The sequence below is a fragment of the Ranitomeya variabilis genome, chromosome 7 (genome assembly GCF_051348905.1).
Source record: "Ranitomeya variabilis isolate aRanVar5 chromosome 7, aRanVar5.hap1, whole genome shotgun sequence".
NCBI lineage: Eukaryota > Metazoa > Chordata > Amphibia > Anura > Dendrobatidae > Ranitomeya > Ranitomeya variabilis.
The window spans coordinates 34,960,517-35,026,606 of NC_135238.1; the positions used below are offsets into that span (position 1 = coordinate 34,960,517).

Here is a 66,090-nt window from a genome sequence, read left to right on the forward strand (position 1 = left end):
GACTTTGTTTTCAGTTTTGTTTATTTTGTAATTCCTTTTTTGTTTTACTTTATGTAAGTGCCATTATTTTGGTGTTTATATACATTAGGGTTTAATTTATATATTTTTGTTATGCTTGTCAATTGCAGTTTTTATGTTTTGTTTTTTTTATAATCGCATATATTTATCATCATAAATGATGCTATAAATGTATTGTACAGGTCGTTACGGTGGTGATGATGATTCCAAAAGAATGTATATTATTTTAGGCTTTGGGACTCGTTTAATAAAACATTTATGTAAATATTGCATTTTTTTATGATTTTTTGTTTTGGTGGAGTTTGAATTGCTTTATTTTGTGCTTTCATGTACTGCCATAAACATTATATAGTTCAAGGGGTTAAACGACAGAAATAATCTTTGCAGTTAGAGCAGGCATACGGCCGTGTATTACAACTGTTGGCAGATTGCACCGAGTGCCACAACCACCCACCTGAATGGTCTTTGTTGGTGAAAGGAGCCAATTTATCAATAATTTTTGCCAAAATTCTGGCATAGATCTATTTGAAATGTCACAAAATTTTACTAGGTGTTATGCAAAAATTTTAAAGGCCAGTCTCGGTCAGCGCTAGTTTTTGAAGTGAAAGGAGCCTAATAGGGTCACAGACAATAATGTCATCATAATTGTCATTGGAAAAGTGGCGTGAGGTATGATAGAAATGTACCCTAGACAGCTGAAAGATGCATCAAATGTAATAGGAAGCACGTGGAACGCCCGCCAGGGACTCGGTATCGGGTCCGGTCGTTATTAAAGGGGAGGTCACAGTGGAGGCGACCCGGTCCGTGGCCCTGGGCGCCCAAGTAAAAGGGAAAGTCTCTAAAGGGATTTGTAAAGTTATAAAAGTTTGTGACACTACCTGTGGTACTCGGTCAGGGGCGACCGACGCTGCTTAACCCTTTCACCCCGAAGCCTGTTTTCCACTTCCTGACTAGGCCATTTTTTTCAAATTCTGACCACTGTCACTTTATGAGGTCATAACTCTGAAACGCTTCAACGGATCCTGGTGATTCTGAGTGTTTTCTCGTGACATATTGTACTTTATGATAGTGGTAAAATTTCTTTCGATATGACTTGCATTTATTTGTGAAAAAAACGGAAATTTGGCAAAAATTGTGAAAATTTTGCAATTTTTAAACTTTCGGTTTTTATGCCGTTAAGTTAGAGAGTCATATCATACAAAATAGTTAATAAATACTAACATTACCCACATGTCTGCTTTACATTAGCACAATTTTCGAAACATAATTTTTTTTGTTAGGAAGTTATAAGGGTTAAAAGTTGACCAGCGATTTCTCATTTTTACAACAAAATTTGCAAAACCATATTTTTTAGGGAGCACTTGTAGGGATCACTTGAAGTGACTTTGAGGGGCCTATATGACAGAAAATGCCCAAAAGTGACACCATTCTAAAAACTGCACCCCTCAAGGTACTCAAAACCACATTCAAGAAGTTTATTAACCCTTCAGGTGCTTCACAGGAATTTTTGGAATGTTTAAAAAAAAATTGAACATTTAACTTTATTTCACAAAATTTTTAATTCAGATCCAATTTGTTTTATTTTACCAAGGGTAACAGGAGAAATTGGACCACAAAGGTCAATGTACAATTTGTCCTGAGTACGCTGATACCCAATATGTGTGGATAAATCACTGTTTGGGCGCATGGGAGAGCTCGGAAGGGAAGGAGCGCCATTTGACTTTTCAATGCAAAATTTGCTGGACAACATGTCGCATTTGGAGAGCCTCTGATATGCCCAAACAGTGGAAACCCCCCACAAGTGACACCATTTTGGAAAGTAGACCCCCTAAGGAACTAATCTAGATGTGTAGTGAGCACATTGAACCCCCAAGTGCTTCACAGAAGTTTATAATGTAGAGCCGTAAAAAAAATCATATTTGCTTCACAAAAATGATCTTTTCGCCCTAAATTTTTTATTTTCCCAAGGGTAACAGGACAAATTGGACCCCAAAAGTTGGTGTTCAATTTGTCCTGAGTACACTGATACCTGGTATTTGGGGGTAAACCACTGTTTGGGCGCATGGCAGAGCTCGGAAGGGAAGGAGCGCCGTTTGACTTTTAAATGCAAAATTGGCTGGAATTGAGATCGGACACCATGTCACATTTGGAGAGCCCCTGATGTGCCTAAACAGTGGAAACCCCCCCAAGTGACACCATTTTGGAAAGTAGACCCTCTAAGGAACTAATCTAGGTGTGTGGTGAGCACTTTGAACCCCCAAGTGCTTCACAGACGTTTATAATGTAGAGACATAAAAAAAAATCATATTTTTTTCACAAAAATGATCTTTTTGCCTCAAATTTTTTATTTTCCCAAGGGTAATAGGACAAATTGGACCCCAAAAGTTGGTGTTCAATTTGTCCTGAGTACGCTGGTACCCCATATATGGGGGTAAACTACTGTTTGGGCGCATGGCAGAGCTCGGAAGGGAAGGAGCGCCATTTAACTTTTCAATGCAAAATTGCTGCAATTGAGATTGGAACCCATGTCGCATTTGAAGAGCCCCTGATGTGCCTAACAGTGGAAACCCCCCAATTCTAACAAAAACCCTAACCCCAACACACCACTAAGCCTAATCCCAACCATAACCCTAACCACACCCTTAACCCGAACACACCTCTAACCCTAATACCAACCCTAACCATATCCCTGACCACACCTCAACCCCAACACACCCCTAATACCAGCCCTAATCTCAACCCTAACCATAACCCTAACCACATCCCTAACCCTGACACACCCCTAACCCTTATCCCAACCCTAAACCCAACCGTAAACATAATCCAAACCCTAACTTTAGCCCCAACCCTAACCCTAACTTTAGCCCCATCCCTAACCCTAACTTTAGCTCCAACCCTAACCCTACCTTTAGCCCCAACCCTAACCCTAACGTTAGCCCCAACCCTAACCCTAACCCTAATGGGAAAATGGAAATAAATACATTTTTTTTATTTTATTATTTTTCCCTAACTAAGGGGGTGATAAAGGGGGGTTTGATTTGCTATTTATAGCAGGTTTTTGTTTGGTAGCTGTCACACGCTAAGAGACACTTTTTATTGCAAAAAATAGGTTTCTTTTATTTATTTTTTTGCGGTGTTCACTGAAGGGGTTAACTAGTGGAATAGTTTTATAGAGCGGGTCATTACGGATGCAGCAATACCAAATATGTGTACTTTTATTGTTTTTTTACATAAATAAATGGATTTATTGGAAAATATTTATTTTTATTTTTTTTCTTTGGGGATTTTTTTAAATTTTTTTTTATACATTCTATTTTTTTTTTACTTTCTATCATTGTCCCAGGGTGGGACATCATTATATAAGGTCAGATCGCTGATCTGACACTTTGCATAGCACTATGTCAGATCAGCGATCTGACAGGCAGTGCAGGAGGCTATCCGTCGCCGGCAAGCCACCTCAGTGAAGGACCCAGAAGGAGCCCAGCGGCCATTTTGGATCCGGGGACTCCTTCCAGAGCATCGGAACAACGCGATCGCATTGCGTTGTTTCGGTGGGAGAGCGCAGGGAGCCCCCGTCCCTATGTCGCTGTCACTACTGACAGCTGCATCAGAGGGGTTAAATGCCCACGATCGGCGCTAGCTGTCATATACAGCTGACACCCACACGCGATCGCCGTGGTGCTCACTGTGAGACTGCGCGATCGTGCCGCCGTGCTAGTACTGCGGTTTGCGGGTCCTCTGGGGGTGATGGTACTGGAGCAAAGATGGTATCAATTCCCATAAGTGAAGCTGGGTCCCCAGGGCTTCCGGTGTGTTTGGCTAGGATGGTGTGGTGCCAGAATAAACAGAGGACACAGGGTTGCAGTCTCTTTACCTGGTTTACTGATGATAGACAGTTCAGGGTACCAGCAACAGGTGGTGATGTGGTCCGGTCGGCCTGGAGGCAAGGGTGGACCTTCATTCCTTCTCGTGCTCTTATGCGTGGTCCTTGCTGCCTGTGGCTCCCTTACAAGGTCCTCTCTCTCCTGTCCTGGGACAGTGCCCTGTATGGTGGGCAATGCGAGCCTTTTTACAGGGTCTCTATCACGACCCGGGCTCTATGTACTGCTGCACCTTCGGGTGTGGGTGCGGACAGGCGACTTACAATCTTCTGTTCTTCCGGTTCTGCTGTGGGACGTGAAGTCTCAATCTGGAGATCCGCCGCCAAACCGGCCATAGCAGTCCAAGTATGGTGAGATGGGGAGAGCCAAAGGTGCAATATGACTGTATATTCCCATGTGACTGCATATAACATCATTACTGTATACACCTATGAGACTGTATAGAGCAGTGTGACTATATATACCTATGTGTCTGACAGTGTTGTGTTTGATAAATATTTGCGGTATGTGTGACAGGAGTGGTGTAACCAGGGTGTTCAGTGTAGAAGTGAAATGTTCACTTTGTGTGTCCAGTGTGTTAGTGACGTGCACCTCCTGTGTCACATCACTATATGATTGGTGTTATGACCCCAATGGCAGAGGGTCTCAGGAATAATGCTAAGTCAGTAAATACAGAAAACCAGCTCATAGGGCAGTGGTAACTGGGCTGACCATATAACTAATCCTAGCACCACAAATACCAGCAGCCGGGGAACGTTCCTACGTTGATCCTAGACGTCTCGCGCCAGCCGGAGAGCTAACTACCCCTAGAAGGGAAAAGAAAGACCTTTCTTGCCTCCAGAGGAAATACCCCAAAAAGTTGGATAGAAGCCCCCCACAAATAATAACGGTGAGGTAAGAGGAAAAGACAAACATAAGAATGAGCTAGGAATTTAGCAAAGAGAGGCCCACTAGCTAATAGCAGAATATAGAAAGATAACTTATATGGTCAGCAAAAAATCCTATAAAAAATATCCACACTGGAAATTCAAGAACCCCCGAACCATCTAACGGCCCGGGGGGAGAACAACAGCCCCCTAGAGCTTCCAGCAAGGTCAGGAATCACATTTAGTACAAGCTGGACAAAAATGATAGCAAACAAATAACCCAAAAAACAAAGAAGCAAGACTTAGCTTAATTTAGCACGAACCAGGACCAGCAAACAGGAGCAAACAGAATGTGTCTGATAACACCGATGCCAGGCACTGGACTAAGGTTCCAGGAGGTTTATATAGCAACACCCCTGAAGTAACGACCCAGCTGGGTGCAGACAGAGGGAAAGAAATCCCAGAGTCATATCACTAGTAACCACTAGAGGGAGCCAAAAAAAGTCCAATTCACAACAGATTGGGTTTTATTTCCCCCCATCAGCCTGTGTAAATACATAATGACTGTACAAATTGTGATTTTTATACTACTCATGACATATCTCATAGGGATGTAAATCAATGCTGGTGTGAATTTTGGCACTGACTGTCCCGTTAGTTTTGTGTGTTGCACAGTGAATGCTATTTTGTCACATTCGCTTGAAACGTATATTTAATATTGTGAACTGTTTATACTTTTCCATATATGAAATGTTTAAAGGTCGCACTGTTTACAAGTAAGTCGTCTGCTTAACCTCACATTGTCTACTAGGTATTTGGGCCTTTCGACTCTTCCTCGACAGAGGAGTCTGGAGGAAGAGGAAAGAGGAGTCTGGAGATGGGGGATAGAGGAGTCTGGAGGAAGGTGACAGAGGAGTCTGGAGGTGGGGGATAGAGGAGTCTGGAGGTGGGGGATAGAAACATTTGGAAGAGGGGGAAGAAGGAGTCTGGAGGACAGATAAATCTGGAGGAGGAGGGCAATGGAGCCTTGAGGAGGAGAACAGTGAAGTCTGGATGAACAGGACAGATGAGTCTGGATGAAGACGACAGAGGAGTCTGGAGGAGAAAGAAGACAGTTCAGTCTGGAGCAGAATGACAAAGGATTCTGGAGGTGGAAGACAGAGGAGTCTGGATGAATAAAACCGAAGTCTGGAGGGAGACGACAGAGGAGTCTGGAAAAAAGACAGAGGAGTCTAGAGGAGAAAGACAAACACGTTTAGAGGAGGAGGACAGAGGGGTCTGGAGGAGGACAGAGGAGTCTGGTGGAGGAAGACAGTAGAATCTGAAGGAGGACAGATAATACTGGAGGAGGAGGAGGAGGGCAAAGGAGCCTGTATTAGAAGGACAGAGGAGGCTGGAGCAGGAAGACAGAGAAGTTTGGATGAGTAAGACAGAGGAGCCTGGAGGAAGTGGACAGAGGAGTCTGGAAGACGAGGAAGACAAAGAGTATAGAGGAGGACAGAGGAGTCCAGAGGAGGAAGAGAGAGGAGTCTGGAGCAGGAGGACAAATACGTTTGGAGGGAGAGGACAGATCAGCCTGAAGAAGGACAGAGGAGTCTGGAGAAGAAGGACAGAGGAGTCTGGAGGAGAAGGACAGAGTAGTCTGGATGAGTAGGAGTATTCTGGAGAAGAAGGAAGACAGAGGAGTCTGGAGGAATAACAAAAAGGAGTCTGGAAGGGAAGGAGGATAGCTATCTAGTGTGTCTGGGGGCTTAATAATTAGATTGTTCATTCACATAATCTATATTGTTGATGCCCAATTCTGTTCTTATCTTTAGTCTTACGTTTTTTTTATTATTTTGGGCATGATATATAATATATATATTTGAATAACTGGCATATTTTAGTAGTTGGAAATAAAAGCCATTCCTCTCACCACCAGCCAAGAATAGTTTCCTCTCGCCAGCTCCGGGGTACGGCTATGGGAACGCCTTGTGCTCCCATGTAGGCGGCTAACCTATACCTGGCTTGGTGGGAGGAATGACTGCTATTTGTTGAAGCTAATGAAAAGTTGACGTCATGTGTGGACTTGTGGCTTTGATTTATAGATGATGTGTTGTTATTGTGGACAGGGACAACAGAACTGTTTGACCAATTCATCTTGATTTTAAATATGAATTATATTGGCTTAATATTGACATCTCCAGTTGACAGACACGCAATCTAATTTTTGGATATCCCTATCTCTATCAGCAAAACCAGTTATCTACGATGATCTTTAGGAAACCTACTGCTACTAATTATCTATATAAAATGGACAAGTCACCACCCACTCCCCTCATACTTGAAGGATTCCTAAGAGCCAGATCCTCAGGGTTTCTGGTCTCCTCCAGGGCATCGAGAGGATTAGACCTTCTCCTAGAAGAGAAAACTGGGATAATAAAATCCTTAAGAAAGAAGGACAATGAATTTTCAGGGTGAAACTGTGAAATCATTAGGCCTGAATGAGTCTGTATCATTTATAGCATTTATACAGTCATATTTTTTAGAATTGGTAGCCAATTTTAGAATTGTTTATGACTTTTATCTGGTTTACTTACAGCTAATGGTGCCTTTTATTAATGTATACATATTGGGGCGTAGCAGGGATATTTTAAGTCCTTCTATTATATTTTACCATCGCGACTTACATTTGATGCTAGTAAACTCATTACAACAATGCAATCCCACACTTGTTTTTTGTATGGATTTTTGCTAGGTTCACTAATTGCTAAAACTGACCTGATGGTATGATTCTCTAGGTCATTACGAGTTCATAGACACCTAACATGTCTAGGTTATTTTTTATCTAAGTGGTGAAAAAAAATCCCAAACTTTGCTAAAAAAAATTGCGCTATTTTCTGATACCCGTAGGCGTTTCCATTTTTCGGGATCTTGGGTCGGGTGAGGGCTTATTTTTATTGATACCACTTTTGTGCAGATAAGTTCTTTTGATCACCCGTTATTGCACTTTAATGCAATGTCGCTGCGACCCAAAAAACGTAATTCTGACGTTTTGAATTTTTTTCTCGCTACGCCGTTTAGTGATCAGGTTAATCCTTTTTTTTAATGATAGATTGGGCAATTCTGAATGCGGCGATAACAAATATGTGTATATTTGATTTTTTTTATTGTTTTTTCTTGAATGGGGTAAAAGGGGGGTGATTTAAACTTTTATGTATTTTTTTTCATATTTTTTAAAGCTTTTTTTTTTACTTTTGCCATGCTTCAATAGCCTCCATGGGAGACTAGAAGCTGGCACAACTGTAACAGCTCAGCTACATAGGAGAGATGCTCAGATCGCTCCTATGCAGCTGAATTACAGGCTTGCTACGAGCGCAGACCACAGGGTGGCGCTCACAGCAAGGCGGCAACAACAACCATAGAGGTCTCAAGGAGACCTCTGGTTGTTATGCCGATGCATCGCTGACCCCTGATCACATGACGGGGGTCGGCGATGCACGCATTTCCGGCCCGATTGCTGGAAGCGGTAGTTAAATGTCAAACACTGACAGCGGCATTTAACTAGTTAATAGCAGCGGGTGGATCGCGATGCCACCTGCCGCTATTGCGCGCACATGTCAGCTGTACAAAACAGCTGACATGTCGCGACTTTGATGAGGGCTCACCGCCAGAGCCCACCTCAAAGGGGAGACACGACATGAGCAGTACTAGTACGGCGTATGTCGTGGAGGGGTTAATTTGAGTTTGCCGTTATATCGTAGGATACCGGTGATGTGAAGCATGATTAATTTGGAAAGTCTTCAGCAAGCTTGGTGGCAATAGAAGGGAATTAGGATTGAATTGTTTGAGCTATCTAGTTATTGGTGCCATTTTCTGTTATTTCATAGTGTTATGGAATTAGCTACATTTGGGATCATATCTCCGGTGCAGTCGTGTTCCCGATAACGCATCAAAATGTGATCCAAGAGCGCCGAGGATGACTGGTACGATGAACCCTGATCTCAAAATCGTAGAGTATGTGGTCACACCAAATATTGATTTAATGTAGATTTCTCTTTTGTTCATTCACTTTGAATGTTGTTAATTGTTAAAAATAAATGATTAACACTGCTAATTTCCAAAGCATTCTTACTTTGCAGCATTTTTCCCACACCTACCTAAAACTTTTGAACAGTACCGTATACTCAATAGTGATAGTGTTACACATCTGCCCTAGTTCGGCAGGGCTTCATAACCTTCTCCTATGGCCGCTGCTCTCTGCTGTGCTCCACAGTTTTTTTTGCAAGTGGCTCGGTGTGCTCCTATGTGATTATCTGCCTAGGTTCCAAGAAACACACCGGTGTCTTGTCACTAAGGCCCCTTTCACACATTAGTGAATTTTGAAAAAAACGGATCCGGCAAAACATACCGCTGGATCAGTTTTTTTCTCATAGACTTGTATTAGCACCGGATTGCGACGGATGGCCTCACGTTTCATCCGTTTTTTGCCAGATCCGTCAAAAATTAGTTTTCTGGTGGCCGGAGAAAACGTACAGAAGAACATTTTTTTCTGTCTGGCGAAAAAACATACAGCTACGGATCCTGAGAAAAACTGATGAAAGGGGGGTTGAAATGAGTGACTACGGCTACCGATTCCAGTTTTTTACATTGAGCATGCTCCGTAGCAGCATTTTCTATTCTGGAGTCTCTCTCTTCTCCTCCTCCTCCCTGGAATAGGAAGTCCAAACTCTATCCCCAGGTGAAAAAAAACCCGGATCCAGCGGAAAAACGGATCCGTCGCATTAGTTTTTCACAATTTGCAACGGATCCGTTTCTCCCCAAAGTAGCAAGATGGTGCCTGACGGCTAAAAACTGATGTGTGAAACAAGCCTTAGACACTTAGTTTTAGCCTGCAGCCTCGAATGCTTCTAGTACCTGCTCCATTCCTGCCTTCCAGTGTCATGTTTGTAGTCTCCAGTGCTTATAGTCATTGTTTCCCTCATGCTATATGACTGCTTGGGATCCGTGTGCCCACCCTGGTCTGGGCTTAGAGGATCCACCTGACAAGGTGAGACCATAACAGATAGCACGATAAGGCAGTTAGTCACCTCTTAAGAATCCCTTACTAAAGCTACTTTCACACATCAGGCACAATTGGTCGAATGTTAAAAAAACCGGATCCGTCGCAGATTGTGAAAAACTGATGCGACGGATCCGTTTTTTAATTATAATAATAATCTTTATATAGCGCTAACATATTCCGCAGCGCTTGACAGTTTGCACACATTAACATCGCTGTCCGCGATGGGGCTCACAATCTACATTCCCTATCAGTATGTCGTTGGAGTGTGGGAGGAAACCGGAGTACCCGGAGGAAACCCACACAAACACGGTGAGAACATACAAACTCCTTGCAGATGTTGTCCAAGGTGGGATTTGAACCCAGGACTTCAGTGCTGCAAGGCTGCAGTGCTATCCACTGAGCCACCGTGATGGCTTTATTCTACGGATCCGACTACTATATCCAGGTAATTGGATTAAAAAAATTGGAGCATGCTCAGTTTAAAAGAACGGAATCCGGCACCGGAATCCATCATTTTCCGGATCAGGCGCCTTCCGACGCCCATAGGCTTCCATTCTAGCAAAAAGCCAGAAGCGCTAGATCCGGCACTGTCCGGTTTTTCGCCGCAGACAAAAAAGTTACTGTGTGCGTTTTTTCCAAATGCCGGAAAACAAATTTTTGCCGGATCCGGTGAAAAACGGACAAAATGTATGGCCGTCTGGCGCTAATACAAGTCTATGAGAAAAAACGGATCCGGCAGCAAATTTTGCCAGATCCGGTTTTTTCAAAATTAGCCAGATTGAGCCTGACGGCGAAAACCTGATGTGTAAAAGTAGCCTTAGTAAATATCTCAGAGTCTACCAAATACGGAATAAGGAAACTCGTAGATTGGGAGCGGTTCCAATAATCATGTCAAACTTTATCTGTTGAAAATCCACTTTCATAACTTTCGGAACTCTCTACCTTTCAGTATGTATTTTTGGGATATGTGCAGCTTTTTTTGCACTTAAACTTGAAGCCACTGGAGGGTTTCGAGCACTAGAGTTTTATGCTTCTTTCCCAGCTGGAGGAGAAGATAGTTTTAATTTGCATTCAGTCCCTGCCCACAAAGCCGGTGTCAGAGCTGGGAAACTATGCAATTTCAAAGTACAGGCGTAGAACAAGAAGTGAATTCAGTAGGCTGGACTATCCTGCCTTTGAGCTGAAGAGGAAATACGTGTGATGTGACGATAAGAACAGCAGAAGAGGCATTTCTGGGCCATGTAACTATGAGAAGGAAAAATATGCCTTCACCTCAATCTCGTCAGACAGGTGACTCGTGGAAAACATAAGGTAAGTCTCCCGAATCCTAGCCATTTATCTATAGGGAACCTGGAGCTGTCTAGGACTGGGAAGGGATTCTTGATGGACTCTCATCTAATGCTGGCCATATGCTAAACATTAGGTTGGGCCTGACTGTAGTCAGTCAATCCTACGTTGGACTGTTCGTACAGACAACTTGACTATCGGCTACACTGGCAGATCAGGGACATTAAGTTTATTAAAAAATAAATAAAACAAGAAAGTGGGCAAATGATTAACATGATCATGAAATCTTACCATACATGTTTAGTTTCAGCCAAAAAAGTTGTAAATAACCAAAGTGGTCATGGTTCATTTCGGCAACTTTCATCTTATCTATATGACCAGATTTAGGCATTTGATCTTAAGATGTCCAATTTAGGTGAAGATATCTTTAAATCTAAGAATTATCATGGTGAAACTTTGCACCTATACATTCCTCCTCGAAGGTGCTAAGATTTTTGGTCTTCTTGACAAAGTTTAGTATCATATAAACGTGTGACCACTTATAAAAAAGATTTACCTACCGAGCATCAACGAGGCTTTACTGAAGAAGATTTAGGATCGTCTTACAGAAGTGAATAAGAATCATCAAAGATGATGGCGGCTGTCTTTTCTGGGCTTATAAACCTTGAAATATGGTTTATATGTCCTACTGTTGGCATTCTAGATAGTTTTATTGATCAGGACAGTAAACTGTAGAGAAAGTCACCACTGAGTGAGAAGAAACCGATAGAAGAAGGTCTACCTACTTAGCTTCAGCAAAGCTTTGTTGTAGAAGACTTCAGGATTGACATATCGGACTGACTAGCAATTATTATGGATGATGGTGGCTCTATTCTAATTTTATAAATTTGACAAATATAGATGAGCTGCCCAATTGTTGGCATTCTTTTTTTAATGATGGATACCTGTAGCTCAAGACCAATCCAGAGTGTAAACTGTAGAGAGCCACCACACAAATCGGGGCGAAACATAACCATATAATCTGCCAGGTTAATGTTTAGTTATGTTACATTACATCTCATATTTCGCTCGATTTGTTGTCGTTTTACAAGTACAAAGTTGATTTTGACTCTTGTACGATGCAAGGTGGTATCACATTTTTCCATATGTGGTGGCATCTAAGGGTACATTCACATGTAGAAATTTTCTTCACTGCAGGTTTATTTTTCCTCGGCGTTTGGAACAAATCTCACACACTTTGCTGCTAATGTACAGTGTCTTGCGAAAGTATTCGGCTCCCTGGAACTTTGCAACCTTTTCCCACATATCATGCTTCAAACATAAAGATACCAAATGTAAATTTTTGGTGAAGAATCAACAAGTGGAACACAATTGTGAAGTTGAACGAAATTTATTGGTTATTTAAAATTTTTGTGGAAATTCAAAAACTGAAAAGTGGGGCGTGCAATATTATTCAGCCCCTTTAACTTAATACTTTGTTGCGCCACCTTTTGCTGCGATTACAGCTGCAAGTCGCTTGGGGCTGAATACTTTCGCAAGGCACTGTAATATATTACAGATTCCCTGCTTGCAAATATGGCATTGAAAATCCACAGAATATCCTAAAGGTAAATTTACTGCATTATATTAACCTGATAAATATAGCAGGAGTTATCCCCAATCTTACCAGTCATGGCTGTCTGCTGAGGATGACCCAAGTCCTTTTGCCCTACCAGGCCCCATATTTCCTCCATACTACACTGTATACTGTATATACGCTAGATCTGTATATTTTTGCGGCTGGCTCACACGTGTTCCTCCAGAACTTGGCTTGCCACATATTTTGCTTCCTTTTCTGGTTTACAAAGCAGTGAAATGTAGAAGTGACAGTGATGAAAATTTGATAAGAATCTGTAGAACAAAAGGAACAAATGAAATCATGATGATCTTTATCCGAGTCGTGTGACTCTCACTGCAGCGTCCCCACATGTCACACAGAGAAGGGGCAGTTTCATCACCGTTTAGCCGCTTATCACACCTTTATCTGCGGCACCAGACTTGCTGTCAGACTTCCCTGGCACATCTGTACCAACCACCGTCCTGGCAATGTTATATACTGTAACACTGCCTGTCTGCATAGTTATACATAAGTATTCTGTGTATGTAAGATTCTGTGCCATTGTGTTAGTGTCGCACCCATCGGATTGATCTTTCCTCATGTGCAGGACCTTGGGGACCCATGGTTACGACCACTAGCAACTAGCTAGCTAACTATCACTATATCAGTGGTCGTAACCATGGATACCTACGGTCCTGACCAATGCCTGCACATTAGAAAGGAGACATAGCAAATCAGAAGAACTGTACTAATAGGAGGTATTTGCTAAAATTATTATTACACCTACTACATATTGGGATAGGATCTTGGAGATGGGAATACCCCTTTAATTGTCATGTTGGCAACTAAAGTTATAAATCAGTCTGGTCACAATAACTGTCTTGTGTTAGTGGTCACGTATCAGAGTCAGCTGTAAGGATCCTGGATCACAGGCAGTTATAGGTGTCATATATTATAGGGAACCTGTCATGTCCCCAAACGCTATTAACATGGAGATATAGGGATAATCTGTGGGTTAATAGTGTTACAATGCTGAACGGCCTTATTAAAAGCATGATTATCAGGATAAAATTTACTGTATTTCTCCCAGGTGCCGCCGGCTTTCAGTCATAGAGGCGCGCATGGAGCGGCTACAGTCACCGGTCAGTACACAGAGAACGGTGGCTATAAGTACGTCCTGGCATTTTGATTGACAGCTAGCTCTGTACAATGCACCGCAGAGCGAACTGACAATAAAAGTGCCAGGGTGTAGTTATAGCCACCGTTCTCGGTGTACTGATCGGTGACTTTAGCCGATCCATGTGCGCCTATATGACTGAAAGCCGGCGGCTCCCGGGTGGCGTAAAGGTCATTTTCTCCTGGTAGCTGCATTTTTAGTGTGGTGGCAGGACAGCATTCTATTGCTATTATCCTGCAGATTAACCCCATATCTGCAGGTTAACTGTGTTTGGGACCTAGACAGATTCCCTTTAAGGTCAGGGTTGTGGATCAGGTGTACTAAATTCAAGGTCATGTATCAGAGTCAGGTATCAGAGTCTTATGCATTAGAGTCAATGTCTGGTATCAGAGTCAAGGCTCAGGATCCTGCATCGGGGGCAGACATGGGTGTCAGAGGTATCAATGTTGGATGTCTACATATGTCAGCTAACTAAGTCAGGGTCAGGTATCAGAGTCAGGAGTCATGTTCCTGCATCAGGTGAATGTATAGGTGTCATGGTCAGGTATGACTGTCAGAGCCTGGTGTATTAGATCATGGTCAGGTATCAGTCAGGTTTCATGATCCTATTTCAGGGTCAGGGATAAATTTTAGGTATTCGTATCTGAGTCAGGCTCAAGTATCCGAGTCAGGAGTTAAGTTTGAAATCAGGTATCACAGACCGGTTCAATCATAAATGTTGGGGATCAGAATTAGAAGTTAGGCTCTGATATAAATAAATATTACAGCTAGCGTCATGTATCAGTGTCAGACATCAGATCCTACTGCTGACAAACTAAGCTCTGCTACACCATGTGACATCAGCATGTCATATATTTATGGGAAATCACAAATTACGTAAAGACATTGAGTCCACAGATGTAGCAGAGTTGTAGCAGATGTAGCAGGAGTACCTCCTTGGTTAAAAATACTCCTCAAAAATGCTAGGTGGAGTATCTTTATCCTGCCGGAGAATATGTAGTGCAGGTCACCTGCTAGACAAGCGGTGGATACCACGTCCAGGACACCCATTCCTGCACTTCTTTTTGATATGCCAGTTTTTTGGTCACTGGCAAGCCACCGTACCTGACATTTTGCTCTAACTGACTAAGCATTACTCTCTTAAATGTGAGTTCCCCACGGCTATCTATTGGACCTTATAGTACACTGATGAAGGTCTTGATGACCAAAACGTTTGTGACTACTGTATTTTAGGTCACATTAAAATTCCTTCACTCCAACTCTCTTAGTGTGCCAAGCAATCTTTACCATTATGAGGAGCAGGCATGAACGTCAAACATCATTGTCAGGAGTTAGGTGAAAGGTTGGGTACCAAAGTCAGGGTCTGGTTTCAAAGGCAAAAATCCGAATCAGGGTTCATTATCTGGGGCAGGTCTCAAAGCCAAGTCTCATTGTAAGGGTCGGGTATCCAGGTTGGCCACCAAAGACAGAGAAGCAAATATCAAACCCAGGGTTCATTATCAAGGTCAGATATTAAGGTTGGGTACCAGAGTCAGTGTCTGGTTTCAAAGGCAAAAATCTGAATCAGGGTTCATTATCAGGGGCAGGTCTCAAAGCCAAGTCTCATTGTAAGGGTCGGATATCCAGGCCACCAAAGTCAGAGACTGGTTTTTGAAGCAAATATCAAACTCGGTTCATTATCAAGGCCAGGTATTAAGGTCGGGTACCAGAGGTTGGGTATCAGACATATTAGAGTCTGGATTCAGGGTCAGGTACCAAGTTTGGCTACCATAGTTAATTGTCAGGGTATGGCAACAAGGAAAGGTATCAGCTTGAGGGTTCAGGTATCAAAGTAAAGTATCAGGACCCAGTATTGGAGATGAGCATCAGAGTCTGGTGGCAATACAGGTCTTGTGATTCTGATGTTTGACTCCGATATTTGAGGACTCCCCATTACGGACACTGGATACTTTGTGCTATTATTCTAAGGTTGTTTCCAGCATGATACAATTGGGTTAATATGGATGGAATAAGTTTTATAGTAAGTGTCAGCAGGAACATGTCGGTGACACCTCACTGAAAAAAGCCGATACTTACCAATACATGGTGAAAATACCATCTGGTATCGCCCTTCTTTAAATATGGACCTGCTGATGAACTGCTGTTACCAGGGGACGCTGCAGGAAGCCACACATTTGGCAAACCCCTCTATATGACCTCAATATTCCCTGAAATATGAGTGTTCCATGCTTTTTCTTCTTTTTTTTTTGGCCTTAATATACAGATTTTACTAAAAATGCATCTTATTTGGAGCCTGGAATATTTATTGACTATCGCCCCTAGGTAATTTATACCAGAACATTTTTTTTTTTACCATATATTACCAAAAAGTTTCACAAAGTGGATTATGAAAGGTGCATGTATACAAAAAGACAGTTCCGCGAGTGTTTCAATGTGGAGAGGTATATTACTTTAGTTTTTTCCCCCAAAAAAATGGCAGTGTCAAACTTTTAAAGTGACATATAGGTGCCAGAAGTGTAATTTTGGGCCATAAACCCTGCACCCTTAGTGGTTACACCCCTGATGTGTAATGTTTGGGCTATAATAGTGAAGATTTGACTTTGATAACCCTAATTCCAAATAAGTTGGGACGCTGTTTAAAATGTAAAGAAAATAAGAATGCAATCAGGTGGAAATCTCTTATAGCCATATTTTTTTTCACGGCACAACGTAGAGCACAGATCAGAAGTTGAACGTTAGACAAATTTCTATTTGGAAAAAGTTAACTCATTTAGAAATCGATGGCAGCAACACATCTGAAAAAGTTGGGACATGGTTAACAAAAGGCAGGGAAAGTGAGTGATACGAATGAGAAAGAGCTGGACGAAGTCACACGACTGTGTGTAACAAGAGCATGTTAGAGAGGCAGAGTCTCCCCGAAGCAAAGATGGTCAGAGATTCACGAAGCTGTGAACACCTGCGTCTAAATATTGTAGAACAATTTCAGAAAAATGTTTTCAATGCAAAATTGCAAATCTTTAGTATCTAACCATCTACCAGATGTAATATAATTAAGATATTCAAGAGAAGAGGACCATCCAGCTTGTTATCAGCGCACAGTTCAAAAGAGATTTCCAAATTGTTGCACTCTTGTTTTCTTTACACTGCGTTCCAATTTTTGGGGAATTGGTTGTTGTATATTAAGAAAATAAAACAATTCCATTATTATCTATTATTGTATTTGATCTCCCTGCGGCATAGGTAGAGATAACGGAGGCTGACATGAATGATGAACTGCGTTGTGCTAATGGTTGATTGCCCCGATCATACATCTCTAACATTCCACCATCATGTCACATTTTTTTTAATTGGCGTTCTCTGGGTCTCCTCAAGATTCAAAAACCCGGGCGTTACTGCATCCACTCCTCCTAATTTAGCTATGTCCCTACCAGCAGTTTGTTCCATAGAACAGGTCTATTCCTATAGGTTTCCAGAATGATTGTGCTCGTGTAGGGTTAACGACAATACAAGGAGGGAAAAAAAGTCACAATAAGAAACAGATGGTCCTATGACGTGTACATGTCAACACGGAGATTAATTCTGCAGAACTCGAAGAGGAATTAGGAGTGTGTGCTTCAGGAAGGGAAGGGAGGTTCTTATATTTATTATTTTTGCAGGACTTGGAATAAAACATTAAAAAGATTACAATGTAATGCTGGGCTTAGAAAATATTGTTAATATTTCAGGGCTTAAATATACTAATAAATCACAACATTTGTAGGTTTAAATAAAAAAAACACACAAAAATTGCTACATTTTAAGGAAATAAAAAAAATACAAAATTCACTTAAATAGGGCCAAGTTGTTATATATCATTAACCCCTTAATGATGCATCCAATATAAATGTTTGCGCTCTTCTTCCCCCCCCCCCCCCACTCCCATGAGCCATAAATTTTGTGTTTCTGTCCACGAAATTGGATAATGGCTTAGATGACTTTTAGTACTGACATCATAAAAAAATTGAATTCCAAGAGTAAGGCAAAAAAATAAGGTTTTGTTTTACGGCTCCGGTGAAAATGGACCTGGCAGCAGGAGTCTTCAGGTTGGTACAATTACAGCTATTTTTTTAAATTATTTTATTAATAATAATAATCTTTATTTTTATGTAGCGCTAACATTTAGTAGCTCCAAACATACACACCGCCCCTAAAACATATTATTCTGGAAAGTTAAAGATGCCTCCACCACAGCCTCTCTGATTTGGATGTAGAGGGGGCATCACGTTGACAGCACTGCAGTCGATCACAGCTCTCCGCAGCTTTTGCCATTTACATACTGCAGAGCGCTGAGCTCGGCGATTGGCTGCAGCGCTGTCAACATAACATCACCACTGCAGCCAATACACAATCAAAGACACAATGATGAATCAGTAAAGCTAAAAAAGTGAGGGTAGTTTGTTTTGTTCTTTTTACATTGAATTGAGCAGGCGGGCAAAGGTTTTCTGAAAGGCTCAAAATTTTTATGGTGCTAAACACAAGCAAGAGTGATGCTGTTTCTGTAAGAAAGCAGTCGCGTATTTCTAATCATAGCCAAATGCCTGTCATTGTATGGTCTGTGAGAAGCAATGTGTAAGCTATTTATCTGGGTATTAAATGGCGCTATTTATCTGGACACTGTGGAGCTATTTATCTGGACACTGTATGTAGCTATGCATGTGGGCACTGTATGGAGCAATTTATTTGGGCACTGTTTGGAGAAATTTATCTGGGCACTGTTTGGAGAAATTTATCTGGGCACTGCGTGAAGCTATTTATGTGGGAATTGTTTTTTTTCTGGCACTGTATGAAGCTATTTATCTGGGCGCTGAATGGAGCTATTTATCTGGGCACTATGTGGAACTATTTATCTGGACACTGTATGTAGCTATGTATGTGGGCACTGTATGCAGCAATTTATCTGGCACTGCATGAATCTATTTATGTGGGCATTGTATGGAGTTTTTTTTATCTGGCACTGTATGGAACTATTTATCTGGGCACTGAATGAAGCTATTTATCTGGGCACTGTGTGGAGCTATTTATTTGGGCACTGCATGGAGCAATTTATGTTGGCACTGCGTGAAGCTATTTATGTGGGCATTGTATGGAGTTTTCTTTCATCTGGCACTGTATGGAACTATTTATCTGGCACTGTATGGAACTATTTATCTGCAATGAATGGAGCTATTTATCTGGGCACTGTGTGGAGCTATTTATTTGGGCACTATGTGAAACTATTTATCTGGGCACAGCGTGGAGCTATTTATTTGGGCACTGCATGGAGCAATTTATGTTGGCACTGCGTGAAGCTATTTATGTGGGCATTGTATGGAGTTTTCTTTCATCTGGCACTGTATGGAACTATTTATCTGGCACTGTATGGAACTATTTATCTGCAATGAATGGAGCTATTTATCTGGGCACTGTGTGGAGCTATTTATCTGGGCACTGTGTGGAGCTATTTATCTGGGCACTGTGTGGAGCTATTTATCTGGGCACTGTGTGGAGTTATTTATTTGGGCACTATGTGGAACTATTTATCTGGACACAGTGTAGAGCTATTTATTTGGGCACTGTATAGAGCTATTTATCTGGGCACTGTAAGTAGCTATTTAACTGGGCACTGTAGGAATATGGCAGTATATTCATATAAAAGGCGAGCCTATTGCACACTGCTGTCCCTTTTCCCTCTGACATGGAAGGTAAATTCTGCATTACAGCCTGTATTAGACCATAGAGCTGCGCTCACACTTCTATAGCCTTCCGAGCTGAACTGTCTTTGCTGCCTCAGAGGCTTTTTCTCATGACTTGCTTTCTGAAAAGTGTCTCTTTTAGGCATTGTACAACGATCAGATGAAGAGTCCCATTTCCTATGTCATTATCGAGGTGCAGCTAAGTTGTTAGTGTGTGATAATGAACTTGTCTCAATATGACTTTGACTTCTGATTATTGTTATTTAATCTGCAGGCTCTGCTAAAATCTCTTTGAAATGAAGACAATGACAGTCTTGCGGATGGAATCAGAGATTGCACGGATCAGCTTGATATGGATTGCCGTATTAGTAATTGCACCAAGTGCCTGTAAGTTATCTGCGCTATATGTGTATGTGATTGTGGATATTTTTTTTTACAGTTTTCCCAGTTTTACATAAAGTTTTATAAGTGTATAATAAAACATCCTTCAATTGTTAGATGTCATCGTTTTCAATATATCTGCTTGTTGTCAGTGAACAGGGGCATTCTTGTTTACATCCATAGACCAAAAATACTTAAAGGGTAACTGTATTTTCAAGTCACTTTCAAGAATAACCTGTCCTGTGTGCATTAAGGATATCACTACCTCTGATCATTGTATGACTTGTACCCTGCATTTTCACCTGTTTTCCCCTCTGCATGCTCAGTCTTTTAATTTGCATTTGATTCTGAGCTGGAAGGGTAGATTAGCTAGTATAATGACACCGCACAGCACACAGAGAGTAATTCCTGCACTTCATACCTTAATTAGCACACAGAGAGAAGCAGCAGCAACATAGTGGACAATATACAGCAGTACTGAGCTGTGTAGATGTGAATCCAGCTCTAGGATGATGTAAAAAAACCCAACTTGTTAGACAGCTCAGCACGATCTTTCTGTGTCTCCGTCTGCTTGTATCCTCATTCCTCCTCTACGGAGTCTAGGTTGAGCTGTTTTTTCAGAGTGAATAAGTTCAGGGGTGGGGATGGAGAAGGAAGCTGAATTCTCTGAGATTATATAATGTAAAGGGATTTTTTTTTTTTTACAAAAATATATACTATTGATCTTCGTAAAGTTTGTTGAAAGTACACTTCTTTTTAACAGGCCTAAATTATAAAGTAAAAAAAAAAAAGTGTATGAAATCACAATTCATGATAATGGTGAATAACTAATCCCATATATAATCAACAATTTTTGCATAAACCAACAATGCAAATGAATATAAGAAACTTTGTAATATATCTTATCAGAAAAATATAATTATCATCATTTTCTGTGAAAAAAAACTATGAATACTGAGAAAATCTGTCTTGGATAAAACAAGGCAAAGTAACTGAGGGATCAGATTACAGCTGCCTATTGAAGTCTATAAAGCTGTCTATCAAAGTCTATGAAGATGGGAATGGGATGGAACAGTCAGTGAGAGACAGAAGGAGGTATAAAAAATCCACAGATCTGCTGCTACTTTCTATTAAAATGTTTTATCTCATCCCAGTGTAGTATTCACAGCTACACTGCACAGTAGTGCTGTCAGATGTCTTCCAAGCTGCTGCATCTGAACATGTACTACATATATACAGAGAAACAGGAATTCTTCATGGCTCAGTGAGTCATGTATGGAAGATATAGCAGCTAGGTTCCATCTACTAACTCAGAAACAACTGAAAATTAGAGATGAAGACCACAAAGAGGAAAGCTTGTGAAAAAAGCAGGACACACATCATCTGATGACCAGATATAGTGTTATTCCTAATGGACACACAGGGTGGCTTATTTTGATTGATCTGAGGATCAGTTCTATCAACCCAAGAAGGAAAAGTGCTCAGCTTATCCAAGAGCATGAGCACAGTGCTGGACAGATTCAATAGAAAATCTATGAGTTTATGTATAAAATTACCTACAGTGCCTTGAAAAAGGAATCATAAATGTAAACTTTTCCGCATTTTTTCACGTTACACCCACAAGCGTAAAAAATTATATAAATGAGGTATCGCTGTAATCGTACTGACCCGCAGAATAAAACTGCTTTATCAATTTTACCAAACGTGGAATGGTATAAGCGCCCCCCCCCCAAAAAAAAAAGAAATTCACGAATTGCTGGTTTTTGTTCATTCTGCCTCCCAAAAATCGTAATAAAAAGTGATAAAAAAATGTCATGTGCCCGAAAATGGTACCAATAAAAATGTAAACAGGGCAGTATAAAGGGATCCCTATGGAGATGGAGAAGTATAACGGGGTCCCTAAGTTAATAGGGCAGTATAAAGGGATCCCTATGGAGATGGGCAGTATAAAAGGGGTCCCTTTGGAGGTGGTGCAGTATCCTTATACTGATGGTGGTGCTGTATTCCTGTACAGACAGTGGTTCTGGTATTGTAGTCATGTACTGGTGGTGGTTCTGGTAATGTAATAATGAACTGTTGGGGGCCCTGGTGATGTAGTCCAGTAGTTGTAGTAATCTTTAATTTATTAGACTCGATACATGATCATTATAAGGTCAGTGTTTTGGACTGAAAATACAGTCATCTGAATGAAGCGATATACTTATTAGCCAGTCAAGTGTTTGACTAAAGCTCCATACATTTTAGACAGCTGTCCTATGTTCTCTATGAGAGAGCTTCTGCCAGACATCTCTGGTGGTAGCTTGTCTGTTGCAGAAAAAAAGGATCAACAGTCCAAAATCATACATGCAAGATTCTAATCTCCCCTGGCAATCATTAGTCAGAGGTATTCATACACAGAATCTGTTGATTTTGGCTGGTTTGGCCAATTTTAAAGGGGTGGTCCGTACCTTTGTTTCAGGGGCTGGGCTAGTCCCTGCTCTGTCACTCTGTAATGTGCACGATGTTAGTGCACTCTCTGGCTGGCTCAGATCAGAAATGATGAGCCGACAACAGAGCGCACTGTCATTGTGCATATCGCACAGTGCACATTGTTCCTGAAACAAGTGTCATCGATAACGATTAATTTCAGGGAGGAGGCAGAGGCTGCACCAGTGACCGCAGCCTCTGCTTCCTGATGATGCTTCCTTTGAGTATCCCAGCATCCACTGGGATCCTCAAACAAAGCATCATCAAAAAGGAAGTAGTAAAACAAGAAAAAATTGTGTAGCAGTTAGATAGCGTAGTTAGGGAAGGATAGGGATTTTTTAATGACAGCATACTAGAAAATCTATTTGATTATGTCATTAAATAGATAGGCATTTAGGATGTATACTGGACTAAACAATTTAATTCCACATGTGAGTGCCGGGATCCTTGTTGTCCTTTGTTCAGATGAGAGTAGAACTTTTTGGGCTAAATGCAAAATCCTATGTGTGGCAAAAATCTAACACTTCAAATCACCCTGAAAACACCATCCCCACAGTCAAACACGATGGTGGCTGCATCATGCTGTGGGGTGGCTTTTCTTCAGCAGGGATGGAGAAGCTGGTGGGAAGATAGATGGCGCTAAATACAGGGCAATCCTGGAGGAAAACCTGTGAGAGGCTGAAAATATTTTCAATTTCCAGCGATACTACAACCCTAAACATCCTGCCAGAGCTACAATAAAGGGTTTAGATCAATGCATATTCATGTGTGTGAATGGCCCAATCACAGTCCAGACCTAAATCCCAGTTCGAATCTGTGACAAGACTTGAAAATTGTTGTTCACTGACACCTCCATCAAATCTCACTGAGCGAGAGCGAGTGTGGAAAGGGGCAAAAATGTCACCTCTAGATGTGCAAAGCTGGTAGCGACATACCCCAAAAGACGGTGGTCCTACAAAGTAATGACTCAGGAATAAAAATGCACGTCACAATTTTCCAATTTATATTTTTCAAATATTTAAAAAACCACGTATCATTTCCTATACGCTTCACAAATGCTTGCTGCATAAAATCCCAATAAAATACATTTAAAGTTGTAGGTATAATGTGAAAAAATGTGGAAAGGTATGAATACTTCTTCAAGGTATTTGTATATATTTCCTAATGGCTGCAGGTTACAGTTTTGCAACAACTGGAGAGTCGTAGACTGAAGATGACATCTATATAATGAATGTATTAAGTTCATGGATATATATTTATATGTGTTTTTTTTCCTAATTTACAGCACAAGACCTCCCTAGGATTACAAACTTGGTCTGTGAGAATGATCTCGATTCAAAAATGGTCTGTTTTTGGGAAGTCGTGAATGGAGGCACTAACTGCAGATCAGATTTCCAATTACAATGCATAGACATACTTGATCAGTAAGTAACAAAAATTATAAATCCAATATATAAATGTGTAGATATTTCATAAAATATTATTTTTTTTTATTTTTTTATTTCAGAACCCATTATTGCCAGGATATAGATAATGAATATCATGAGAACTTCAAAATACCTAATAAATGTATCTGTCACATCGATAAGTTGCCAATTATAAAATTTGAATCTTATACCATAGTAATTGAATCAAAAGGGCAAATCGTGGACAAAGCAGATATAACTATTTCCACTTCTGGTAAGATATTCGTTTTCTGTAAGATTGTGTTAAAATTTATGAAAACATCGTCGGCTCCAGTTTTCTCAGGGTCAAAATGAAATAACTGAACTGTTGGCCAGAGAGGTTTTTATTTTTTGCCATCATTTTTTTTTTAAGGTTGTTATCTCCCAGGACATTTAATGTGTGGTCTGGTTTACAAGACCCATGAATTCATTGTTGGTCGGGGTTTCATTACAAAAAAAACAATGTAATACTTCATTTCACCTGTGGGAGTGCTGTAGGGAAACTAAACACTTGCTACTTGGCGCTCCTGATGAGTACAGATGATCAGATAACCAATATGGGAAGGTGGGCGGCGTTCTCAGGTTCAATTCTATGGGAGTTCCGAAAAAAAAATAAATCACTAAGACTATTAGTTCATCAATTTTCATAAATACCATACTTACCCTTTTTAGAATATATAATTATCTTCATCCATACTGGCAGCTGATTGGCCTATCATGTGATCTCTCATACACTGGTGAACTATGATTGGTCAGCACATTCAAGCTAGTGTGAATAGGTGCCAACCATAAGTTAAAAAACAATAAAGGTTGCACCATGATTTGCCAAGAATGATTACTCTAGAAGATTGGTACTGCATTACCGCCATAGAAAATAGGAAAAAAAAAGCGCTATATACTGTATATATGAAATATTCATCTGCAAAAATTGCTATGAAAATTACAGTACAATGAAGGTACTTAGTGCATAGATTGGCCAATATATGTGAGCTCAATTGCCACGTCAAGGCGTTTTTGGTCAAAGTCATAACTAAACATATCTACTGGCTCCACCCCATTGACTCACTCAGTGATAGGCAAACCCCCCGGACTCATGCCCCTGTAATTAAAACTTCCTTGATGAAAGCCTAACAGGATAGTAAAATATGTTGCTGAAGTGAAGACTCTCAAGAGGAGGTGTTTGTTTGTTGATGGCCTTTATCACCTATGTTAGATGCTGGGGCCCCTACTGATCACTTGTATCGGGGACGAGAGTTCCTGTTCTAGATCGTTTGTGTTTAGAAGTCTGTAAGAAGCACTCTCTATAGGACATGCTATAAGTGTCTGATAGATGAGGGTCACTGGTGTTCTGTGGCCAGTGTGAACAGACGGAGGGTATACTTCTATCGGAGTTCAGAAAGCACCCTTGTGTGGATGTTTTCGGAACTCCCATGGAAATGTATGTGATGAGAGAGCCGAATACATGTGGAAAGCTGCTCCTGAGATCCCAGAGCTGCCAACCAGTTCAGTATCTAACCAGTTCCTCCACCAGTTTTCTGGATTGTACTCAGTATCGGTAATCTTGAAAACCATTTTTTTTTTTTTTTTTTTAACAGTTAAACCAAAGGCTCCATCAAACTTAAATGTGGACGTGACAGATCCAGAAAATGGGGTTGTCCGCTGGAATACTAATTATGAAGACAAATACACCGTTAGAGATGATCTATCCTTTAATATCCAGTTCATCTCCAAGAAAGACAACAAAACGGTAACATGGAAGTTGGATTCTGATGGAATTCCTCACCATGAAAGGGAATCTGTCAGCAGGTTTTTGCTATGTAACCGGAAGACAACAACATGATGTAGTGGATAAAACAAAGATTTCAGCGATACCTCTCTTATCAAGCTCTGTGGTTTTCTTTTCCTGCAATGATTCTTTTAGCGCCAGGAGTTTATCATTGCTAGGAAACAGCAGCACCTGCCTGGTAGTGTGACTCCGCCCCCTCCTTTGATAAGCAGCTCACTATCTATAGCCATTGTGTATACAGAGCCTGATGTGGGCGGGGTTAGGTTTCTCAGCTCTGCTTCATTGCTAAATCTAAAAACTCTGTGTCAGAACTGCTGCACGTAGTCAAATAAGTAATACATTGCTGGAATCAGGGTTTCTGTCGCTACATCATTCTGCTCTCAGATGAGGTAGCAAAAACCTGCTGACAGATTCCCTTTAATGACAGGGACTGGAATTTTTCTTCTTAAAATCTAAAGGCTGGAAACCAGTTTAGACCTAGTCTCACTGCTAAGGATGGATAGATTAAATTAGATCACACCCATTTCCTGCTAAAATAGTCAGCAGTGAGGGACACACTTCAGGAGACTCAAATAGATAGATAGATTGCCCTATGTAAACAGGTGTTTCAGCTCCAGAGCTAGAGAGCTTTTGTCCAAGTATGGTGCTGGTTTTGGTAGAAGGTATTTATATTGTTCTTTAGGACCCATTTTGAAGTGAGGATGTGTTTTGGGGCAGACAGCTGTTACATAACTGTTTGCCGACAGCCCCCTATAACCGGCTCCCTGCATCCACAGGAATTAGAGCACGACCTACCACAAGTAGAGCCCCGCTACACGTTCAGTAAGAGGCAGCTGAGCCGAGGCGCCAAGTACCGAGCCCGAGTAAGGACCACGTACACCGACAAAGGGGAAACCAAGGAATTCCACAGCGACTGGAGTCCAGACGCCGTGTTCACAAACAGTAAGGAAGTTGGGATCGGTCATTTTTTTGTTTTTTTGGTGGGGGCAATGGATCTGACTTTTTTACAATGATGCCAATTCAGGGTGCATATGATGTTTTGATCGCTTTTTATTGTGCCGCCCAATTAATTCTCTCTTCACAGCATTTACCATACTTGCTTAATTAATTTAATATTTTGATGGTTTGTACTTTTTTAGTACCAAATATGTTTATTATTTTTTTTTTATTTCTTTATTTTTAAAATAGGAAAGGAAGAGAGGATTCAAACTTTCGTTTTATATATTTTTTGCCCCCTTAAAGTGAGGTGAACCTGTGATCAGTTGATCGCTTGTTCTATATACTGTAACACCACAGTATTGCAGTATATAGGGAAAATTATGGTCTCCTATGAAGCCAGACCAAAGGATGGGCTTCACAAAAGGTCTAGGATGGCACCAGTAGGAGCCATTACCACCAGGCCATCATCACCCTTTCCTTACCTGCTGGCTGCATGCTGGCCGCAATATTGGATTGAAGTTCATGCTGTGTCCTCCGTAGTACATGACTGCGCAAGTAATCTTGCCTTGCGCACGCGCAGTATGCTTTGCCCAACTGCGGGCAAAGCCGAAAAGCATTAGTGCGCATGCGCCGGCGCACTATGTCCCGGAACACAGCGAAATACTTCCGGGACATAGTGCGCCGGCGCATGCACACTAGTGCTTTTCGGCTTTGCCCGCAGTTGGGCAAAGCATACTGCGCGTGCGCAAGGCAAGATTGCCTTGCGCAGGCATGTACTACGGAGGACACAGCATGAACTTCAATCCAATATTGCGGCCAGCATGCAGCCAGCGGGTAAGGAAAGGGTGAATCAAACACCCGAAAACCCCGCCCATATGACCGCAAACCTGTCCCGCCAAATTCAGGTGACCGGTTCCCTTTATGGAGCTGAATAGCAGCGACTGCTGATGGAGGTGAATGACGACTGTGTATGACGACTGTGTAACACAGCCAACACCCATTATTTGCGGAGTGGACACAGATTCTAAGCTCATTCCATAAACCGGCACCAGACCATCACAGGGATTCATTTCTTGATCTATTACAATTGGTGGAGCTCAATATTTCTTTGACAAAGCTCACCTATGTAGACACGAAGTTAATTCTGGTTGCCTTCTGCCATCACTAGAGAATGTATTGTACACAGTTATACATTGCTCTCCTTGATAAAACAGTATGCAGTAGGCTCTTCTGCTCCCTCTAGTGGTGACCACAGACAGATTTGTTTTCGTACGTGTCCACTGATAATTGCTCTTAAAATATACAGCATGGTCATCTTTGGACTCCATTTGGCTCCCAACTGTAATGTAGCCTTGTAGGTGAAAGCTTGGCAGCTCTTAATAGGGCTTCAAAAGAGAGCTTGTACAAAACCTATGTTTATCAGGTCCCAGTGGAACCCTGGCCTTCACCCTTTAACCCTTGTACAGGGATGTAAGGTTACACAGGGCCCCCTGGGTTACAACCATGAAGTAGCTGCTGGCTGGTGGAGCGAGTTGGTAGAGAGAAGGGTTGTCAAAGCCAGGACGGTACCAGAAGGCCAAAATCCCCCATCACCGACGGCTGTGCGAGTGCAGTGTTGCCTAGTGGCAGGTTATTGCCAAGTCTCTGTGCTGGGAATGTTCCTTGGTGAGTTACAACCTGTGAATTGTCCTCTAATCTAAAGTAAAAGTGTAAAAGTGATGAGAGCCAGGTGGAGATGCTGACTTCTACTGCGTAACTGCAAGGATGGGGGAAGTTCATGGATCAAACCAATTAAAGGTTTTGTCCAAACCGTGGATAATGCCATGAGGCAGATTTCGGTGCACAGTATGTAATGAAGTCAGGGTAAAATGACCTTGGTAAGGCTAGGTTCACATTGCGTTAGGGCAATCCGTTTAGCGCTAGCGGATTGCGTTAACGCAATGTTTATTTAGGGGCCGTGTTTGGGGTCGCGTTAACGTCCCCACTCTCGCAGATCCCCGATCTGCGAGAGCGGGGAACGGACCTCGGGCGCGCCGCGGACGCTGCAAGCAGCGTCCGAGGCGCGTCACAGAAGAACGGCACATCACTAGCGCGAGCCGAAAAAGGCACGCGCTAGTGATGCGCTGCAGGAGAAATTTACATTGCTGTCAATGGGCACGCTAACGGACCCGTTGCACGGCGTTAATTGCGACATTTTCGCCGTGCAACGCTGTCCGTTAGCGTGCACACATTAACGCAATGTGAACCCAGCCTAAGAGATCACTGATTCAGCGACCCCATATCTGGTCACAGACTGTAGAGTGGGCGAAACGCGAACCCTCAAGGGTGCAATTTAAATGCAAGCTAACTCTGCTCTTTGTAATGGCTGTCCTGAGAAATGACACCATCCTATCTCATCTGCTTATAGATTATAACCTGACCCTAATGGACATAAAGTGGGTGATCATCTCAATATGCTGCATCACTGTAGTGCTGATCACGGTATCCTGCTACATCGTCATAATCAGGTGAGAGCAAAGGAAGAAAAGTCATTTATGGCTAAATCCTCCAGGCACCGTTATTAGTAAGTGACTGCAGCTCGTAGCCACGTGACCTGCTGCATACTGAATGCAACTCTCAACTACTACCCAATTCATCCCATCCACCAGACCACTGCTACCCCATCCATCCCATCCACCAGACCACCACTACCCCATCCATCCCATCCACCAGACCACTACTACCCCATCCATCCCATCCACCAGACCACTACTACCCCATCCATCCCATCCACCAGACCACTACTACCCCATCCATCCCATCCACCAGACCACTACTACCCCATCCACCAGACCACCGCTACCCCATCCATCCCATCCACCAGACCACCACTACCCCATCCATCCCATCCACCAGACCACTGCTACCCCATCCATCCCATCCACCAGACCACTACTACCCCATCCACCAGACCACTGCTACCCCATCCATCCCATCCACCAGACCACTACTACCCCATCCATCCCATCCACCAGACCACCGCTACCCCATCCATCCCATCCACCAGACCACCGCTACCCCATCCATCCCATCCACCAGACCACCGCTACCCCATCCATCCCATCCACCAGACCACTACTACCCCATCCATCCCATATACCAGACCACTACTACCCCATCCATCCCATCCACCAGACCACTACTACCCCATCCACCAGACTACTACCCCATCCATCCCATACACCAGACCACTACTACCCCATCCATCCCACTACTACCTCATCCATCCCATATACCAGACCACTACTACCCCATCCATCCCATCCACCAGACCACTACTACCCCATCCATCCCATATACCAGACCACCGCTACCCCATCCATCCCATCCACCAGACCACTACTACCCCATCCATTCCATCCACCAGACCACTACTACCCCATCCATCCCATCCACCAGACCACCACTACCCCATCCATTCCATCCACCAGACCACTACTACCCCATCCATCCCATACACCAGACCACTACTACCCCATCCATCAGACCACTGCTACCCCATCCATCCCATCCACCAGACATCTACTACCCCATCCATCCCATCCACCAGACATCTACTACCCCATCCATCCCATCCACCAGACCACTACTACCCCATCCATCAGACCACCGCTACCCCATCCATCCCATCCACCAGACCACCGCTACCCCATCCATCCCATCCATCAGACCACTACTACCCCATCCATCCCATATACCAGACCACTACTACCCAATCCATCCCACTACTACCTCATCCATCCCATATATCAGATCACTACTACCCCATCCATCCCATCCACCAGACCACTACTACCCCATCCATCCCATCCACCAGACCACTACTACCCCATCCATCCCATCCACCAGACCACTACTACCCCATCCACCAGACTACTACCCCATCCATCCCATACACCAGACCACTACTACCCCATCCATCCCACTACTACCTCATCCATCCCATATACCAGACCACTACTACCCCATCCATCCCATCCACCAGACCACTACTACCCCATCCATCCCATCCACCAGACCACCGCTACCCCATTCATCCCATCCACCAGACCACCACTACCCCATCCATTCCATCCACCAGACCACTACTACCCCATCCATCCCATACACCAGACCACTAGTACCCCATCCATCAGACCACTGCTACGCCATCCATCCCATCCACCAGACCACTACTACCCCATCCATCCCATCCACCAGACCACTACTACCCCATCCATCCCATCCACCAGACCACCGCTACCCCATCCATCCCATCCACCAGACCACCACTACCCCATCCATCAGACCACTACTACCCCATCCATCCCATATACCAGACCACTACTACCCCATCCATCCCATCCACCAGACCACTGCTACCCCATCCATCCCATCCACCAGACCACTGCTACCCCATCCATCCCATATACCAGACCACTACTACCCCATCCATCCCATCCGCCAGACTACTACTACCCCATCCATCCCATCCACCAGACCACTACTACCCCATCCATACCATCCACCAGACCACCACTAACCCCCATCCATACCATCCACCACCCCATCCACCAGACCACTACTACCCCATCCATCCATCCCATCCACCAGACCACTGCTACCCCATCCATCCCATACACCAGACCACTACTACCCCATCCATCCCATATACCAGACCACTACTACCCCATCCATCCCATCCACCAGACCACTACTACCCCATCCATCCCATCCACCAGACCACTGCTACCCCATCCATCCCATCCACCAGACCACTCCACTGCTACCCCATCCATCCCATATACCAGACCACTGCTACCCCATCCATCCCATCCACCAGACCACTACTACCCCATCCAGCTTGTACACTAGCCTGCCCGCTACTACCCTGGTGCACAATGGACAGCTTTCATCCCCCAGAAGTAATTTGTTTTTTCTTCTATATGGAAATTGAAACTTTATTTTCTTTCACTCTATGGTATTTTCTGCTTAAACGGGTTGCCTGGCTTGTGGATCAAGTCTGCAATTACTCTATATGACTGAAGACTTGTGAATCCTCACATTGCGTGCACAGTGCTCACTGTCAAGAATCTGGCCACACTCGGACTAGACTTGTATTGGGTGAGACAGCGCACATCTAGTCTGCTCACGGGACAAACCTGACAGCGAGCACTGTGAGTGCTGTGGGGATTCACAAGTCTGCAGTCACACAGAGTGACTGCAAACTTTATCTACAACTCCTTTAACTGTGTATTATGATTCTGGTAAATTAATGCTATAAACATTTTACTTTAACTTGTAGAACCAAGAAAAATTGGTGGAATAACATCCCAGATCCTGCAAAAAGCAAAGTAGCCAAGGGCAAACTGATACAGGTGGGTGAAGAATAAACAGGGTGCGCATGAGACTGGGCACAATACTGTTCATGGGTATAAGGACCATAGTCCCTCAATATATAGGGAAGTGTCAAATTGGATTTATCCTGCAACACAATGGAGTAAAAAAATCCTCAAATAGCAATTCATAACGAAGTATCAATCATGTTCAAATATCATTAGATAAAAGCAACAAGTTTATTATATATATAAAAAAAAGATTACAAACAATACATAGTTCAAGGTAAGTTTGACATGGTAATATCACATAATTTGACTTATCACACAGCCATTACCACCCCGTGAGCCCGCCCCATACACCCGCTTCTAACTTGCACCGTACATGTACAGAAGATGTCGTGAAGAGGTTAAAGAAAGGAGGGTCTAGTGGACTTGTATCCAAAATTTGAGACCCTTTGGTACAGGACTAACTTGCCAAGAGAATGTTTTGTATTGTACTTTGCATTTGTAAAATAAAAATTAAAAAAAAAAAATCTATATTTTTTTTTTTTTAGCATAATAATTTGAAAGCAGTTGGAAAGCCGAGTGCCGGAAAATCATGGTAAGTTCTTGCTTTACATCAGGAAATATTATGTAATTGGTGGCTCCGTGTTATCATGTTCTTTACTTTTCTTTCTTCTCACCAGTGGCAATTGGTTGAGTCAACTGGTGAAGGCACACACAATGTCCACAGAGGAACGATTCACCAAGGAACATCTGGTCAAAGACAATCCAAACCTCACAGGAAATAACATGAAAGTAATTATTTTAGAACCCGAGAAAGTAGATATTGAATGCTGCCTTCACCTGTTTCCTCGAGAAGATGACAACTTGTACCAGGGGGACTCGCCTGAAGATAAGGAAGACGTTCCTCTGATGATCACTGACTTTTCTATCGATAACATGTTTAGTGACATCCTATGCGACTCATCCACGAAGGTAACCAACTCCTTTGGGAGCTTTGGGTGTTCAGTTCTACGAGACAATTTTCAGAAAACTGAAAGACACCTGCAACTTTCCATAGTGTCTCAAGAATCTGGATATCAAAGTTATGATTCTGATGATTCTCCGGGGGATATAAAATCAGATAGGCCAAGTTCCTTATACTTTGACCAATCTTCTCTCAGTCAAGGTGATTTTTTGCCCTATGCTCCGGTATCCAGCATCGAGGGTGGCTCTCAAGTAGTTAAAGATGACATGTTCGTCAATTCTGGCTACAACAGCTTTGCCAGTGCTTTAGCGGAGGTTGGATGCGAAGTTACGGTAGGAGACAACGTATCACTCTTCTCTCTGGGCACAACATTTTGCCAAACCTATTACCACCATTCCAAGCAAAATCCAAAAAGTATTCTATATTCCAACACAAGATCTTGTCTCACTCAGTCATATGAGGATCATCTTCGACCAACTATGACTCCAACATCTCGTACCACGTCTGTGTCTGAAGTGCCAGGATATCAAAGCTTTAACCAAGCCATTCAACAAGGCGATACGCCTAGAAGTACCACCCGCCTTGATTTTGACTCGGGGTACAAGCCTTTTGAAAGCCTTACAAGGATCTCTACTTGCAGTTTGGACCACATCAGTGGCTCGTTTGACGTTGATGATCTTTACAAAGACTCGGTTCAAAATAATGGAGACCTTGTTCAGACTGGAACGGTCGTTGGTGGGATAGATCCTTGGGACGAGACTCAACATTCTGACTATCACTTAACGGAGTTAAACTTTTATAACAGGAAATATCCCTCTTATTCTGAGACTTCAGAAGATGAATCGGGAAAGAAGACTTCAAGCATTCAATATGGCATGGACAAGACCTTAAATGAAAGTCTTGGCCAGGAAGCCGGTAAACCTTTAGCTTTGACCTTCGACATAAGGAATTTGGCAAACACGGAAGGACGTAAGATGGCACTGGACTTAGAATTTGCCGGTTTTCCTACCAATATTCCTTTTTCTCTGGACAAGGCGCCAATCATTGAGGATCTCTTGGATATGAAAAGTCTTACGGTCAACAAAGGCTTCCCAGTGAAATTCGAGAACATGTCCTATTTTCTCCCTCTGTATTATTTAAGGGCAAGAGGAAGCAGCCAAAGTAATAGCCATATGCTAGTACAGCAAAACATGGACAGAGAAGACAATTCATACATGAAGATAGCACTGTGATAGAAATAGAAGTATAAAAAATATAAATCTATTTCTGACATTTACCAGAATTTTCCCATGAGAACAGAATGGGGGATTTTAATTTTCAGAGCAGAAGTCAATGTCTTTTTAAGCTTTGCTTACAGGAGTTATTCACTACGTTTTATTATTTTTAAAATACGCCCACAGTGGTCATAAATAAAAAAAAAATAAAAAATCATACTCCCTTACTAGATCTATGCTGATGTCTCCAGACTTCCTTTTTTCTGACAGGAGGAAGCAAGTGATCGCTGCACCAGAAGGAGGAGAGTGTTTTTTTTATGATGGAATGTGACTGCTGCAGCCAATCAGTGGTTGCTGTTTGGCTGCAGAGGTCACAGCTAGAAGAGAAAGCTAGGAGACCTGCAGTGGATTAGTGATAAGCGAGCGCGTCCTACGCCAACATTGCCTGCTCTAAACGTATGTATATAATTAGACCCGATTAGTGTATTTAAGATAGAGGAAAGCTTAATTTGTACAGTTTACTACGGAGATCTTCTTCAAAGTCACTATTAAAACACTATATGATGTATACAGCCCATGTCCTTACAGATTGTATATATGTATATAGCTGCCGTATGTATCGCTAGCCCCCATTGTGCTTATGTCGTGTCACATGTTGCCTTTTCTGGTCTATATGGAAATATAAACTCATGTATACTTCAGCAATAAAGTGAAACTATTGACCGTCCATAGTCTCCTCTCTATATAGTAATTATACCTGAACGTGGTAGTGTGTAAATGGGCTCTATGACTTCCATCTATCAGCAACAGACTGATTATTTAAAGGAATCAGAAAATGACCTAATTAGAACCAGTTTTGATTAATCAGGCGCCAATGTTTTAGGTGTCTTAAATATCCCGAAATACAATAAAATGGAGAAAAGTAAAATCAATTGCAACACCAATTACCACCACTAGGTGGGAGTACATGGTCACGTCACCTGGCTGCAGCCTTCCTGCATGTACAGTAGAGGGGAGCGGTATAAAGTATTGGGAGTGAACCTTGTCCATCAAGTTTTATGTTGAAAAGTGGCCAAGTATGGTGTAAAAATAAAACAAAAGCAGTTTATCACCTAGGATCTCCCATTGTGCTCTCCTATAGGTTCACTATAGGTCTTCTCGCTTCCTCTTCCCAAAGGGGGACGTTATGTGACTAAAGTGGCCGCTTTTCCAAAAATTAGAGTGGACACTTTTTTTCTTAGATTTGAAAGGTGACTTGCAAGCGCATTTCATGGTAAATCAGAAAAATGACATGTAAAGTAAAATCTAGAATAAAAAAAAAAAAGTTACTAGTTGCTTCAAACTTTTATGAAAGCACAAATGAAAGGAACAAATTTGCGACTTTTCGAAAGATTTTACATCAGTTTTCTGGCATAAAAGCTTTGATGATTTTTTGCTTTACCACTTTTCACCAGTTATTATTGAAAAAAAAAGAGAAATGTGAAGAATTGTATGTGAAAAAAACTTTTTCTTTTAAAAATGTAATTGTGTAATCGAACGTTTTGTATCTAATATAAAATTTGTGCTCAATTTTTTACCATTTCACGATTCATATCCAGAGGTTAAAATCTATACAAATCTAAAAGGTTTGAGGGTATGTGCACACATTGCAAATTTACCTGCAGATGTTTCTGCACTAAATCCGCAGCTCTTAGCAGATAACGCAGGTGCGTTTTTAATGCGGATTTGATGCGTTTTTTGCACGTTTTTTTTTTTCGTTTTTTTATGCGGATTTGTATGAGTTTCTGAAAGCTTAATAAAGATCTCTTATTGAACAAGAAAAAAAAAAAATTGTGATGTCATTTCTTGTCCAACCTACTCTTTTACATTTGTCCAACCCACACTCCATTGCACAGATAGATATGGGATAGACAAATAGATCTATAGATAATATTTATTGATCTATGTATAGATCTATCTCATTCCTTCTATCTATAGATAGATCTATATAGATACATAGATATATCTATAGATAGATATATGAATAGATATATCTATCCATAGAAATATCTATGGATAGATGTAGATATATATAATTATTATAGCGCCATTTATTCCATGGCGCTGTACATGTGAGGAGGGGTATACATAATAAAAGCAGGTACAATAATCTTGAACAATACAAGTCACAGCTGGTACAGTAGGAGAGAGGACCCTGCCCGCGAAGGCTCACAATCTACAAGGGATGGGTGAGGATACAGTAGGTGAGGAAAGAGCTGGTCGTGCAGTGGTTGGTTGATCGGTGGTTACTGCAGGTTGTAGGCTTGTCGGAAGAGGTGGGTCTTCAGGTTCTTTTTGAAGGTTTCGATGGTAGGTGAGAGTCTGATGTGTTGTGGTAGAGGGTTCCAGAGTAGGGGTGATGTGCGAGAGAAATCTTGTATGCGATTGTGGGAAGAGGAGATAAGAAGGGAGTAGAGAAGGAGATCTTGTGAGGATCGGAGGTTGCGTGCAGGAAAGTACCGGGAGACGAGGTCACAGATGTATGGAGGAGGCAGGTTGTGGATGGCTTTGTACGTCATGGTTAGGGTTTTGTACTGGAGTCTCTGGGTAATGGGGAGCCAGTGAAGGGATTGACAGAGAGGAGAGGCCGGGGAATAGCGGGGGGACAGGTGGATTAGTGGGGCAGCTGAGTTTAGAATACATTGGAGGGGTGCGAGAGTGTTCGAGGGGAGGCCACAGAGCAGGAGGTTACAGTAGTCAAGGCGGGAGATGATGAGGGCATGGACTAGGGTTTTTGCAGATTCTTGGTTTAGGAATGTACAGATCCATGAAATATTTTTATGTTGAAGGCGGCAGGAAGTGGAAAGGGCTTGGATATGCAGTTTGAAGGAGAGATCAGCGTCAAGGATTACCCAAGACAGCGAGCTTGTGGGACTGGGGAGAGTGGGCAGCCATTTACTGTAATGGATAGGTTCGTTGGGGGGGTCGCGTGAGGAAAGATGATGAATTCTGTTTTGTCCATGTTAAGTTTGAGAAATCTAGCGGAGAAGAAGGATGAAATAGTGGACAGACATTGAGGGATTCTGGTTAGTAGGGAGGTGATATCTGGTCCAGAGATGTAGATCTGTGTGTCATCAGCATAGAGATGATACTGAAAACCATGAGATTCTATGAGCTGTCCCAGGCCAAAGGTGTAAATGGAGAAGAGCAGGGGCCCAAGGACTGAACCTTGTGGGACTCCGACAGATAGGGGGTGAGGAGGTGGGGTGTGAGTGGGAGACGCTGAATGTCCGGTCTGTTAGGTATGAGGAGATCCAGGATAGGGCCAAGTCTGTGATGCCAAGGGATGAGAGGGTCTGTAATAATAGGGAATGGTCCACTGTGTCAAAGGCAGAGGACAGGTCGAGGAGGAGGAGGACAGAGTAGTGTCGCTTGCTCTTGGCGGTTAATAGGTCATTGGTGACCTTAGTTAGGGCAGTTTCAGTGGAGTGGTGTGACCGGAAGCCTGATTGTAAGCGGTCGAAGAGGGAGCAGGAAGATATATTGGAGGACAGTTCAAGATGGACGTGTTATTCCAGTAGTTTTGAGGCATAGGGGAGAAGTGAAGTGATATAGGGCGATAGCTAGATACAGAGGATGGGTCAAGAGAGGGCTTTTTGAGGATAGGTGTGATTGAGGCATGTTTAAAGCTTGAGGGGAAAACACCGGTTGTTAGTGATAGGTTGAAGAGATGGGTTAGGGTTGGGATGAAGATTGTGGTGAGGTTTGGGATGAAGTGGGATGGGAGCGGGTCAAGTGCACAGGTGGTGAGATGCAATCTTGAGAGTAGAGTGGAGAGTCGATCTTCTGTAATGGTGGAGAAGTTGGTTTTGGAGGTGGAGGGCTGGGTAGTCGGGAGGAAGGGCTCTGGGGGTTGTCGACTAAAACTGTCTCTGATGCTATCAATCTTCTGCTTGAAAAATGAGGCAAAGTCTTCAGCTGAGATGAGTGGGGAGGGAGGAGGTGCTGGGGGATGGAGGAGAGAGTTGAAGGTGTTGAATAACTGTTTAGGGTTGTGAGACAGGGAGGATATGAGAGATGAGAAGTAGGTTTGTTTTGCTGTGGCGAGTGTGGTCTTGAAAGTAGTGAGGGACAGTTTGAATGCGATGAAGTGCTCGTTGGAGTGGGATCTTCTCCATCTCCGCTCAGCAGCCCTGGAAGCTCGCCTCAGTTCTTTGGTCAGGCTGGTGTGCCAGGGCTGTCTGTTGATTTTGCGAGCTTTGGTATGTGTGAGAGGGGCAAGAGATTCCAAAGCTGCAACTATTGTGGTGTTATATAGAGCGTCAGCATCATCCGCATTGTGTAGGGAACTTACGTCTGTGAGAGGGAAGGATTCAGAGAGTGAGTGTAGATCGAGGTGTTTAAGATTTCTGCGAGGGTGTGCAAGTTTGTGGGGTGGAGATTGTAGACAAGGAGTGGAGAGGGAAGAGAATGTGAGTAGATTGTGGTCAGAAAGAGGAAGAGGAGAGTTAGAGAGGTTAGATAAGGAGCAGAGGCGGGTGAAGAGGAGGTCCAGTGTGTGACCATCTTTGTGAGTGGCTGCAGAAGACTATTGAGTGAGGCCAAAGGAGGAAGTGAGAGATAGAAGTTTAGTGGCAGCTGAGACGGAAGTGTCAATGGGGATGTTGAAGTCGCCCATGATGATAGTGGGGATGTCCGCGGAAAGGAAATGAAGTAGCCAGGTGGTGAAGTGGCCAAAGAAGGTGGTGGTTGGCCCTGGGGGGCAGTAAATGACAGCCAGTTGGAGGTTGGAGGGGGAGTAGATGCGCACAGAGTGCACCTCAAAGGAGGGGAGGGTAACATAGGGTGGCAGTGGGATTGGGGTGAAGGAGCAGTTATCAGACAGGAGAAAACCAACTCCTCAGCCATGCTTGCTGCTGGATAGATATATCTATAGATATATCTGTCTATCTATAAATCTATCTATAGATATATCTATAGATATATATATCCATAGATATGTAATAGCAAGGCCGATGTTTATTAATGAACAATGTTTAATTTTGATAAAAAACGGGGAAAAAATTATTTGTAGCCTGGGAAGGGGGTAATGCCCATGGCCCCTTCCCAGGCTATGAATATCAGCCCGCAGCTGTCTGAATAGCCTTTGCTGGCTATAGGGGGACTCCAAAAAAATGACGTTGGGTCCCCCTATATTTTATAGCCAGAAAGGCTACGCAGACAGCTGCGGGTTGATATCCATAGCCTAGAGAGGGGCCATGGATATTGGATATGGAGCGGTCGCATCAGCTGATGTGGCAGCTTTCCACGGGAGATCGTTGTGGGACACTCGTATTAATTGGATTTCTGCGGATCAGGGAGTATATTGTTTGTTTATTATTTTAATATTTGCTACAGGTGAGCAATGGCTTTGGGGATCAAGTTGATGGTGAGTATGTACTGTATGTGTTGTGTGTTCTGTATGTATGCTGTGTGTTCTGTATATGTGTGTTTTTGTTTTTTTTTACATTCAACACATGAGCCGGATGATGGGACTTCTACTGTCCCATCATTGGCTAATGTGTCAATCACTGTCACTGCAGCAGGCATAGCCGGATGGGACTTGTAGTCCCATCAGACGATGCGCGCGCGCACGCGCACACGCACACACACACACACACACACCCCCGCACAGCCATGCAGACCCCTAACAGCCCTGCAGACTCCCGGACAGCCCCGCAGAGACCCAGCGGACCCCTGACAGCCCCGCATAGACTCCCGGACAGCCCCGCACAGACCCCCGAAAGCCCCACACAGACCCCCGAAAGCCCCACACAGACCCCCGACAGCACCGCATAGACTCTCGGACAGCCCCGCACAGACCCAGCAGACCCCTGACAGCCCTACACAGACCCCCGAAAGCCCCACACAGACCCGGCAGACCCCCCCCCCCACACACACACACACACATAGCTCCGCCCACACTCTTCCCTCCTCCCGATCTGCAGCATTTCATCCGCAGTTAAACCGCAGATCTTTTTAACATCTGCGGGTTTGCTGCGGAAGTGCCCGACTCAATGCAAGTCAATGGGTGCAGAAACGCTGCGGAATCTGCACAAGGAATTGACATGCTGCGGAAAACACACCGCTGCGTTTCCACACGTTTTTTTCCGCAGAATGTGCACAGCGGATTTGGTTTTCCATAGGTTGACATGGCACTGTACACCGCATGGAAAACTGCTGCAGATCCGCAGCGTCAAAAACGCCGCGGATCCGCGGGCAAAACTGTACCGTGTGCACATGGCCTAACAGTGAAATACATTTATATATAGGCTAGGAACAAAACAGAAAAAAAAAAAAAAAAAAAAGGTCTGCAGAGGTGGAATATTAGACATAATAGATGGAAAATACAGAAAGAAAGCAGCCATGTTTGTTAACTCTCAGACAACTCCTTTAATCTCAGGTCTGGTACTTATTTTAAAACTTTATTAGACTATGAAAATTTTTTTTTTTTATAACTTTAGATACAAAACATTTCAGACTTCTCTGTCCAGATGTTGATCGCACATTACATTTTGCTATGACCGTCTTGATCTGGTGGCCGCTGCGACACTGTTTACGCTCTTCGCTTTTGCTCTCGGCTCTTTCTGGGATGTGGAAGTGGAAGGAGATTGGGAATCGCTTTGTGACAATCCTGTGGAGCATAAAATAAAGAGTTAATTCTCCTTTCTACAACATAAATAACCATTAAAAAAGTCATTCCCTCCACAGGCAAATCTATAAAACAAAACTCTACACTCAAAGTTCATTCATGGGGTTTTTCTCATCTCAAAATTGCAAAGTGATTGTGGAAAGAAGAAACGTTGCAATTTAACACAGATTAAGAATGGAGGGATCTTTAAATCTGTAGTGTACCAGATCTTGATTGCAACACCATGATTAAGAGCCCCGTGCTTGAAACGCGTTGGGCCCACCATGATTAAGAGCCCATACAGTGCTTGAAATGCATTGGGCGCCCACCGCAGTTAAGAGCCCCATGCTTGAAACGCGTTGTGGGCGCCCAAAGTGGTTAAGAGCCCATACCGTGCTTGAAACGCGTTGTGAACACCATGGTTAAGAGCACAGTGCTTGAAACACCATGATTAAGAGCCCATACAGTGCTTGAAACGTGTTGGAAACACCATCAAGAGCCCATTAGTCCTTGAAACGCGTTGGGTGCACCATGATTAAGGGCCCATACAGTGCTTGAAACGCGTTGTTGATACCATGATTAAGAGCCCATGCCGTGTTTGGAACGCGTTGTGGGTGCCCACCGCGGTTAAGAGCCCATGCCGTGCTTGAAACGTGTTGTGGACACCATGATTAAGAGCCCATGCCGTGCTTGAAACACGTTGTGGGCGCCCACCGTGGTTAAGAGCCCATACAGTGCTTGAAACACGTTGTGGACATCATGATTAAGAGCCTATTACGGTCCTTGAAACGCGTTGGGACACCATGTTTTAGAGCCCATACAAAGCTTGAAACATGTTGTGGACACCATGATTAAGAGCCCATTACAGTGCTTGAAACGAGTTGGCGATGGTTATATTCTACCAATTTCATAGCCAGATAAAATCACCCTAATTTAGAATTGATTAATCGGTGTGGACGGAGCTGGACAACTTTACCCCTTTCTCTCCTAGTGAAGGAACGCACACATGCACATTGCCTTATAGGACATAGGGACGGGGGTGGTGTAACGAAGACAACCCTTTTAATTTCAGCTATTTAAAGCTTTGAAAAAGAACACCGTGTTAGTGTTTGAATCGCGTTGCTCTTAGGTCACCATGGAAAGCTTGCACTCAGGCTTTTAATTTTTGGAAAATAAATCCCTTCTTGCATTCAAGAAGCTGGATTCAACCATTCTTTTCTGCTTTTAATTTCACACAATTACTGCCATTATTTTTCTGTTGTGGTGAACATTAAACGCAATGTTACACAAGTAGATCAACAATCATTCACAAAAGGCAATGTGCTGCCGACAATAATCAAACTTTTTTTTTTTTTTTTTTTAAAGGACGACCGATCACAACAATTATATAATTATCCCCGCTCCCCCAGTACGGTTTTCTCATGGCTCTAAAAACGAGCGTCGATCAACAATACAAATGGTAATCTTACTGGGAATCTCCTGCGACCAATCTCCCTCGCACTGAGGACACCGTGGCTGCTCATGTCCTCTGAAATACTTTCCTACACATGTCAAATGAATCTTGATGCCGCAGTTATCACAGAGCTGACCCTGGAAAAAAAACGCAGAAACAGCTTAAGGTCATCCATTAAAAGCTAGATTGATCATTGGGTCACACAAGGCTAGACAGTGACATGTCACATCAAGACATCACAAGTAATCACTCCCTAGGGAAAGGTTTAATGGGTTGGATTTTCTATCGCTGCCAGCAAGTCGCAGATGACACACGTGCCATAGTCTTTAAAAGGGAATCTGGTAGCAGGATAATGTAGGGCCAGAGAGCCCGATTCTAGCGATGTGTCACGTGCTCTGCCGCTTGCTGTAGTTTCAATACAATCAGTGTTTTATCAGCAAGAGATTATCACTGCAGGACTAGGTGTCTCGTGCCTGACAGTCCAGCTAATCTGCATAGCCATGACCTCACCACTGATTGGCAGCTTCCTGTGTACACTGTATATTGTCAGCAAGCTGGCAATCAGTAGTGAGGCCCGGTTATACACAGCTCAGCATTCATAGCACTGCTACATATGCAGAGAAAACAGGAATTCAGCAAAACTGCACCAAGAAGCCCAGTAAGTGACACATCGCTGGAATCAGGGTCTCTGCCCCTACATCATGCTGCTCACGGATTACATAACAAAACATTCTGATAAATTCCCTTTGCACGCAAGTCGCTTGCATGCACTTTTTTTTTTAAATAGCATAACTGAAGCTCTAAAAGGTGCGTGCGACTGTAAGCCGCAGACAAGATGCGGAAATATATCTGATCACGTGACGTGTCCGAGAACGGATGTCACGCTCTGCAGACTGTTACATTTTAGAATCTATTTCTGACTCAATACCTTTAAAGGTTTTCCAGGAACATTTTATTTATTTTTTATTAGGGGCACAGGCAGATAGTTGCTAACTACTCACCTGTTCTGCCGCGACTGACTCAGAGCGGTCACTGACTGCTCCTGCCGGCGATTCAGCTGCTCCGCATCAACAGAGCAGCTCTTTCTCTGTCGACATCACGCTGACTGACAGCCGGATCTGTGCCAGCAGAGATCGGCGCCGGGCACATCAGACAAGTAGTTAGCAACTACTTGTTAGTTCTTAGGCTCATAGTAAAAAGAATTGAATAGTCCTGGATCATTCCTAATCTTCTACAACAGCCCATGTAGCCCGAGTTCCTATTTTGTACAGGAGGACGGCAGTGCATGAATATCTACCGAGCGCTGACCTGAATGGCGACATTGTGGCAGATATTGCACGTCTTGACAATGTCCTGGTACGTGCTCCGGATATAATGCTCCATTTCCATGATGCAACGGGTGTGGAGGCTGTACTCCCCATCTTTCTAGGGGGTCAAAAAAATAAATCAAAATAAGCTTCATTTTACACACATGTACCTCTTGCACTGTCATTGGATATGACTAGTGATGATATCCGAACATGCTTTGCTGCACATTATCCCAGGCACGGTCTCTCATCACTAGATATGACGTATGTTATCAGATACAAGTTATAAACATGCCAAAAAAAAAAAATTGTCTTGGCTTTGAACCCTCCATCCATATTGGACATTCACACTTTATGGCCAAATAAGTGAATAAAGCACACTAAGAACATTTTTTCGTGACGACGGTCCGCCAAAACACGACGCATCCAGTGCATGACGGACGTGACGTATGGCCATACGTCGTGATCCGTCGGCAATACAAGTCTATGGGAAAAATCCGCATCCTGCAGGCACATTTGCAGGATGCGTTTTTTTCCCAAAACGACGCATTGCGACGGACGCCAAACGACGCGAGTGTGAAAGTAGCCTAAGCAATAAGGATCACGTAGTTTAAAAAAAAATATTTTGAACGGGTTTTGATTCATGAATTTTCAGGTCCTAGGACCCTCATGGATATCTGGAAAAAAAGGGGCAGAAGTGTTCAGCTGAGAACTTCTGTCTTTTCATTCTAGCGATCGGTACGTGTCCCGGGACCAGGACCCAAACCGATCAGCGTTAGTTACCGGTGTGTAATCGGTATTTAGGAGCGAGCGACTTACTTCAATCAGCCATTTTTCCTGCACAAAATTCTGAAGCAGCTGTTCGACTTCTTTTTTCTTTATTTTCTTACTTTGTAGTTGGTCGGCGAGGTTTAAAATGTTTGTGGAAGATGCAAAGCCATTGTCTGAGTCTATTATCAGATCCATCTATGGAAAAAGGAGAGAAACACAGAATTACCTTTGAAGGCTTTCGGAGTGTTTGAGTGCAGCAAGATGGTGGACCACTACAAACAGACGTCTTCTCATTAGCAGAATGCGGCAGGCGGAGATCAGGAGCCCTCCCTGTGCCAAGAGATGCCGCTGCGGCCATATAAATACAGCGCGCTCCTACAGGTACATCAATGGGATGATCCTAGTCTTCCAAAGAGAGCCAAAAAATGCAGACTAGCGACTAAATGAAAACAGATCTTACCGCCTTCCTAAATAATTCCAATTCGTTTTCGGCATAATCCATGGCCATTTTAGTAACTTCATTTTCTGCAACATTAACCTAGTAAGAAACAAACAAAAAAAATAGTTGAGAGTCGATTTCAAAACCAGGACTCAGGCTATATAAAAAAAGTTTGAGCTGTGGAATCGGAGTCGTGGAATCGGTGTCACGGAAATTGAGGAGTCGGAGGTTTGGCTTAGTGACTCCACAGCCCTGGCTAAAATGGCACAAAACTGTCCAGTGTACTTATGAGGCTCCACCTGCCCCAGCCGGTGACTGACGGGCCGATGTGTATAGATATATAACTGTCTTGCAATTACCCCTGTAAATGGCAATGAAAGTCGTGCAACTGGTAACATGGCGCAAATTACGCCAGCCAGTGCAACATTGAGCAAAGTATACAGTTCCCAATGTTAGATAATGGCAGGAAACTCGGGTCAAGTGTTGCTTGTCTAGACTACGGTTTTCACCCCTTACTAGAGTCGGTCATGATAACGGACCCTTGTGAGGCAGGTAGGCATCATGGCGCTCATGAGACAAGCACTGGGGTTCACTATATCTGCCCGTTAGCAGAAACGGACAGCTACACGGCACAGTGTAAGGAGAGAGAATAAACTCACCGTACCAGAGAGAAGTATCTTTTCCCGTCGTTTTCATCTGTTCCCTTCTTAATGTGCATGAACAGCGGCTGCAAATGTTTGTTGATTACACCCACAAAATCATCCAGCTTGTCGTGCATGTAGTGAACTAAAAAGGAAAATACATTAAAAAAAAAATAAAAATAAATTCTAGAATTCTAGTAATAATACTAAACAATACAAATGACAAGCAGAAGCAACAGAGAAAGATGGTTTATATAAACTAATAATCAGCAATAAATAAAAGTCCGGCCTGTTCGGAGCTCGCATTACACCAGACACTATACAGAAGCCCGATATTAGGAGGGACTTACTGTCCCCCGTATGATAACAGCTTATAGGGTCACGTCGGCTGACAAACTTGTTGACTGTTTCCGATAGTAAATTTATAAATGAGACGTTTTACTATAATCCACAATCAGTAGAATAAGTAGTAAGACAGTTTTCACATTATGTTTTTACATACTGTAGTAGTGGTGCGGCTCTCCCCTAATAACTTTTTTTTTTTTTTAAGAGATCTGGTGTGCCAATAATGAGAAATCTAGCATAGAAAAAATATGCAAATTAGAATGGAAGTGAACTAGAGGCGGGCCGATGCTCTTGGATGCGTCTTCTAACTGCAGACACGCCCCCAGTGCACTTCCAGCCTGATTTGCATATGGCTTCGATACTCGATTACGTATGATTGGCACATCAGATCTATACAGCATAGCGCCTATACCAGAATATGCCAGCTTCTGCATGTAAAAACGGGCCAACGGGGTTCTCTAAGTGTCAAAACCTGACAAGCCCGGTGACTGAAGTCCATCAGGTGATGAAATCAAAACATAGATGTGAACAAAGACACAAACTGCATTTTAGCAATTAATAATAAAAAATAAAATAGTGGGCTAACCTTTGTGCACTTCGCAGCAGTGTCTATGAAGAGTCCGCACTGCAGCAGCCTCCATGATACCATGCGACATAAGCACCTGAAGGAACCGCTGGTGGCTCTCACTCATGGCCATTCTTCACCGTCACATAAAGAGAGAAATACGATAAATAATAAACACAGTGCGGAGTGAAGGCCGAGAGGCCCAGTGTGTAATGGAGAGAAAATCAGGACGGATACATGCACCTGACATTCACAATCCCAGCACAGAGCGTGACGGACAGACGCCAGTAAGTCTCCTGAGGGCCCCGAGACCCAACATTCACAATCCCAGCACAGAACGTGACGGCAAGACGCCAGTAAGTCTCCTGAGGGCCCTGAGACCCAACATTCACAATCCCAGCACAGAATGTGATGGCCAGACGCCAGTAAGTCTCCTGAGGGCCCTGAGACCCAACATTCACAATCCCAGCACAGAATGTGATGGCCAGACGCCAGTAAGTCTCCTGAGGGCCCTGAGACCCAACATTAACAATCCCAGCACAGAACATGACGGCCAGACGCCAGTAAGTCTCCCGAGGGCCCTGAGACACCGGGTCTCCCCCCACAGCCCTGAGTCCCAACATTCACAATCCCAGCACAGAACGTGATGGCCAGAAGCCAGTAAGTCTCCCGCGGGCCCTGAGACGCCGGGTCTCCCCCCACAGCCCTGAGTCCCAACATTCACAATCCCAGCACAGAGTGTGACGGCCAGACGCCAGTAAGTCTCCTGAAGACCCCGAGACGCCAGGTCTCCCCCACGGCCCTGAGTCCCAACATTCACAATCCCAGCACAGAACGTGACGGCCTGACGCCAGTAAGTCTCCCGCGGGCCCTGAGACGCCGGGTCTCCCCCCACAGCCCTGAGTCCCAACATTCACAATCCCAGCACAGAGTGTGACGGCCAGACGCCAGTAAGTCTCCTGAAGACCCCGAGACGCCAGGTCTCCCCTGCGGCCCTGAGACCCAACATTCACAATCCCAGCACAGAACATGACGGCCAGACGCCAGTAAGTCTCCCGAGGGCCCTCAGACGCCGGGTCTTTCCCCACAGCCCTGAGTCCCAACATTCACAATCCCAGCACAGAGTGTGACGGCCAGACGCCAGTAAGTCTCCTGAAGACCCCGAGACGCCAGGTCTCCCCCACGGCCCTGAGTCCCAACATTCACAATCCCAGCACAGAACGTGACGGCCAGACGCCAGTAAGTCTCCTGAGGGCCCTGAGTCCCAACATTCACAATCCCAGCACAGAACGTGACGGCCAGACGCCAGTAAGTCTCCCGAGGGCCCTGAGACACCGGGTCTCCCCCACGGCCCTGAGTCCCAACATTCACAATCCCAGCACAGAACGTGACGGCCAGACGCCAGTAAGTCTCCCGAGGGCCCTGAGACACCGGGTCTCCCCCACGGCCCTGAGTCCCAACATTCACAATCCCAGCACAGAACGTGACGGCCAGACGCCAGTAAGTCTCCCGAGGGCCCTGAGACACCGGGTCTCCCCCACGGCCCTGAGTCCCAACATTCACAATCCCAGCACAGAGTGTGACGGCCAGACGTCAGTAAGTCTCCTGAAGACCCCGAGACGCCAGGTCTCCCCTGCGGCCCTGAGACCCAACATTCACAATCCCAGCACAGAACGTGACGGCCAGACGCCAGTAAGTCTCCCGAGGGCCCTCAGACGCCGGGTCTCCCCCCACAGCCCTGAGTCCCAACATTCACAATCCCAGCACAGAGTGTGACGGCCAGACGCCAGTAAGTCTCCTGAAGACCCCGAGACGCCAGGTCTCCCCCACGGCCCTGAGTCCCAACATTCACAATCCCAGCACAGAACGTGACGGCCAGACGCCAGTAAGTCTCCCGCGGGCCCTGAGACGCCGGGTCTCCCCCCACAGCCCTGAGTCCCAACATTCACAATCCCAGCACAGAGTGTGACGGCCAGACGCCAGTAAGTCTCCTGAAGACACCGAGACGCCAGGTCTCCCCCACGGCCCTGAGTCCCAACATTCACAATCCCAGCACAGAACGTGACGGCCTGACGCCAGTAAGTCTCCCGCGGGCCCTGAGACGCCGGGTCTCCCCCCACAGCCCTGAGTCCCAACATTCACAATCCCAGCACAGAGTGTGACGGCCAGACGCCAGTAAGTCTCCTGAAGACCCCGAGACGCCAGGTCTCCCCTGCGGCCCTGAGACCCAACATTCACAATCCCAGCACAGAACATGACGGCCAGACGCCAGTAAGTCTCCCGAGGGCCCTCAGACGCCGGGTCTTTCCCCACAGCCCTGAGTCCCAACATTCACAATCCCAGCACAGAGTGTGACGGCCAGACGCCAGTAAGTCTCCTGAAGACCCCGAGACGCCAGGTCTCCCCCACGGCCCTGAGTCCCAACATTCACAATCCCAGCACAGAACGTGACGGCCAGACGCCAGTAAGTCTCCTGAGGGCCCTGAGTCCCAACATTCACAATCCCAGCACAGAACGTGACGGCCAGACGCCAGTAAGTCTCCCAAGGGCCCTGAGACACCGGGTCTCCCCCACGGCCCTGAGTCCCAACATTCACAATCCCAGCACAGAACGTGACGGCCAGACGCCAGTAAGTCTCCCGAGGGCCCTGAGACACCGGGTCTCCCCCACGGCCCTGAGTCCCAACATTCACAATCCCAGCACAGAGTGTGACGGCCAGACGCCAGTAAGTCTCCTGAAGACCCCGAGACGCCAGGTCTCCCCTGCGGCCCTGAGACCCAACATTCACAATCCCAGCACAGAACGTGACGGCCAGACGCCAGTAAGTCTCCCGAGGGCCCTCAGACGCCGGGTCTCCCCCCACAGCCCTGAGTCCCAACATTCACAATCCCAGCACAGAACGTGACGGCCAGACGCCAGTAAGTCTCCTGAGGGCCCTGAGTCCCAACATTCACAATCCCAGCACAGAACGTGACGGCCAGACGCCAGTAAGTCTCCAGAGGGCCCTGAGACACCGGGTCTCCCCCACGGCCCTGAGTCCCAACATTCACAATCCCAGCACAGAACGTGACGGCCAGACGCCAGTAAGTCTCCTGAGGGCCCCGAGACGCCGGGTCTCCCCCCACAGCCCTGAGTCCCAACATTCACAATCCCAGCACAGAACGTGACGGCCAGAAGCCAGTAAGTCTCCCGCGGGCCCTGAGACGCCGGGTCTCCCCCCACAGCCCTGAGTCCCAACATTCACAATCCCAGCACAGAGTGTGACGGCCAGACGCCAGTAAGTCTCCTGAGGGCCCCGAGACGCCAGGTCTCCCCCACGGCCCTGAGACCCAACATTCACAATCCTAGCACAGAACGTGACGGCCAGACGCCAGTAAGTCTCCTGAAGACCCCGAGACGCCAGGTCTCCCCCACGGCCCTGAGACCCAACATTCACAATCCTAGCACAGAACGTGACGGCCAGACGCCAGTAAGTCTCCCGAGGGCCCTCAGACGCCGGGTCTCCCCCACGGCCCTGAGTCCCAACATTCACAATCCCAGCACAGAACGTGACGGCCAGACGCCAGTAAGTCTCCTGAGGACCCCGAGACGCCGGGTCTCCCCCCACAGCCCTGAGTCCCAACATTCACAATCCCAGCACAGAACGTGACGGACAGACGCCAGTAATTCTCCTGAAGACCCCGAGACGCCAGGTCTCCCCCACGGCCCTGAGTCCCAACATTCACAATCCCAGCACAGAACGTGACAGCCAGACGCCAGTAAGTCTCCCGAGGGCCCTGAGACACCGGGTCTCCCCCACGGCCCTCAGACACCGGGTCTGCTCAGAATAAAAAGATTATTATTACACTCAATACTTTACAATAGAGGACAATGGGAACGCAAAAAAAGACGCCTAGAAGACAAGACAAAATGAAGATGCATTAGGATTACAAAACCCCAGGGAAAATGAGCGATTCCTGATGCGTTTTCTGCTTGGATAACAGCGGAGTGTGAACGCTCCCTAACGAGTGACACTTCAGGGGTCTTTCCGGGGACAGGACTTAGTCCTTATGTCCTGTCTGTGCCATCTGGCCTAGGTTAATACCAGGGGACAGGACAGCCCGGGTGGACCTTTATTTTACTGATCATCTGTGAGTAAAAATAATTCAAAATTTAAAAAAAATTAATAAAAAGAAATGAAATATAAAAATAAATTTTAAAAAATTTCCATCCATTCCCATGTATACGGCATCAGATTGTATTGGATTATTTCCAAGTATTAACATTTTTTTTATATAAATCCCGCTGTATAATAAATATACTGTATATGTGTCCTGCACTTGTGTAACATTATATGAACACTACAATATAAGAGTGTAAGTGTCAGCTGGTGTTTACAACGCCGCTTATTCCTGTACGAAGCCCCCCGGCCGCCATCACACGCCCCTCACTCACGCGCAGCACCGCGCGGTCTGTTCCTACTTCCGGGATTTCGCGGGGAAAAAAAGCAGCGAGGAAACACCAAGCACCAGCGTGTACCTTCCTGCGCCGGCGCGATGACGCTTGTACTAATACGCATGCGTACGTCTTGACAGCACTACTTCGCATGCGTGAGGATGATACCGTTAAGACGCATGCGTGAGGATGATGTCAGTAAGGCGCATGCGGCGGAACAATCCCACTAAAGCGCATGCGTGAGGAAGATAACGCTAAGGCGCATGCCTGGAATAAGAAGGCAGAAAGCATTATAGTGATCGGTCACTAGAGGGCGGCATAACACCAGTGCAGGCTGCTGTAGGTGCAGCTTCTCCCCAGCAGTGAGGATGTCTGCTTTTCTTGTCTTTGCACTTTGCTTCTGCTTTTTGTTTTTCTATTTTAGCCTTTTTATGACATAACTTCTGCTCTCGGCGTCTATTTTCAGTAAATCTTTACATAATCAGACTGTACACAGGGGAGCGACGGCTGAAACCCCCTCCTGTGATACATCGGCCGGACCGCAATGTGTATGGAATGAAAAAAAAAAAAACCACAAAAATATTGGGATCTGCAGCTGACAACTATTACATTTTTTTTTCACTTTTATTTTTTTTTCTTCCAAGAACCATGACGTTCTTATTCCCCTCCCCTCTGATGAGGACTCGTCGCTGCAATTTTGGTTGACACCATTTATTTTACCATATAATACACCAAAAGATGTAAAAAAAAATCAATGAAGAACAAAAAACACAATGCCGCCATTACTTTCTGGTTTTCGTTTTTTACGACGTTCATTGTGCAGTAGAAATGACCTGGAAATATGATTCTTCGGATCAATATGATAACTGATACCAAACTCAGGAGAATTGTTATTAATATTTTGGTTGTTAAAAATCCAAAACGTTAAAAAAAAAATTTGGTTCGTATCATCATTTTCTAAGACCCGTAATTTTTTCATGTTCTGTCTATGGAGCTGCGCCAGAGCTTGTTTGTTTCGTCATTTTTCCTTGTTCCCTTTTTGATATATACTGTGTTTCCTTCACTTTTTATTGCATTTTTCGTTGGAGCTGCAGCAGCCAAAATTTCAAGTATTCTCTTCTTGTGATTTTTTTCATTTCCCTTTAGCAGGCCCCCGAATGCCATAATTAACCCATCGGCATCGTACGATCGTATGGGAGGGGGAAGGGACAGGAATGGACTCTTTCCCTGGATCGTACCGCTTAAATACTCAGCTGCCATCAGAGCTAGGACTGATCGCTGCTGCTAGAGGCAGGTGCCGGATGTGTAACACAGCCAACACCCACAATGTATGGTGCAGGCTCAGCTCCTGAGCCCGTCTCATACACACGTTCTCAATATTCACCATTCATGTACAGAAGATGTTGGAAAAGGGGTCGCCTTGTCTGGAGTTTCATCTCGGGCACACAGTCATTATTTTTCCAGAACAATCGAATAAACCAGACAGCAAAAGGGGCTGGACATAGCAAAACCAAACCCAAAGGAGATCATTTTGAGGTTTCCTGGTCCGTCCCTTAAAGGGGTCGTCCAGAATTTTTTTTTTCTTAAATGCAGTGAGTAACTAAAACCACCTCATTTGCTCTTCCTTTATTTTTTTCATCAAAGTTTTATTAATGCTTCTGTCAAATGGGTTCAATGATGGACGCATACTTTGGATCCAGTCATGGACGCTTCTAAGAGGAATCTGAGCCAGATATTTTCTGAACACAGAGGCTGGACAGATATCTGTCTTAGATGGGTTAGTGGATCCTGCATTGAGCAGGGGGTTGGACATGATGACCCCGGGGGTCCCGTCCAACGCTAACATTCTAGGGTTCTATGACGCTTATGTTGGAGGCTTGTGTTGGCCTAGAAGTGTTGGGACATTAGAGGCTGGCTGCTGTTGTAGTAGTCGTGAAGGTTTGTACTTTGTGGTTCTCAGATGAGATGAAACGGAAGCAAATTTAGCACGCAAAGTAGAGGATGGGTGTGTGCTGTACAGCAGGTGACGCTGCGCTGTAGGTGAGCACAGGATGACGGTGCACCAGTCACTGTAACCACAAGCCTCCTGACTATGAACATTGACAACATTGACGGGACATGAGATCATCTGAGGTTGGGTTATGTTTTGGTGAAAGTCATACAATGTCTCTTCCGTAAATTATCTTTTTTTTTTCTACTGTTTCTCATTTATGCGTACAGTGACATATATCTGGTTTTGTTTTTAAAATCTGGGCTCACTACAAAAACAGGAAGCCAAAATGCCTTTCACGGAGGCCGCCCAACGTCATCAGCCCCTATCTATACTAGAAGAAAAGTATTCACACCCAAAGACCCCTGAACCCCAAAGGAAGTAAAGATTCTGCTGGTTCTTCGTCCAAATTCATCAACCCCTGTCTATACTAGAAGAAAAGTATTCACACCCAGAGACCCCTGAACCCCAGAAGAAGTAAAGATTTTGCTGGTTCTTCAGCCAAATTCATCAACCCCTATCTATGCTAGATTGTTATGATGGCCTGGTGGTTAGGAGCACCCGGAATGACCTGATGAGTAAATTCAAAATAGGAACAAGCTCTGGGTAAGTGGGAACTCTGCTGACCACAAGCCTACTCCTATAACACACAACTAGAAATACCTGTGGAGCGTACCTAACTCTCCCTAGACGCCTCTTCACAGCCTAAGAGCTAACTACACCTAAAGACAGAAATAGAAGCCTTACCTTGCCTCAGAGAAATTCCCCAAAGGTAAAGGCAGCCCCCCACATATATTGACGGTGAGTTAAGAGGAAAGTCACAAACACAGGAATGAAACAGGTTTTAGCAAAGGAGGCCAGATTTCACTAAACAGTCAGAGGATAGAAAGGAATCTATGCGGTCAGCACAAAAGACTACAAAAAACCACGCAGAGTAAGCAAAAAGACCCCCGCACCGACTCACGGTGTGGAGGTGCCACTCTGCACCCCAGAGCTTCCAGCTAGCGAGGGAACATCATGATAGCAAGCTGGACTAGAAATTAGCAGTAACAACAAAATGAACTAGCAAAAACTTAGCTTCTGCTGAAGCAGACAGGTCCTCAGAGAAGTCCAAGAGAGATCTAAACCAATACTGAAACAACGACAGCTGGCATGAAGTAACGATCTGAATGGAGTTAAATAGGGAAGCAGCATAGCAATAAACGAGAGCAGCTGATAAAGTCCACCTTAGTGACCAGCAGTTCCGCTTGAAGCCACCAGAGGGAGTCCAAGAGCAGAACCAACCAAAGTACCATTCATGACCACAGGAGGGAGTCCGAGAACAGAATTCACAACACTAGATGGAAAGTATTCACACCCAGAGACCCCTGAACCCCAGAAGAAGTAAAGATTTTGCTGGTTCTTCGTCCAAATTCATGAACCGCTGTCTATACTAGAAGAAAAGTATTCACACCCAAAGACCTCTGATCCCCATAAGAAATAAAGATTTTGCTGGTTCGTCGTCCAAGGTCATCAACCCCCTATCTATGCTAGAAGAAAAGTATTCACACCCAAAGACAACTGAACCCCAGAAGAAGTAAAGATTTTGCTGGTTCTTCGCCCAATGTCGTCAACCTCTTTCTATACTAGAAGAAAAGTATTCACACCCAAAGACCCTTGGATCCCAGAAGAAGTAAAGATTTTGCTGGTTGTTTCTTGAAATAACATTGTTTCTCTGAAAGGTGCAGACCTTAAAGGGACCCATCACTTGCTACATTTATATGAAATTATTTTACCTGATGTAGATGCCCCTGTTTTCCTGAATCCACTGATGTGTTACTTTTGTTTCCGCTCCTCTCAGTTCCTGAGATATGGCCTCCTCTTTCCTGTATATAAATCTAGACTTTTAAGCAAAGTGGTGGTCCTCAGCTCCTCTCAGTGGGCGTATTCTTCGGGACCACTCCCACTTAGCTTAAAAAGACTAGGTTTATACTACAGGGAAGAGAGGCCATAATTTAGGAACAGAGAGGTACAGGAAGAAAAGAAAAACAAGGCCGGATTAAGGAGAACATCAGCATTTGTAGAAGGTAAAATAATTGCATATTTATAGCGAGTGACAAGTCCCTTTAAAATCTGCAGATTCCAGAAAAATAATCTTCAGATTTTGAGAAGGATCCAACAGAATCTTCCCTTCTTCTGGGGTTCAGGGGTCTTTGGGTGTGAATACTTTTCTTCTGGTATCAATTGGGATTGATGATGTTTCGCCAGATGTTTCGCCAGATTTTTAGATTAAAGAAAAAATTCACATATTTAGGCCTCTTTCACACGTCAGTGTCTCCAGTACTTGTGGTGAGTGGTGACAGTTTTTACACGTACTGGAGACACTGACACACGTAGACCCATTCAATTGAATGGGTCTGTGCACATATCTGTGTTTTTTCAAGTGACCCACATGTCGACATGTCTGTTTTCGTGCAGCTGCACTGATCACAGGGACCCATCCAAGTCAGTGGAACCGTGTAAACACGTACCGCACATGGATGCCGTCCGTGTGATTCATCAGTATCACACAGTGGCCGCTGGGGAAGAAGCGCTACAGTAAGCGCTGTTCCCCGGCAGCTGGTGCTGAAGCCGGCTCTCATCATTCTCCCCTGCTCTGCCAGCGATTGGCGCGACCAGAGAAGAATGATGTGGGAATGATGACAGCAAGTCAGGGCTCTTGGGACTGTTACCCCCATCATCCGACACCTGCTGCCGCTAATAACAGTGACAGCAGGAGCGGATGATCAGGGTATTCCACAGCCACCACCTGCGATCTAACTAAATAAATTAATGAAAAACCCATCATGGGTTTCCCCCCTATTTTCTTGAACCAACCAGACAAAACTCACACCCCTCAGCTGTCAGCTTCAGCAAGGTTGGATATCAAGAATAGGGGGGTCCCCACGCCATATTTTGTAATTATTTAAATAAATAAAAAACGGCATGGGGTTCTCCCCCATTTTTGACAACCAGCCTTGCTAAAGCTCACAGCTGGGGGCTGCTATTCTCAGGCTGGTAAGGGGCACCCCAGCCTAAAAACAGCAGCCCGCAGCTGCCCAGAAAAGCAAGCGCTTTGCCCGGCTCTTCCCACTTGCCCTGTAGCGGTGGCAAGTGGGGTTCATATTTGGGGGCTTGATGTTACCTTTGTATTGTCAGGTGACGTCAAGCCCACGGCTTAGTAATGGAGAGACTTCTATAAGACACCTATCCATTACGAATCCTACAGTTGTATGTTAAATAAAGACACAGTCCTTTGATCTGCAAAAATTACACAGACTCCCTTAATGTTCTAAATTACACCATACTTACTGCCACACCTAATTCCCCGAAGCCCTCGATCTCCTGTAATAAAAATAAAGTAAAAAAACAACAATATACCCATACCTGTTCATTGTTGTGTCCCCCCGCTGTAATCCATGTCTGGGGGATATACAGTTTTCAACCTGGACGGTGCCTAGATGCGACCGTCCCAGCTGAAAACCACTGGTGAACGAGATGCTGAGACAAAAAAAAATTAGACAAAACTGCAATATGTGCACAGATGTTTACGTTGCACTGCGCCATTTTAATTTTCGTGTAACCTTTCTGTGCCTTTAAAGGGTATTTCCATTTTAGACATTCATGGCATAAATGTCCGATAGATGTGTGCCCTACTCCTGGGGCCCGCAGCACACCTGCACACCCACATGTTTTGTGTCTTGTCCCCTCTGGTCCTGTCCTTGCTTCATGTTCTCGCACTGTCTATACATAAATTGGTTTCCTACACGAGACATACGAGGCGAGTGACGCATATATGTGGGAGGGCAGCACGAACATGGTGCTAGACTTACATAGAGTTTTATATGGAGGGTTTGATTAGGGAAACCACCTGTGCCCTAGAAAATGGAGTTGGCACAAATGATGAAACCTCTTTTCCTGTAAGTGATTCTGAGACGTCTGCAGGTCACTCACGCTCGTTTTGTATCAGTGCACACATAGAGGAGACATCACAGGGCGGCCATGCAATGCATCTACCTAGCCCCTTCATGTATGCCAACCTTAGAGAGAGGAAAAGGACTAGAACTCTAGGACCGCCTGTCGTTGCCTCTAGAGTTCTAATCCTCTTCCTCTCTGAAGAGGCAATTTCCATATTTAAATTCCCAGAGGAGCATGCATGGCCTATAAGTCTCCTTAGTCTGGCATGCGAGGCCTGGCTTGTCACCCTCCACAAGGAGAAACGTTACCCCTTAGACCCCAACCTTAGAGGAAGAACAACTGGAAAGTGATTAAGCACCAGAAAGGGTCACTTTTCACCAGGGTTCCACCAATGGTATGTCCGCCCCCGGCATACAATAAAGCGTAAAACTTCACCCCGGGAACCATGTAAAATTACGTTGGCTGTCGACTTGACTTATTTGTAAGTTGCCTTTATACAGAATGAAAAAAAGACACTGAGGGGGTGGGTTATCAAGGATTTGGAAATGCTTTAAAAAAAAAAAAAAAAAAAAAGAAAATGGCCCAGTACTCACCCCTGTGTGTGGAAACATGTCTACTGAGGCTGGTAATTATGTGGATGTACGGTATGTTGTCACAACAGCAAAACATGAAAAGCGGAGTAGCATTGGGGGGTGGCATAATAATGTTGGTTGCCCTAAGCAAAAAAAAAACTGTTAGGGGAGCGAAATATCAAAAGGGAAATAAAAAGAAAGTAACAGATTGCTTCACTCTCAGTGAAGATCGTGAAGATCCATTCCACAAGTGTCGGACTTCTGGCATCTTTACTTTTTAAGGGGCATTAATAGTTTCTAAAGGGGGTAGTATTACTATATTAGGGGGAGCAAAATTCACACAGTTTTTTTTTGCCATGGATTTTGAAGAGAACCTGCTGCAAAATCCACATAAAAGCTCTTCAAATATTCTTTGATGTGGATTTTTGAAGCAGAGCCTCTTCAAAATCCACAGCAAGAAATCTTTTCTGATGTAGAATTTTATGGGTAAAAATTTCCATGCAGAAACAAAAATGCTGCTGCGAATAAAAAATAAAAAGGTTAATTTTTTGGTTAGAAAAAAAAAATAGTTTTTGCATTTTTTTATGTGGTTTTTTTTCTGTAAAAAGCATTTTTTTTTCTCCATTTCAAATGATTCAGTAATCAGATTTGAAGCGATTTTTCAAACAAAGGGAATCTGTCAGCAGTTTTTTTTTGTTATATAATCCGAGAGCAGCTTGATGTAGGGGCAGGGACCCTGATTCCAGCAATGTGTCATTTACTGGGCTGCTTGGCTGCAGTTTTGATAAAATCCTTGTTTTCTCTGCAGCAGATGTAGCAGTGCTATGAATGTTGAGCTGTGTATAACCCCGCCCACACCACTGATTGGCTTTTTGTGTACACTGTGCATTGTCAGCAAGCTACCAATCAGTGATGGGGGCGGGGTTATACTGATTAGATGGACTGCAAGGCACAGGTCACCTAGTCCTGTAGTGATAATCTCCTGATGATAAAACACTGATTGAATTGAAACTACAGCACACAGCCTAATAAGTGACACATCGCTGGAATCAGGGTCTCTGTCCCTAAACATTATGCTGCAAACATTATGTCTGCTGACACATTCCCTTTAAGAATTGACATGATGTTTACTTTTCCAAAAACATGAAAAAAAATATCGCCACATGCAATATAAAGCTTATATAAATAGTGTATGAAGAGGTTTTTCATGTAAATTGCTCAAAAACCCATGGGAAAAAATGAATGTGACAGATAACAGGGAACAATAGACTGTATTTATCTGCACATCTCATGTACACGTGAAGAGAAAATGAAACATTTCTAGTATGGCTTGTGACTAATAACACAAAAATGAATAAGAAACTAGTTCCTCCTTGGAGCGAAATGTCACAGTCTCACAGGACAGGACAATGCAGTAACGGAAGCGGCAGATGTAAGTGACAATGAAAGGACGGCTGCAGCAGCTAACACTTAGAAATGGTTAAATATCAGATTTATGAAAAGATCATTTCTGGATTTTTTTTCTTCCTTATCGATGAGGACTTAAGATTAATTCCTGGGTGTCGCTTCCATCCTTAAACCAGAGGTAAGAATTCTCCAACTTCAGGAGTAAATTTAGCAGCCACATTAATTGGCAGAGTTGAGATGTACAGATCTTATATGACCTCAATATTAGGAATATTATGGGAATATTTATTTTTTTGAGGGGATGGTGGATCTCATGTAACAAATGTATATTGCAAACGGTGCAAATACAAAATGTACCGATTTCAGCAAGTTTATGCTGTAAATTGAAAATGTGTGCAGTTTCTTATTGTACTTTGCATATCAAATCCTCGTAGATATCGAGATATTTGCTTGCTGTTATTGAATGGAAACTTCCACTGCATATTTATGCAAGAAATCAATGTGTTCTGGTCCCTACAAGAAAGGCTGTAGCATGGTGGAAGCTCTGTCTTATGGAGTGAATTGCTGAGGAGCGAGTCTTTTTCATGGCGTCTTTGCATCCTGGTCATTGATCTTTCTTTTTGTGATGATCACACGGGTTTGTTACAGTTATCAGATCTGTTTCTTGTAAAAAAAAAAAAAAAAAAGATGTGCACTTTTTCTTGTTCTGATTCATGTAGAATCTGCCTGGGTACTTTCCTCTCTGCATAATTCACAACATTCCCCTTGCAGAGGATCAGTGTACTTTTCTACCTATCTACACTGATATATTTTGTGTAATTTTCCCTCCTTGAAGACTTGGATCCTTTCCTTCCTCTCTACACTCTGATGTACAATACCATGTACAAGAAACACTGTAGCATGGTGGAAGCTCTGTTTTGTGGAGTGAATTGCTGAGGAGCGAGTCTTTTTCATGGCATCTTGGCATTCTGGATATTGATCTTTCTTTTTCTGATGATCACAAGGGTTCATTGCAGTTATCAGATCTGTTTCTTGTAAAAAGCTGTGTACTTTTTCTTGTACTGATTTCTGTAGCATCTGCCTGGGTTCTTTCCTTTCTCTACATAATTCACAACATTCCCCCTGCAGAGGATCAGTGTAATTTTCTACCTATCTACACTGATATATTTTGTGTAATTTGCCCTCCCTGAAGACTTGGATCCTTTCCTCCCTCTCCACACTCTGATGTACAATACCATGCACAAGAAAGACTGTAGCATGGTGGAAGCTCTGTCTTGTGGAGTGAATTGCTGAGGAGCGAGTCTTTTTCATGGTGTCTTGGCATTCTGGTTATTGATCTTTCTTTTTCTGATGATCACACAGGTTCTTTACAGTTATCAGATCTGTTTCTTGTAAAAAAAAAAAACTGTGCATTTTTTCCTGTACTGATTCCTGTAGAATCAGCATGGGGATTTTCCTCTCTCTATATAATTTACACCATTCCCTCTCCACACTCTGATGTACAATACCATGTACAAGAAAGACTGTGGCATGGTAGAGTCTCTGGCTTGTGCACTTTTTCCAGTACTGATTCCTGTAGAATCTGCCTGAGTTCTTTCCTCTCTCTACATAATTCACAACATTCCCCCTGCAGAGAATAAGTGTACTTTCTTTCCCATCTACACTGACATATTTTGTGTGACTTGCCCTCCCTGAAGACTTGGATGCTTTCCTCCCTCTCCACACTCCGATGTACAAAACCATCCCCCACAATCCTTCCTCTCTGTTGTTATAATGGGTATCACTTCTGGTAAACAGAAAGAAAACAGAAGAAATAAAAAAGAAACTGCTTCTGACGTTATTATAAACTGCACAGAACAGGATGATGCAATAATTTATTTTTACTGGATTTTCGCAATCAGGTATTTATCATCTCTATAGTCTCTCTCGAGTAGCAATATCGTTTATTGGGGGCTTTCTTCTGACACTATAGTAAATTGGTATAATCACATCTATAATGACCGATATTATAAATGATCATGTAATTTGACCCCCTGAGAAAAATCTTTGCAAAACAAAGCAAATTGTTGTTTTTTTTCTCATCACTTAAAAAAATATCAAAAATCTCTTTGTATGATTATTCTAGGTGTTTTTTTATTGTGCAAAAGTAGTAAAAAACCAAATATATAAATTGGGTATAATTGTCTTTACAATGACCGGTAGAACATAAGGTGGTAGTTACCGCGCAGCATAGAGAGTTGTTTACGTTCATCCCAAAAAAAGATGCAAATTGCACAAAACATTATATGAATCCAAAAACAATGATTTAATAAGCCTCAGTCAGAAGGCTGGAAAATGTAAAAAACGGTGGCAATCAGATACAGAGATGAAAAATCGAAATTATTGCTGTGTTCTCATGATGGTGTTCTGTGGAGTGGTCTTCTTTTATGGGGGACACTGATACAGCACTGTTTATGGGGGCATTCTGCTGAAACCTTTTATTGTGAACACTCTTGTTCTACTCATGAGCAACACTCATAACACTCCCCGATTATGGGGGGCATTGCATATTGTGAACACTCTTGCACTGTTCATGAGCAACATCAGTTTTTTTGTAAGTGGGGTGAAAAAAATAAGTTTCTCCTCTTTCTCCATTATGTTAGTCGTTGAAAATCCGGCCGCTCTTGGATGTCATGATTTTTTTTCATGGATGCGTACACTTGCATTTCCAATTTACAGATCAAAATTGGACATGGCTCCAATTTTTTGGGTGGACCTCTTGGACTGAGGAAAAAATTAGACATGTGCAAAGTCTCATAGAATATCATTGGTAAGAGCGCTATCTGTGAAAACCACCGAGTAACTCGGTGGTGTTCACAAGCCCTAAAGGTGGGTTTACACCACCCAACTTTTAGCATTAAACCATCGCTGATCAGTTAATATTTACCTATCAGCCATCATCATTAGCGGCAAAGCCACGCCTAATGATCTGTAATAATTCATCATTATTAGTGGCAAAGCCACGTCTAATGATCTGTGATAATTCATCATTATTAGTGGCAAAGCCACACCTTATGATCTTTAATAATTCATCATTATTAGTGGCAAAGCCACGCCTAATGATCTGATAATTCATCATTATTAGTGGCAAAGCCACGCCTAATGATCTGTGATAATTCATCATTATTAGTGACAAAGTCACGCCTAATGATCTATAAAAATTCATCATTATTAGTGGCAAAGCCATGCCTAATGATTTGTAATAATTCATCATTATTAGTGGCAAAGCCACGCCTAATGATCTATAATAATTCATCATTATTAGTGGCAAAGCCACGCCTAATGATCTGTAATAATTCATCATTATTAGTGGCAAAGCCACGCCTAATGATCTATAATAATTCATCATTATTAGTGGCAAAGCCACGCCTAATGATCTATAATGATTCATCATTATTAGTGGCAAAGCCACGCCTAATGATTTGTTCAGCATGCATAGGCTGCTATTGTTCTCGGCAGCCGGAGTCCTGTTTACACAGGGCGACGTGCTGTCGAGAACCACAATCTTTTGTGCAACAAAAAAGATCTTTTCACCTGATGAACAAAAGTTTTGCTCGTTTATTAGTCAGCCTGGATTGCAAAATTATCATGAAAAGAAAGAGTCATTTCTGATGAAGTGTTTGAAGGATAAGTTTTAATTACTCTGAGCTCAGGGATTTTTTTTTCTTGGCATTTTTCTCATTTTTTTCCCGTCTCTCTCTCCTCTTTGTTCTCTTCTGTGATAACGTCCACAGAATTGGCCATCAATCTGACCCAAATTATTGTCCCCGGCAGCAGATGTGTCTTGGATTTGGCATGTTGGATGATTGAAGGACTGTGACCTTTTTTAAGGACTCTCATCTAATTGCTAAGAAAATGACTGATACCGTGAACGTCGTCGGTTATTATCTTTACTCAGTTGTACATTAGCACTTTTATCACCCACTATTTTCTCAAATCGGAGCCGTCTGTATATTCCCCTCCCCCACTACCACATCCTTGCGAAAGACATTTGTCATACAATGTAGTTGTTCAGCTGCGGAAAGTTTCAGATCGCAATCATTCCGTCTACACGTGAAGTCACAGCACAGCTGAGCTCAGACAACCATCGTTCCCCTAGAGGACCGATCCGAGGAGACAATGGCCATCTAAATCAAGGTAATTCGTTATCAGTGTCCAACCTCTCTTAAATAATGGTAATGATCATTCGCATAGAGTTCGTTAATAATTAATGACAATCACTTTAGAATATTTTTTTTATTTTTTTATTTTTTTGCAACTTTTTGAATTTTTTGTATATTCACACTGGGGATTGTTTGGGTGGTAAAAACATTGGTGGTGGAATATTTTGAATTTTTTTTTTACATTTTTTTTAAAGGCTATCAAAAAGCATAACCGAAATGTTAGGCGTTTACAAAAAAAAAATTGATCCTAATGAGATATTAATCACAATATTGTCATGTATGCAAAACTATCTCCGATACTAAATTGTCCTCATAAATGTTCTCATGTTCCTCGTACTTTGTGAGAAAACTACATGTATGTGTTTAGACTTTTAAGACATCTGAGACATTTTCTAATTAATAAAATATCTCCAGGAGATATTTTTATACCAAATATTGTTTAAAGGGAATCTGTCATCAGTTTTTGTGCTGCCCTATCTGAAAGCAGCATGATGTAGGGACAGAGACCCTGATTCCAGTGATGTATCACTTACTAGGCTGCTTGCTGCAGTTTTGATAAAATCGCAATTTAATCTGCTGCAGATCTAGCAGTTCTCTGAATGCTGATATCTGTATAACTCCGCCCCAACCACTGATTGGCTGCTGTACATTGGGCATAGGCACAAAGCTGCCAATCAGTGGTGGAGGCGGGGTTATGCAGAGCTCATGAATATAGAGGACAACCTTGCAGCAGGTTTCCTAGTCCTCTAGTGACAATCTCCTGCTAATAAAACAGGGATTTTATCAAAACTACAGCAAGCAGCCCAGTAAGTGACACATCGCTGGAATCAGGGTCTCTGCCCCCACATCATGCTACTTTCAGATTTAACGGACAAAACCTGTTGACAGAGTCCCTTTAAAAGTATCATACAAATTTATGGCATGTTTTCTACCATTTCTAAAAGGGATCACTATTATCAATTAAAGGGGGAAACAACTCATATGAAGGAAGCACAGGATCTATTACATTCAGAAAAATGTTAAATGTGGTGAGGCAGATTGTCTAAAAGAAAACTGTCCACGTCTTCCAGAGCGATCAAGAAAAGAGCAGCTTTCGATTAACCTAGAAGTTTGAGAAATGAAAGCTGAGCAGCGAATGGTAAAAATGATCAACAAACACGGTGTTGTGTTAGGGTCACGTTCACATGATGTGATCCATTCTCGATGCATTTTTTTTAAAGTGATTTTTCTTAATTTTCGGGAATTAAGAAATTGTGACTAAAAAATGCAGCACTATTACATCATGTGAATATGCCCTTAGACAGTTGATGAGGCGCACATTAAAATGGTAAGGATTTTATTTAATTAAAATCTGCAGCAATTTAATTTAATCTTCTCCACATGCTGCAATTTTTTTTTTCAGTTATTATTACATTTTTTAAATCTGCAGCATGTCAATTTTTTTCAGGTTTTATCCATTCATTTCAGTGGGGATTTAAGAAGTAGAAATACTGCGGATTTTAGTTTAGAAATTGACACATAAAATCCACATTAAATACACAATGTGTGAGCCCAGCCTAAATGATCATTTAAAAAGTAACCATCGTTTCAATTTCTCATTGCATAAATCAATAGTTCAGATGAAAATAAACAACTTAAAAAAAAATCTGCTTTTTTCTTCTCCAGGACTGATCTTTTACCCTCAATTCAATGGTAAAGTCTGTATTCAGGGAACACAGGTTTTCCAATACTGAGATAGGAGATGACAGTTGGTGCTCATAAAGTTCTATGGAGGGGGAGGAGCTAGCGGAATGCACAGACATTCTGCTGCAAGTTCTCCTGAAACAGCTGTTACAATTAAAAAAAGTTTAAATTGCAACTGTCAATTCAGAGGAACTTGCAGCAGAATGTCTGTGTGTTCCGCTAGCTCCTCCCCCTCCATAGAACTTTATGAGCACTAACTGTCATCTCCTATCTCAGTAATGGGAAAATCTGTCTTCACTGAATACATAGTTTACAGGGTGAAAGATAAGTCCTGGAACAGAAGGAAGCAGATATTTCTGATAACATGTATTATAAAGTTTCTTATTTTCACATGAACTATTGATTTCAGAAAAAAATAATTTAGATGATGGTTACACTTTAACCACTTCCACGCAGATGCAGGGTCTACCTGCCCTTTATAGCAACCTGCGGTCTGTGGATACAGCACTTGCAGGACCTCACTACCTTCCTCTACTACTGGAATAGCTATGACAAGTAAGAAGAGTAGATCTCTAAATAAAATTACAGTGAAGTGTTAATAATGAAGTTCCTTAATATAATAAACTGTCTGAAATTTGGGTAAAACAAAATGACAAATAAAAAAGAGGAACCATGGGTAAAAAAAAAAAAAAACTTATAGGCAGCAACTCCGAAAGGTTGTGATAAGTGGGATTTACAATATATCATATTTTATGTGCATTCTGGTATTGGCCTGAGGAAAACGTAATTTCAACAGGAAACGCATCTCATTTCAACAGGAAACGCTCGTTTTTTGTACTCATTTTTATTTATTTCTTTTAATAAACAATCACATTTTGAGTTGAAGATCATTCATCTGGTTACCAAGGTTGCGACAGATTCTCCTTCTGTTCCCCCAATACACATAAATAGATAATAATGTAAGGCCCCGAGAGATTGTATGCAAATATTTAGTACATAATGACTTTACAGGAAATTTCACTTACTTTTACCATAGGTTATCTGACTGACGGGCCCATCTTAAAAGGGTTGTCCAAGACTTTTATATTGATGACCTATCCTTAAGACCGGTCATTGATATCAGATCAGTGGGGCCGGCACCCTCGACAATCAGCTTTTCCAGTGCTGGATGTGATCAGTTGTGTAGCTGCGTCAGTCCTGTTTTATTCTTGGGACTTTTGTTGATGTTAGATCAGGGAGCTATAGGGGTTAATTGTTTGGTTTTGATCACTCCTTTTTGTGAGCCCTGGTCGGGATGGCCTGCTATTTAAACCCCTGGGACTTTGACTTCCACAGCCAGTCAATGAGTTCTGCTTACCTGGTTTGGCTTGAATTTTGTGCATCTGCTTTGCTTTCCGATTTTGTCCCTGACCCCTTGGCTTTGACTACGCGGTGACCCTTCTTGCCTTCAGCTTGCTCCTCCGATCAGCAGCTACTCTGTGGCCCCAACCCAGCTGCCCCTGTGTACATACAGATCCCAGCACAGGAGTTAAAGGGTGAAGGCTAGGGCAATCCGTA

General features: G+C 43.4%; 2 protein-coding genes across 2 annotated transcripts; one reads left to right on the top strand and one right to left on the bottom strand.

The window, feature by feature from the left end:
- Positions 1-10,889: 10,889 nt before the first annotated feature.
- Positions 10,890-35,951, top strand: IL4R (interleukin 4 receptor). The gene is made up of 10 exons (XM_077274804.1): positions 10,890-11,120; positions 19,856-19,968; positions 23,714-23,852; positions 23,936-24,108; positions 25,469-25,620; positions 26,436-26,601; positions 29,006-29,105; positions 31,922-31,994; positions 32,510-32,556; positions 32,642-35,951. Exons 2-10 carry the CDS (start codon positions 19,878-19,880, stop codon positions 34,155-34,157), a joined length of 2,457 nt encoding a protein of 818 aa, XP_077130919.1. The 5' UTR covers positions 10,890-11,120; positions 19,856-19,877; the 3' UTR covers positions 34,158-35,951.
- A 4,581-nt stretch (positions 35,952-40,532) lies between these two features.
- On the bottom strand, positions 40,533-50,875 carry NSMCE1 (NSE1 component of SMC5/6 complex). The gene is made up of 8 exons (XM_077274805.1): positions 50,744-50,875; positions 46,331-46,443; positions 45,423-45,544; positions 44,780-44,857; positions 44,368-44,514; positions 43,550-43,666; positions 42,258-42,378; positions 40,533-40,791 (listed from the first exon to the last, which is right to left on the bottom strand). Exons 2-8 carry the CDS (start codon positions 46,440-46,442, stop codon positions 40,676-40,678), a joined length of 813 nt encoding a protein of 270 aa, XP_077130920.1. The 5' UTR covers position 46,443; positions 50,744-50,875; the 3' UTR covers positions 40,533-40,675.
- Between the last annotated feature and the right edge of the window lie 15,215 nt (positions 50,876-66,090).

Coding starts and splice junctions, on each gene's coding strand:
- NSMCE1 (XM_077274805.1), bottom strand. CDS start 46,442: ATGGCCATGAGTGAGAGCCACCAGCGGTTCCTTCAGGTGCTTATGTCG. Junction 44,858..45,422: donor GGAAAAGATACTTCTCTCTG/GTACGGTGAGTT, acceptor GTTTCTTACTAG/GTTAATGTTGCAGAAAATGA. Junction 43,667..44,367: donor AGGAAAAATGGCTGATTGAA/GTAAGTCGCTCG, acceptor TTGACCCCCTAG/AAAGATGGGGAGTACAGCCT.
- IL4R (XM_077274804.1), top strand. CDS start 19,878: ATGAAGACAATGACAGTCTTGCGGATGGAATCAGAGATTGCACGGATC. Junction 29,106..31,921: donor TGCTACATCGTCATAATCAG/GTGAGAGCAAAG, acceptor TTTAACTTGTAG/AACCAAGAAAAATTGGTGGA. Junction 32,557..32,641: donor CCGAGTGCCGGAAAATCATG/GTAAGTTCTTGC, acceptor TCTTCTCACCAG/TGGCAATTGGTTGAGTCAAC.